The sequence below is a fragment of the Ischnura elegans genome, chromosome 11, assembly GCF_921293095.1.
Source record: "Ischnura elegans chromosome 11, ioIscEleg1.1, whole genome shotgun sequence".
NCBI classification, from domain to species: Eukaryota; Metazoa; Arthropoda; class Insecta; order Odonata; family Coenagrionidae; genus Ischnura; species Ischnura elegans.
The window spans coordinates 8,071,675-8,143,763 of NC_060256.1; the positions used below are offsets into that span (position 1 = coordinate 8,071,675).

General features: G+C 38.5%; 1 protein-coding gene and 1 long non-coding RNA gene across 3 annotated transcripts; one reads left to right on the plus strand and one right to left on the minus strand.

Annotated features, from left to right (window-relative positions):
• Positions 1-4,672: 4,672 nt before the first annotated feature.
• LOC124167530 (dol-P-Man:Man(7)GlcNAc(2)-PP-Dol alpha-1,6-mannosyltransferase) lies at positions 4,673-27,303 on the minus strand. The gene is made up of 9 exons (XM_046545477.1): positions 27,193-27,303; positions 26,921-27,046; positions 26,670-26,802; positions 17,804-17,977; positions 17,406-17,559; positions 16,931-17,075; positions 15,858-16,084; positions 8,182-8,439; positions 4,673-6,968 (listed from the first exon to the last, which is right to left on the minus strand). Exons 1-9 carry the CDS (start codon positions 27,202-27,204, stop codon positions 6,014-6,016), a joined length of 2,184 nt encoding a protein of 727 aa, XP_046401433.1. The 5' UTR covers positions 27,205-27,303; the 3' UTR covers positions 4,673-6,013.
• A 55-nt stretch (positions 27,304-27,358) lies between these two features.
• LOC124167531 lies at positions 27,359-43,157 on the plus strand. Of its 2 annotated transcripts, XR_006866708.1 has the most exons (3): positions 27,359-27,564; positions 35,760-35,880; positions 42,838-43,157. It is a non-coding gene; the product is annotated as an uncharacterized LOC124167531 (long non-coding RNA). The 2 variants fall into 2 exon arrangements; XR_006866707.1 differs by lacking the exon at positions 42,838-43,157 and having other exon boundaries at positions 35,760-37,002.
• The last annotated feature ends 28,932 nt before the right edge of the window (positions 43,158-72,089 follow it).

Consider the following 72,089-nt stretch of genomic DNA (forward strand, 5'->3'; position numbering starts at 1 on the left):
TCATTCTCCTACAATTGTATAAAATTATATCCATGGACTGGCATAAAAACACCAAAACTGGTAAATCAAAAATGAAGTGGCATATTACACCCATGTCTCGTATAGCGCAAGGGATGCGTTCCTTAGGGTCTTTGCGCTATACGAATTTGCGTTATATGAGAGCGTTTTAACATTGGGAAGATAGGGATGCGTTCCTGGTAGCATAGGTCTTAGGTATAGAATTTCCTCTAAAACATCTATATTCCCATAAAAAGCCTTAGAAAACATTATTTATATAAATGTCTATAGTTTAAAACATCTTTAAAGATAGTATGCTCGCATTCAAAGACTTTTATTCACGTTAACAAAATTCTTACGTGCTTTTGAAATTCCCTCCTGTCGTGCGGGTGGGCTAACATCTGCTATCTCAGGGGTTCGTAATGCGTTGCCGGCAGTTGACGATTTTTCAAACTAGTCTAAAAACAACTATCGTGTCACCCAGGCCCTTTTGTCGCTCATCGAAATGACAGGAAAATGCTACTTTGAATGCCATTTCATAGCTAGCGGAGTTTATGAATGATAAATCATTTTAATTTGAAGTCCTTCGAGTCATTAGCAGCTACGTGAAACAGTCTTTAAATGCCTTGAAACCTGACCCAGGTTTTCCTTCCCTGAAAATGAATGAACGAGATTGCATTCTTTTCCAAAACAATATCGTCTCGTCAACACTAAAAACTAGTTGAGGGGAAAGGATCCATGACTTTCAATCACAGCTTGGAGTTCATCAGAAAATGTTGTGGTGGCTGCGCTATCAACGCTTGCAGATTCACCTGATATCGCCGCACTGAAAATACCTGCTTGCCGTTTAAAATTCTGGAACCAACCGGAGCTTTCACTAAATGTCTCGGAGCGATTACCACTCTCGTCTTTTTGTACTGATTCACTATGAACTTTCCGTATGTGTAGACTGCTTGGTTGAAGTTGGTGCGGCTGAGGTCACTGATGTTTTAACTTCGTCTTTATTCAGAATAAGGCATCGTGCGTTTAAACTTCCGCGCAATATCGCTTTGACGCTCCCCATTTTCAAAGCAATTGACCTCTTTCAATTCCTCTTCTAGGTTTATGGTTTTCTTGATAAATTCTTGATTTTTCTACACGCATTCCTATTTTTTGCCATATTATCTTGGTTTTTACTCTGTATGGCTCTATCTAAATCACCTTCTACCGCTGAACTGTATTTCTGAGACGCAGAAGGCCTACGACTGCGGGGAGGGAACGAAGCTATTGTGTTTGAGACGCTATAGCGGACCCTTTTATGTGTTGATGCTATTCATGCGCAACTCGGCCACCGCTCCATTTCTCCCCCGTGAATACCGATGACCTTGAAGGCTTTAGCTTAGACGCTTAGACCCTCTATCTGGAAGTCAATCGCCCGATAACCTATGACGGCAAAAATACGTCTCAAACCGTATTGCTGGAAAAAAAACTCATTTCAACAGCCCCACGCTTAATTAACGATCTAAATTATTTATTATCATTCTGTTAAGGAGACGAGATAAATTACTTCGGTAGGTCGGCTATCTGGACCCAATGACGAGTAATACTTTTGGCCATTGCACAGCAATGGATTTCGATTAATATATAAACAAAAAAGAAGATATAAGGCAAGCAATAATATTAATATGCGTAAAATGATAGAAATTTCGTGTGTACTTAGCGCAAGGTCACGTTTTATCACGACCCAGACAGCACAGAATCCTCCGTATCTCATTCGTATGTAGATAGTATCCATTGACTACCGCTCCGTCGCTTTTCGTCAATGGATACTATCCGCATACAAATTAGATACGGAGGATTCTGTGCCGTCTGGGGAGAGCGTTTAAGATTTGTGATTAGACTACACTGCGTAGCAATGTTTCCCCGAGGAACGAATTTGCGCTCTATCGAAATTGCGCTAATCGAAAATGCGCTATAGGAGACATGGGTGTATTTTATATACCCTTCACTAATTTTAGTGACAAATTAGCGAAGGAAAAAAATATATTCCCAAAATTTAATGTCCACAGACTATGATTCGTTATGTCCGTGGTAAGTCCTACATAGATTTTCGAAGAAGCGTTATTGTGTTAACAACCTAAAATAAATAATTTTTAAAAAAAATCTATGATTAAACGAGTTACAACAATGTAAGCATTCCAAAATAGTCTTTTTGGGTTGCTTTTATTTCATTATATTTATTATAAAATAAAGCATTTGTCCTACCGAAAAAAGCAATGTCCGTGGACACACAGGAAAAAGGAAATTATTTATATGGTAGCAGCCCCGAATAACCAGTGTGTAGAGAAAGATATTGTCGGCTATATTGGGTTGTTAGAGTTCATACTTGCTTTAGTGAATGTTTTAACGCTGGAAGAAAAATTTTGGTTCAGTTTTTTGGAAGAGCCAAGATCATAAGTGATATCCGTGGACAGGTAAAAATTAGTGAAAGTAAAATCTTTTTTGCAAATGCAATTGTGATATCTTTCGCAGCTATAAAATTCAAGTTCAATGTAGTAAGGACAGTACCCTAACTCATTTTAAGTCCCAACTACAACTTAATTTAGAGGAAATCGTCATGTCCGTGGACATCATGTTCGTGAAATCTGCAGTCCATGGACGTGACAGATGGTAAGAGACATATGATGACACCTACACTTTGACTAGTTAAAGAATGCCCAATGACAAATAAAAAAAAAAAAATTCTCCTGAGTAAACACAATATTCCTCTTCTGATGTCCGTGGACATATATATTATGTCTGTAGAGAGAACAAAAGTAAATATTACTAATGATCTCTGCCACTTACCTCATTAGATTGTACGATTGACAAACTGTAATTACACAATTTTGGTTCTCGATAAACAAAAATTAATTTTTAAAATTTTGCCTGCAGAACGTGTTTTTTGCAGAATGACCCATATAAATTCCTAATATTTTCTAATTCTTAAAACAATTTCATAATAAACTCTTTTAAAAGTAACAATTTTATACCATTCACCCATGTAACAATCACTATGTGCATTTCATGCTACATATTTCCATTTTTGTTTTCTATTCCTGTTGATGACAATTCTTTAATAAGTACTTTCAACACCATATTTTTATTTATTCATGGTATGCGTTATCTTTTAAGTTCCTTACACATGGTGTCTCTTTTAGAGAACGTCAAACATTCTTAATTTTTTTTAAACAAAAATATGAAAGTTACCCCTTGTAACAAAAAACGAACTGTTAATGTCTCATATTTTTTAGATTTTATTTTAAATATTTTTGCTTGCTTGTGTTACTTTTCCATGGTTTAGTTATGTATTTTAACCCTTACACTGCTGTGCGAAAGATCCACACAGAAAAAATCATTCGCCTTGACCGGGATGATTTTTTCTCTGTGGATCTTTCGCACGATTGTGCACTGCGGGTGACTCCCGTAATAGTTATCACCGCAGTTAGTCCTGGTATATTTTAAACCTTTCACTGCTGTTCTCACATGTGGCAAAAAGGTTAAAATGCGTTTCGTGGGACCAAGGAGCAGGTACTTCCAGGATGGGCATGGTACACCCTCCTGCAACTCTCCGAATGGGGGGGCCTCCCTCTCCAAAAGTGACTGCTCTGACTGCATTTCTGCATTTTGAAAATCTATCAATCAATCAATCCGATCATCAAAAATTGATTGTTTGCATTGCACTCCTGCCAATCAAGTACGTCTTTGAACCGTGTTTCTGCGATGAAAAATAACGATATTGTTAACTTTGCTAAAAATGTGGCTGCAGACCTCTGGGAAAAGGCTATTTTAGCGAAGTTAACAACATCATTACTTTTCATTGCGGAAACACTGTTCAAAGACATACTTGATTGGTTTGAGTGCGATGCAAACAATCAATTTTTGATGATTGGATTGATTGGTTGATTTTCAAATTGCAGAGCTGTCACTTTTGGGGAGGGAGACCCCCCACTCGGAGGGTCGAATGGAGGGACCAGCGAGGGTCGAGGAAAGGGTCCCGGAGATTAGCGACCCTTCAAAGTGCTTCAGCAAAAGTGCTGAGTGCATGGAGGGAGGAAGAAAAAGTACGTTCACAGCAGTGAAAGGGTTAAACCTTTTTTTTTGAAGGTTAGAATAAAAAAAACGTGTTGAGTATAAACACCTCAAACGAGTAATCAACATGGAAAAATCAAAACTTGAGGTAATAAATTTCACCAGAAGCCGGTGATTCAATGTTTAAAATGATACCTCATTCATCAGTGTCGGTGCACAAGTAACAGAGCATATACGGAATGACAGGAAAAGACCTTTCTGTAATAATATACGTGATTGTATGTTTGCTTATTAATGACTATGATTCTGAGCTATGTATGGCATCAGAGGCCAAAGTTGGTGGGGGCTTAAGAACCTTAAAGTCATCCGCATTGAATTTATTGATCATCAGAATGGGTAGCTTTTAATCTGTGCATTGGTTTCAGTTTTTTCTTTCATAAAACTTTACTGATCTTAGAGAAAAAGTTGATTTATTTTGCAGAATAAAGATTTACCATTTCTTGGGGACCCTATGGCTATCAGTATCTGCAGTGGGTAGCATTTAATGCGTTGATTTCAAATCGTGATGCACCGGCCGGCTACAGCTGTATGGATGGCTCTATGAAGCACTCTGCACCATTAGAAATTTGTACCAACAATTTAATAAATCACTCTGATACAAGAAAATAATTTTCATTACAAGTACAAAAATTAAATGTTTGCTTCCATTAAGATATCCACGTGCATCATGGAGCCTCTCAAATTGGGAAAATCCCACAAAAGAACACCAACATCAGAGAGGTCATGTAAAAATATTACAAGGTAACATTCTGCAATGCAAGATATGGAAGCACAGGATCAACAAGGACAGGAAAATTTCACACCCTGTGAATGTCTAGCCCATAACTGTCCACACACAAAATGGTAAAGCTGTGTTTCATCTCAATCCATCCTTGACTAGAATAAGTGATTAAGGACTGCACAAAACACAAAAAGTAGTTATCTATTGCTGCATCACCACATTCCACTCAGAATTCACAGAATAATAAATGATAAACATAATTAGTAATCCTCACTGCCTTAAGATCCCAACATGAAAAACCACTATCTCACAATACACATGCCAAATGGGTGGAACACAGGATTCTGAGGTGAAATGTCAAAGAAAGGAGACATTCTTTCCATACAAGAATATAGAAGGGTGCACAGATAAATGCCGCCCCAATGAGCTATGGGTATTTAGATCATTCAACACAACCTCTTTTCTTTTCACTTTAGAAATTCTCTAGGTAAACCATTGGCCAACAAAGCTATGCCAAACACTGATGCCACAAGGAGGGTATAAACACCGCAGACTGCCTGCATGTGCAATCTAGTGAATGCAGAAATGACATGAAACCTACAAGTTAACTTCCCTAGAAACATGAAATAAACTGGAAATTCACAGACAGACACTTTAAAAACATCGATTGAAAACTTTTGAAACAACTGGAAAGAAACCAAAACAAGCGAAAACGGAATGAAAGCACGTTTAGGCACTTTGATGAAAAATAAATAACAGTACTTAGTTTGTATTTAAAGTATAAAAAGAAAAGGAATGGGATGAAAAATTGTAAAAATTACTAAGTGCCAGCACATTGGACAATCAATAGCAGTCATTTATACCAATCTGCAACAATGGTGATTTGCAGTAATTTTCATATGAAAATAAATCATTCCAGTCAGAGGTTATTCTTGCGAAAGAATGATATAATCCATTTAACATTCCAGAGGGAGGACTGTGAAGCCACTGACGCTATCATTATGCAGCACATTTTCAAAAATACACCAATGAGTAAAATTTATTCGTCATGTCTCACCATCTAGTCCATCATCTTCTCAGGAGCAGAGTCAGTTTTTGAGCACTTGTATAACAGATTAAGAATTCAGTCCCACGTTAGTTGAAACTAAGAATAAAATTCACACAACACATCACCATTTAAAAATCTCACTTCATCCTTGACTTTCCTGCCTTGGGGGACCTTTTTGAAAACGGCTCCTCCGTTGGCTTAGGGGGTTCATTCAGTGGCTGAGGCTTGTCTTCTATGAGACACATAGGGGCAACTTTATCCTCATCGTCCACCTCATCATCCTCCCAATCCCAGAAGAAATCTTCAAAAGGCACCAGTGCACCACTGGTTGTGAGCTTCTTCTCTTTCTTCAGCCGCCTGACCTTCTTCTTTGGTTTCATTAAACCTAAGTCATCCTTCTTCACACGCACCTTCATTTTAGGTTTCTTAAGCACAGGTTTTTCTTCTTCGGAAATATCGTTTTTATCTCCAACAACTTGTTCCTTCTTTTCCTCTTGCTCCACATCACTACCTTCAGCTAACTCCTCTCTTTCATTCTCTTGTGAAGATTTAGCAGCATCTCTCTGGACCCTTTTTCCAGATCCACTCTCCATTACGATCTTTTCAAGTTCTTTCTCTTGGTCTAACTCAGGTTTGACATCTCTCGATTTCTCCTCCAAGACCTTGACACGAGAGAGCTTTCTCTTCCTGGGATATCTAGGCTCTTCCACAACCACATCAGGTTCTTTAACAGCTCCATTTTTCCCTTCAGGACTTTCCAAGGGTACAGCTTCATTCTCATCTGCCGGCTCCTCAGCAACAGTACCTGATTCTTCATAGCCTGTTTCGTCAGGGTCGTCATCATCACCCTCTTCGAAAGAGATATACTTCCTCTTCAGGATAAATATCTGTGGCCTTGTTCGGATTTTTATAGGTGGAAAACTGTTGTAATTGAAGCTAACCTGAGAAAATCCATCCACAGAATCTAAAATGGTGTGAGTCTTTGAGTATGGTTTCAACTTCAGAGAATACTTGCTCTTCGCTTCAATAAGAAGATGAGTAAATGACATCATCTCTGGGCCTCCAGGCATAAGATTTTCAGTCTTATTGTACCTGAAAAGAATACATACATCTTTAACTTTATTTACATAAATAACACTAAGTAAGAGTCAGATGGCAGTCATGGCTCCTTGTAAGTTCAAGTCATTTTATTTACATTTTTTCACTGTTCACTTGATTTCATGGGGGCAGATTTTTTCCATGTCTCCGTGCATCAAAATGAAGATAAACATTATAGCTAAGTGTATCATAGTCAAGTGCATCATTTAAATACATATTTAATGACCTTATAGCTTTTACATCCGATATACAGAGGGCTTCAATAATCATCACATGAAACGGGAAATCAAAATGGATAACGCTGACTAGCTGAACTAAAGTTTTCATTTCCACCACCCTGTATTGATTTCTAAGATGAATTTTTCATCCTCAATCAGTATCTGATTGTTATTTCCTCTATCAAATCAATTTTTTCTCATAATTCGCTTTTCACATAGGTATTTTCACAAAATAATACTCTCTAAAGCCTTACTCATGCAAATATAGTTTTTCTTCGTAGATGCCCCAATTAGGTAACGTGAGCTAAACATAGTGTTCAGAGTTTTAATTTAACTCTTCTCTACTGTTACACAGTGGCTGTTGGGATAGTCCATATTTTTCCTCCATGCGTAATTTGGAATAGAAATGGGAGATCAATAGAAGCCATAATACTAGGATTTGGATCACATTCAGGACGGAGAATAATTGTGCCACGAAATTTTAGCCCTGAATAGTAGATGCCAGTAGGAAACAAAATCACCTATTATGTTCAGGTCGAAAACATACCAATTTTAAACAACAGTAACTTTGAACCAAGCTCTCTGATTGCCGCAAGTTTGCCCTGTCGCCAGATGTTTCGGACAACTCACGACTTTGAATGCTTTGCCTGCATTGGCCTTTGCAATTCTACAGAGCATCCGGAAACAGGGCAAACTCGAGGCCAATCAGAGTATGTATGGACTTAGCCCACCAGGGGCTGATGGAAGAGTATCTGAATTAATCATACTAAACCAACTCATTTTAAATTGCATAAATGAAAATGACAGTTAACAACCACAAAAACTAAGGGCATATAAACTAATGTTCATAATCTATACGATTATTTACAAAAATAAGGCAATAGTGGAGATTTAGGACCTTGTACCAATCACTCAGTAGAGCTGGCATCTCAGCCAGCACAGAGAGCAACTACTCCGATGGTTACAAAAATGATGGATGAAAAACTTACCTCCAACCTGGCTTCCACTCCAAAAACCGGGACACACCTGTTTGAGCACTGTACACATCGACATGAACATAGGGCATGGGTGAGCCAGGTGGGATATCACTTTCGATACGATGGAGGTGGGCAAGAGCGGTGCCCCCTGGGTAATTGCATCCAGCCATTCCAAGGAGCATGGTAGAGAAGGCCACGTTAGCTAGCAAGTGGCAACTTGCTCCCATTGCAAGAAGTGAGTGCCAACCAGATTTCTCCCGATTTTCCCACCTGCAATTAAACCACCGCAATAATACATATTATCTCAAAGGTACTGAGTGCCAAAATTCAAATACGATCAGAAAAACACAACCAATTTTTATATAAACAATCACAAGATACACATGCAAGAAGAAATCTACAAAAACTCATCAAAGAAAAAGTATTTAACACTTTGCGTGCCATGGACGTAATATTACTCTTTCCGTTTAATTGGCTTTGTATGCGTGAAGCCGTAATATTTCGCCCGTGGTACTTTTCCAGTTTACTGCTTAGTGGTTCTGCTATTTCAAAAATCAACTGCTCGATGGAAAGAGAGTTCACTTTATGTCTTGAGGACGAAAAGTCCTCCGTAGCTACCGGGCATCCTCATCTTAGGCCACTTAGTGTGAAAATTCTTTGGGCCAATAGACCATTCGTTGAGGGTGCATTGACCCTTTTTGTCATCCAGGATTTTTAATGCTTTGCTTGGAACAATGCTTTTTTATAATTTCCATGCTTTAAATAGTTCAAATTGAGCATATTAAAAAAATTATTATGCATGTTATGGCGGTACATCATATGTTGCAACTTTTTTATTTTTCAAAAACAGTAGGTTTTCATTGTTAAATTATGCATTTAAAAATTAGCAGTATATGTTCTTCAATTCATTCATAAAGAAGAGCAAAGTCCATTTTTATTGAAATGAACATCGATATAAATATATTTTTGATGCTTATGTTTTAAAAAAATTTACGAATATAGTAAAAATGGCTGGATTTTTCAGTAGGGCTTTAAATTTAGCAGCCGGCACTCAAAAGTGTTAAGAGTCCTCTCTGCAGGAAATATTTTAGAATTTTCAAATGCTAGAGGATAAATGAAATATATCTTACATTCAGTCGTTAATATTCCTGTGTGTACGCATGTTTTATGTTTAGACATGTAAGTAGGTATTCTAACAATCCATATGAATTATGGCATTGAAAATTGGTAATGAAAACTTTAGATTCTCAGGTTATCCATTACATTTTCTCATCACTTAACACCATGAACAATATTTCGTGGATAAACATTGATATGCAATTTGAAGATTTGATGCAGCTTAAAGGAAATGCAAGTCTACTCACAACTATTGCCTCCCCCAATTAGATCAAAAATTACACGAGAGCTAATCATCATCAATAGCTGTCATCAAGCTTAAGATTGGTTTGATGCATTGGTTTGCATCCACCTCCAATTTAATACACTGAGACTTCTCCCTCCATTTCTCTACCAAATTATCACAAAGCCATGGCTTATTTTAAGGCAAAGATTTTGAGTAAGAAATTAAATGCCCTTTCCTACTATTGCAACACTTAATGCTTCAAAAATTGTTTGTTACATTTTCTCATCACAGACTAGTCCAAAACCTTTATTTCATAGCCTAAACACAGCTAAAATACTATTCCAAAAATAAAATTTAGAGGCAACTCATAAGTGGAACTATAAGGAAATATTTAAACATTTACATTCACTCCAGCGTGGCGTTCAGGCTCCTTGATTAGAAACATGTGATATAGTTACATATGGTGGGTTTATGATACATGTCTTTGGATGCTATAACTGCTCCAAACTTTAGTAATATGACTTGTGGCTTCAATAGCAAACTATCAACTCTGCCAATATTTGTCTTCTATAAAATAATAAACTTTTGATAACCTTACGCAAGAGCGGTAGTGAAGGATTATATTAGACAACAAGCAAGTAAGACTTAATTTTTAGGTTTAATTATGCCATAATGATTCTGTAAGATATATTTTTTTCATGCAAAGATGAGATACATATTATTTGAATAAATATCAAGTTAAACATCACTTGGAGTGATCCTATTTTTATAGCATACCATCATAATAATAGTTATCAGTGAAAAATTGTGGACAGCACACTAGACACTGAATACTTAGCAGGATACACTCCCATTTTGAATGCTGCCTATTAATATGCCTTCACTACAGTTTTTACCCAAGATTTTCTCAGAACGTTGGAAGCACAGCAGAACCGAGCATGATGACATTTGTCCATGACATCATCTGTGAACTCCTAGTGCTCCGTAGAGAACAATGAACAGCTTAGGACCTAAATTTGAGCGTTGCAGAACATTGATAGCTTTCATTAGACTGCACCCATTTTTGCTTATTTTTGGGTTCTCCGGCCGCGTCCGTCGTTTATGGTTGACAACAGTTTCGAAAGCCATCCTGCTTTCGTCTTCAGGTCGAAGGTGAGAAGTTTTCATATTTGCCAATTCACAAAACACAAAATATTAACAGGGACAATGGCTACCCAATCAGCAACATGTGGAAGAGAGTACTGACCAATAAGCGCACAGGGGGAGATCGGCCAGTGCTATATAAGACGGCAAAAAATCAAAACTTCTCACCTTCGACCTGAAGACGAAAGCAGGATGGCTTTCGAAACTGTTGACAACCACAAACGACAGACGCGGCTGGAGAACCTGAAAATTAGCTGTCGTCGTGAACAACCCCGCGGAAACCTACGCACGAATTGCACCCATTTTTGTGAAACCGCATGAATTTTATCCCACTGTCCCACTATTGCAATTTCAAAAAATTTAGTGCCCCCCAATGATGAAGTACCCTATGATTCACATACTTAAAAGTTAATGCCTTCATTAATGAAATTTTCACTGAGTATAAAGAAGGGGTTATCAAAACATTTCTATGCTCAAGAAAAAGTACCCGCCATCTAGTGTCAATAATCTCTGAAAATAATTTTACTATATTATTTTTATACTTTCATTCATGAATAATAGACTTTTTAGCAAAAGCATAAATAAAAGAGTATTCTACGATATCATAAAAATTTTATGTACCATTTTACCTCATCACATATACATACATACTACTAGACAAAAACCCAATGCATGATGCCATGACGAAGATAAATTAATGTCCCTCCTGCAAGTGTTGACGACAAAATGGGACTTCAAGGGAAAAAATTACAAATCATAAAACCGCTGCACAGCTTGTACAGCTTGGCAAGGTTTTCGAGCAAATTTTCTACAACAGATTGACCTCTTACCTGGAATCAAATAACTATCTTTCTCCCCATCAATATGGTTTTCGAAAGAAAAGATCAACTTCCCAAGCTATTTCTCAGGCAGTCAATATAATTCTGAATGCTCTAGACAACAAAGCTGAAGTACTTGGCTTGTTCTATGACTTATCTAAGGCCTTTGATAGTGTCAACCATAAAATTCTTATGAACAAGATATCCTATTTTGGTATTAGAGGTATTCCATTTCTTTGGTTGGAATCATACCTCGCCAACAGATCACAGACTGTTGCTGTAGTGTCCAATGGTGTGAAATTTATTTCCCCACCAAAAGTTATTTCCCAAGGTGTCCCCCAAGGATCTGTTCTTGGCCCTATCTTGTTTTTAGTATATGTGAATGATCTTACTAACTTTGTCTCTCGATCCTCTGATATCACCCCAGTGTTATATGCTGATGATGCTAATTTTGTTGTTACCTCATCTCAAGTGAATAGCTTATGTACCTCTGCTAACTCTGTATCCCAGCAGTTGTATAAATGGTGTGTTAAAAATTGTTTGAAGCCTAATGTTTGTAAATCTCAACTTATCTACTTCACAAATATTGGAAAAAATAATAGGCAGATCACTGTGGACCTTAACGGTGCATGTATACCACAAGTTGAGAGTACAAAGTTTTTGGGTGTGACTATTGATTCTAATCTTTCCTGGGCAATGCATATCAGCGAATTGGCACGTAAGCTCAGTTCTGTGTGTTATCTAATCAGGTATATACGCTCCACTGTGTCACTAGATGTTCTGCTACTCTTGTATTATGGTGAATTCCACTCTCATGTTCTGTACAGCATTCTGCATTGGGGTTCATCTCCACATGCCGTTACCATATTCAAAATTCAAAAAAGAGTGGTACGCTTATTGTCCAACAAACCCTATCGGACACCCTGTCGGCCATTGTTTAAAGATCTACGAATATTACCTGTGCCCTGTCTTTATATATTCACCATACTTCTCAAAGTAAAGACTAACTTCCAAGACTTTGTCCCAAACGCCAGCATTCACACTCATTATACGAGGCAGCACAAAGATTTGCATGTCCCCTATGTCCGGACTAAAAGTGCTGCCTGTGGTGAACAATTTATGAGTCTACTTTTGTACAATAAGCTCCCTATGGAGCTAAAAGATCCCATGAGTCAAGGGGTATTTAAAAACAAGCTGAAAGACTTTTTACTTTCAGGCTGCTTTTACTCTATATCAGAGTACCTGTCACAGTAATATTATATATGCTCACCTCACTTTGCTGTTTGTGCCTTATATCTTTTATTTGTACCCAACCTGTGTTTTTGACGTGCCTTATACAATTTATGTATTGCATATAATTGTCTTTCCGGCAAATAAAGATTATTATTATTATTAATATTGAATTGATACTGGTTAAAAGCAGTTTTCTAGTCATTTCTCATCAAATTAGGGGGAGAATTGACAGGTTTTAAGGTAGTTTATTTTGGACCACACCTTACTGCCTCAATCATCTTGGTAATATTCGTTCATACTAGCAGGGGAACTAAAAGCAGCTGCTTATAACATTATTCAATCAATTTTATAATAATCTGAATATTCTTTACTAAACAATTCATTATTCGTTATTAATTTAATGTTTAACTATCTGCAACTTCTGCAGGAAAGTGTATTTCCACTTATAATTAAAAAAAATAAATATGCACATCCAAATGAAAAAAACCAACAGTAAAGATTCCACTTTTCAGCTTTGTAGAAATTGTAAAGTTGGTATTTTCATCGTGAGACTCATGTGTCTCCGCCATGCCAGACCAGATGTTATTAATATTATTTCCTCTGCTCACAATTTCAGAGGATTTTGAAATATGCAATAGTACTAATAATTACTGGGTAATAATAGGGTGGTTTCCTATTATTTTTTTATTGCCTAAATCGAAAGATTATTACCCTGGAGTACGTATTTCACGCTTTTAGATTTTTAAATGACGATATCTATTTTTTGCGATTAAATGAAAAGTGAAAAATTTCAAGCGTGTGAAAATGCGACGGCTAAGTATGAATGCTGGGAAAACTCCGTGTGATGTCGTTCTGGTTCCAGCTGCCGCAAGTGAGGAAACCTTGGGGCGAGGCTTTGAGCGATGATATGACGCAGGATGCTAGCAGCTGTGGCAGAGTACCCTGCTAGCTGGTAGCGCTTGGCTTAAATAAGGATTATTAATACCTTATCAAATGAAGAAAACTTTCCGACCTTAGCCAGTTTTAATAGGTGATTATTAAGAGATCTTTCCCTGAGCTCTGTGCCTCATGCATGCATTGGTAATCTCAGACAATGTAAAACTCCTATCTAATCGTATAGAAACTAGGTCCGTGTGACATCACGTGGAGTGGCATCGCATGGGCGCCAATCTGGCCTTTTTCAAATGCAGTTAAAATTGACCATCAACATTCGTCTAGACTGGGATTTCTAAAACCAAATAATTTGTATATTATGAAAACACTAATGTTGGGTAATGAATCGCAATCAATGCCTCTTGTTTTCTTTGATGAAGGAAACTACCCTATTACTGATTTACTGAGTGCGAAAGATGAAACCAGTCTGTTGATGGTTGAAATATGTATTTTCTATTCTACAAAATTGACTGTCAGTGCACAGCACACACACTTGAGAGATACACCACAACACAAAGACTTTCTTAAATTCATGTTCATTCATAAATCATCTACTGAAACATGATGGCAATATTGTTGCTCCCACTCAAAATGCTGTCATCAAAATGGAAACATGGTGTTCATCTAACAAAGTGGCTATAAATAAATCCAAGTCTTCCTTTATATTTTTCCATCCTACTCAAAAAAAAATTGATTACAGCCCTTATATTAAATTTTCGGATTGTACTGTTAAGCGTGTTACTGATACCAAATTTCTAGGCATCTCCATCAATGAAAATCTAAACTGGGATACCCATATAAATTGCATTTCATCCTCGGTGGCTTCAGGCTGCTACTTAATTAGACGGGTGATTCAGCTCACAAATACAGAAACAGCTAAATCAATTTACTATGCACATATTTATAGTAGATTAAAATATGGTATTTTAGCCTGGGGTCACTCCCCTAAGTCAGTCCGTCTTTTTAAACTACAAAAATGGTCGGTAAGAATATTATGCAAAGCTAAAAAACAAGCTAGCTGCCGTAATCTTTTCAAAAGGTTACAGATCCTTCCCCTTCCTTGTATATATATTTATTATGCTGTGATGTTAATTAGAGAATTTAAACAAAAGTTGTGCCTTACCTTGAATAACGATATTCATGATTATCATACAAGAAGTAGAAATGAGCTCGCAGTGAGGCAACAAAATCTTTCTCTCTTCAGTAGAGGGCCTATCAATATGAGTATTAAAATTTATAAATCAAAGAAAATCAATCAAAGACGAAATCAGACCTGGCCTTTTCAAAGCAAAATTAAAAAAATATCTTTTAGATCATTGCTACTATTCAATTGATGAATTCTTTGAGGATGCCTCGCAACTAATGTAACATATGTATATATATATATATTGTGAGTTACTTTGTATTTTTGATTTGATTTTTATGTTTTCCTGACGGGTCCTATATATGTATATTCATATCTTTTCTGTGACCAATAAATTATTATTATTATTGTTAAAAAAGAAAAGGATCAATTGGCACAGTCAGCAAAATTCTGTGACAGAATTTGGGGAAAAGAAACTAAAAAACTTGCTCATAGATACAAGCTATATACATAATATGATTTGATGCTTTCCTGGCGAATAAGGTGGATAAACTATTCTTGGGATTCTACTAATCGGTTAATTGATCCATATTAGCCAACATTTCAAGCTCTGACTTGGGGCTCATCGTCAGGGCTGCTGAATGTTGTTTTATTTGAATAAATAAAGGTTGAGCAGCAAGTCGGAGCTTGAAACGTTGGCTGTTACGGATAATTTAACCTACTGAAAATCCTGAGAAGAGTTTACCCACAAGATCTATATAGTTTATGATGACATATTTCAAGGAAAAGTAAATTTCAAATCCGATGATATTGTTTTACTTGGCCTCTAATTATTAAATTAGGAGTCCAGTAAGTATTGAAACTATGAAACTAAAAGGAGCTCACTGATTGTGTACTGTTAGGAGGCAACATAAGGCTAGACGACTTGCCATCAATTTACAGCATAATTAATAATAATAATAATAATAATAATCCAAGATGTTAAAACAGTGAAAAAGTTATGCAAGCTATTGGACTGTTTTGAATGTGCCACAGCACTAACTATGTATAATAACACCTGCTTAACCCATAGATATGAAGGTAATTAAAGATATATAATTAACAAAAGAGCTAGTACAACTCATCACAAACTTACAATCTGTTGCAGGCACATGCTGCAGCAATGTTTAGCAATGGGAAGACATATATTATAAACCGCAGCTCCTTGTGAGGTAGAAATGAGTACAAGAGAACAAAGAGAAGTGGAGGAAATAATATTCTTCCAACTCTTCTGTCATAATAAGCTCCGATTGGAACAAGGAACATTGAAAATGCCATTCCACGGGGAATAGCAGAATAAAAATACCATAAAAAAGGATGAGTCTGATCAAAAATGTTAAGGATTATACCAGCATATTTCATTTATAAACACTCAAACTTAAAAATGATTGTAAATATCACAAATTCATATTTGAAACTGATGAAATCACCAATTTCAATGAGTAATTATGCTACAGCAAGTATCCTATTCCAGGATAAGGACTTCCAAGAAGGCAGTTATCCAATATTAAAATCACGTACATATATTCATCAGAAACTTTTGATGCAGTAATTTAATCATACCTATAGCTACTATATTAACCAAGTAATAGTGATAATGATAATGTGTAAAAGTAATAGTGATAATGAAGACACACCATAAAAATCCAACTTTCAAGTTTCATAACAGCCTATTTTATGCATACATAATACCTCAACTCAGCATATGCATAGATAGCAGGTTGTAAAGGCCACTTTAACTTACATATAAATTCACTGTACACAACACTTGGCATAAGATTCTACTAACCATTGTAAGTCAATGTGTAGAAAATGACAGTAGAGTTTATATAAAATATTTGTGTGGAATATGGCAAAATTACGAGGCAAATTAGCAAGGGCCGGTTGATCGTTTTGGAATGAGAGTGAAACTTTACGAGGTAAAAGTGTAATAGTAATTTGTAACATGCACTTCCCTTCCAAGCTCTGTTAACTCAAACAAAAAATCATGGACTAAGACATCTTGAGATGAAAATTAACATGGATTGGAAAAGTAAATACCGTAAAAGACATAGAAGCAGATAGGAAACAACTCAACTCCATTTCAACACAGTGTGTATAATATAACCACTTTCTCAAGTACCAAGAACAACAATGAAATTAATAAATCTAATATTTGATCAAGGATACTCCCCACTCGTGACTTCGGTTTAGCACCACATTAAACCAAAGTACTTCACCTTCAGGCCACAATGGTCTTTTCCAAAATATGGAATCCACAAAAAATGATAGTGATAAGAATAGTAGACCAGCGGGTACAGCATGCTTGATAGCACTATAACAAAGAAAACGTTAATTAGAGAGAGCAAAGAGGAGAATACAACAGTGTTTCATCTTCAGTTGCATCTATAAATATATTTGTAACAGCATGACAGGTAATTATCTAATAGCCTCATATTAACTTTAATCTAATCATAATAGTCACAAACAGATGTATGTATACATGTGTATTCAATACAATTTTTAGCAGAAAAATTAAGTGTACAGGCAACAATACTTTCATGAGTAGGTATACATCCTAGAAGTATTGTAAGTGAGGGAGGCATTTAAATCCAATAATAAATTAAAATTCACACAAAAATTTTTCCATTCCAAAATACATTACCTGGTGAGGCTAATTTTCCTCATGGCAAGTTCACTTAGAAGAATTATTCCAAGGAACAGTGCTAGTTCAGCACGAAATACAATGATAGCTGCAGCAGAAAAATAAATAAATCTCCCATGGTTCCCCATTAGCCAACTTTCAAGAGCAAGTAGAACTTTAAAATAGAATGGAAAGAATATATATTTATATAATGAGGTAAGTTATTACATAAAATATAAAATAAATAGGTACTCGGAACTTCATTGTAAAATGATGAATTGAGAAATTAGGCTTTCATTTGATATTTATAAAAAGAAATTTGATCAGCATTCCAATTTATTCTTTGAATGAGTAATTTCAAATAAAAACATGCAATTTCAAAAGTATATTATAGGCAAGAACAGTAGAACAATAATTACCGAGAGGGAGAGCCAAAATATTTGGCAAAGGACGGCTCAAATAGTACATGAAGTGGTACTGAGTCAGGGTAATGGCAAGAAACCAAGTTGCCATTTTAATACCAAATAATGAATGGACTGCTCTTCTTAACTCTCTGTAGGCAGTCAATACGCACAGCCCCAAAACTGCTCTAACTGCAACAAATGCAAAACAATTCAACATACATCACGTCTCATGCCAAATGGACCATGTATCAAATGCTAAAATAAGAGAAAGTTTTTCTGAATATAGGAGAACAGACCAATAATATGGTGTACTCAGGTTAGAATTATACTTCACCAGGAAAGTAAAAATCTCAAGCAAAAATTTGGATTCCTTTTTCAAGCTTTCATAAAGCAATGAACCATGCAATTCATACCAAAGGCACTCAAATTTTATTTTCTCATGAAAGAGTTAAAGACTGTAACCTCTGCTTATGGACACCAGCTTATGGGGACCTCTGACTTTTGATGGTTTTGACTTTCACAATAAGAGGAAAATTAGTCTTAAGCATCATGGGCGTACCCAGCAGGGGGGGGGGGGGAGGAGGGGCCAGCAACCCCCTGGGAGCAAAAATTAACTTAATTCATAACAAAATGTTTGTAGAAATTTTCTTTTGAAGAAAAATGATATTAGTGTAACACATGGAACTAAAATAAAAATCAATTTTATTTCAATTCAAAAACTATTTTTTTCAAGGAAATAATTTTACTGCATATAATAAAGCATATCTGTCATAATTTCCTTAAAATTTTGGTTTCATTAACATTTTATCTGCTAAAACGTTACAACTTAAAAGGCCACACCTTGCCCTCCCCCCCCCTCACCTTAGTTTTGATCCTGAATATGCCCATGTTAAGCATAAGAATACAGCCTCTCATTAACAGACTTACCGATTCCAACATACATACTGACACAGACTCCTTTTTGCTCATATTTTCCTTTCACACAGCTATATGGCAACTACTGTGGCAACAATCATCTGACCTATCTCTCAGAATCAGTACACTTTTTTCTCTAAAAGTAGAATACATGAATAACTAGAGGAAATAGGATGGCAAAAATCATCTAACCCACCAAGATGAATGACGTACAGTGTGAAAATTGTGTCCTAGAATTCCTTCTCGGAAATGATAAGACTGCAGCAGACAGTTTTGAAACCCATTAAAAAGTGAAGGACGTCTTCTGCTACCTGGCCAAGGTAACGGTGTCGCTAGGAGTGGACCCATAAAAATCCAGAATGACCACACTGCTCTCTTCTTCTTGAGCACTTCATTATGTACTCATAAATACATTGGTAGGTACCCAAATAAAATTCATTTTTCATTGTTAAAATTTTAATTAAACCCTACCACTAATTAATATTTTATTTATACTAAGGTTGGGAAACATTGGAGAACATCTCCATCATACTTTCATTCAAATAATTTCTATTTTTTTTGTAAAAATAATTCAGTCATAATTTGTACTTCAAAATTATCCTTGCATTCATAAATTATTATAATTAAAAAGGCCTTTGACAAGTACTGCTAGTGGACATAAACTTTGAAATGAACAAGCACTGCTTATTATTATTTTATCAATTTGAAACTAAACCATCAACAAGACAGTTGCTTTTTCATGCACTGCTTATCAACCATTTAGATTTGATTCGAATGGTGGAAAATGGCTATATGGAAAAATTCGTCAGTAAATCTAGGGTTAGTAAATAAATTCCATTTTGAAAACATAACAGATTAAAATTATGGGTACTTCAAGCCAAGGATCCCCCTCAGGAAGGAGCATAATGTTGTGTTACAGCCCGGAAATATTTCCCACTGTGAGGGTTGAGAGAACGCAAGCTACCCTGCAAGGGATGGAACTTCATATCTGACCAATGATAAAACAGTTAAAAACTTTCTTTCTGCAGTCACAACAAAGAATGCACAAAGAAGTTCTGCCAGCCGGAAAGGGTTAACATGTTTGCGGCAGCATGAACTACCAGTGGAAAGCCACTAAACCTCCTCCTCACTCAATGGCAAATTCACCATTTTTTTCATTTTTCAGCTACCGCCATTTTGTGAAATGAGAAATTTGAAACATTAAAGTTTGTGTGTCTATAGCATAGGAGGATAGGAGGATTCCCCTCCCAGACACTTAAAAAATAGACAAGATTTTTAATACAGTTATCATTATGTTCATTTTGTTTTGCTTATTAATGAGCCTCAGCCACTATATTTTGTTCATTGCAGTTCATTTTTGCTTCACTAGATTACAGAAACACTTCACAATAATACAGAGAACTTCTTCAAACAAATTCTTTATCAGCCCTAACTCAATGTGTTAGGAAGGAAGAAGCACTATCTTCAGGCTGCTTAAAAAATTGCATTGAAGTATAATTCCATGGGTTGCAAACTTTTCTGGGCAGTTAATAAAATGACTTATCTCATGCATCCTACACGTTTTAGAGACTGCAAAATGTAGTGCAACCCCTTTGAAGTTCCATGAAAACCACAATTGCGTAAATCAATACTCTTTATCACCAAGTTATTCCAATTTCTGCCTTAAGGCCCACATCGTAAAGCAATGCATACAGTGCCCTTGACTCCATATATGTAGTGCATGTGTGTTCATATCTGTCTTCCTCACAGTGTAGCTAAATGGATTAGATAATGAAAAAGAAATAACAGTAATCAAAGTAATGAGGTATTAATAATTTTATGGGGATATATTTCACTCTCATTATGACTGAAAAAACTTCAGGTTGTACCAATGATTAAAAGAACTTCTAAACACTAATAGAATCCAAGGTCCCTCAAATGCAGAGGGGATTGACCATGATGTCAACAATCTCACCTGGGAATAAACAAATTGTTATGAAAATGCACTAAATAATAAGATAGGAGCAATGGATTACAATATCAGAAAAGAGTATGACATCTGGATAAGGTCTTAATTATCCAATACAGAATGTTAGGACAATGCTAAAACTGGGAAAGATGAAAGAAATAGAACAGAATTTAAAGAAATATGCAAGTGATGTGGTAGGGCTAAAATAAGTAAGGTGACTGGACAGGGATGGATACACAAGCCTGATTTCAGCCAGATATGTGATGGACCAAAGAGAAGAACAGGCCTGGATGGAGACAGAACAATGATGAATATATGAAAATGCAGCATTTTTTTGGAAATCGATTCTATAAAGGAAAGCCTTTGCAAGGCAAGAGTTCTAGAAAAATTTATAAATACACATTACCCATATATCATTCCATAGACTGATGGGTCATTCCATGTCAGTTCATCCAGGCATGACACCCACCGACTCGGATTTTGATGAAACTTGCCAATTTTCATCCTTCCATGCTGGAATGAAACAGTGTAAAATATTTCTTGGCTATCTCTAATAGTTTTATTTTCACGACCATTTGAAGTTTGGGTGAAACTGCAGTTTTTCAATGAATGCTGTCTCCAGAGGCACTTGCGCCTCCAGAGGGAAATAATTTGTCTCAGCCATAGTTTTCATCCGATTCTTATGAAAATTTGCAGGTTTATTATAGAAGTCATGAGGATTCCAAAATCTTATTGAAAAATATCCTAAGGAATATTGGAAATTCTCTAAACTCGTATGTTTCATAAGATTTTAGAATATTTTGCGTCAAAAACATGGTTCTATAAAACATCAAATTTTGACCTGAGGCAATATCTGAATCAAGCTAAATTATTTTTTCTAATATTCCTTAAGGTATGACCCACCACCTGTAAAAATAAAATTCATGGCTTTTTGCTTGCTTTGTTGTTAAAAAAAATTTTATGCAAAAAAAATCCCTTTTCACGACTCTGGTCGTCAGTGTTGGGTCCTCCTTCAAGTGTGATGAAATGCTTGTGTTAACTGTTTTCTATATCTAAGAAAATATTTACAACATATATCTAGTGCATAATACATCCAAAAATTAAAACATTTTTTTATGTGCAGGTTGTTTTTCTCCCGATAAGAAAAATATATTTTTGAAATAGAATATTTTAAGGAATTCATAGCTCTTACCCATCATTGCTGTGGATAACTTAATTGTTGCTTAATAAAACACATCAAAATACAGGATGCATGTCAATGCATGTCACCTTTCTCCATTTTGTATTGACAAAAAACTTCACAAATGTTTTTTACCTCATTAATGTTGTTCTACTTTGAACAAAAAGGTTTTCAAAGTACTGGATAAAGATTTCCTTCCAGAGCATGATTCAGAAGTTCTTGATAAAGCGAGTGATATGGATGTGCTAGTTGGGTTACTAAAAGAAAAACTGGTGACAGCAGGCAGTCAGCGAGAGATAATTCAGCTACTAACACTAGCTCCGACTTCGTGGAGTAGGAAAAAAGTAGCCACCGAAACTAATGTTAGTGAATATACAATTCAGCATGCTAGGGAATTCTAAGAATGAAAGGCATCATAGCCATACCAGATCCAAGGAGGGGGAAAAACATAGAACAAACTGCAGTGGACTTAGTTCAGTCATTCTACCAAAATTACGAGTATTCACGCCTTATGCCAGGAATGAATGATAAGGTGAGTGTGTCCAAAAATGTCCACAAGCAAAAGTGGTTACTTTTATTTAACCTAAATGAGCTGTATGCAGCTTTTCAATTTGAATTCCCACATGTAAAAATAGGGTTTTCAAAATTCTGTATGTTGCAACTTAAATGGTGCGTGTTGGCAGGCTTCACTGTAGCCCATTCTGTGTGTATCTGTGCTATCCATCAGAATGCATCACTTCTTCTCCATGGATGCTCTATAGAGGAGACCTACAACGACCTATTTGACTACTTGGTATGTTCCAAAGATAACAGGGATTGCATGTTACGGCACTGTTCAGAATGTATGTCTGAAAAACGACTGAAGGAGCATCTGAAAAGTAAATTTGAGGAATGGGACCCTGAAGATGAAGTGACATACAATGGGTGACAACAGATCGGACCCAATAAATTAGGTTAACAGTGACTCTGGATGAATACATCAATAGTCTGGTGAACAATCTGGAAAAACTTCTCCCACATTCCTTCATAAACAAATCCCAGGCGAGATACCTAAAAGAACTAAAAAATAACCTACAGCCAGATGAAGCCATTGTTTTGCTGGATTTCAGTGAAAAATACCATTATGTAATACAAGATGAGGTACAGGGTCATCACTGGAATCAGGATGGTTGTTCCCTACATCCAGCGGTAATTTATACTCGTGGACAGCTGAAGTAAGATCTCTGTGTGTCAAGTTTGTGTGTATTTTGTGACGATCTAGAACATGATGTAGCTTTCGTATTTGAAACGCAAAAAATAGTCACTCAGTTTTTAAAGGAAAAGTTCCTTGAAGTAAAGGAAGTGCAATATTTCAGTGATGGTTGTGCTGGCCAATATAAGAACTGTAAAAACTTTATAAACCTGTGCCATCATCACCAGGACTTTGACTTGCATGCTTCTTGGTCTTTTTTTCAACTAGTCATGGGAAATCTCCATGTGATGGGATAGGTGGAACAGTTAAGTGCATTCTTACAAGAGAAAGCCTTCAGCGGGATCTGGGTAATACAATGACTTCCATTGAAAAGGTGTTTCAGTTCTGCAAGTACAAAGTGGACAAAATTTCATTTTACGTTTTAAAAAAAGAACAATTATCAATGATTCAGCAACAATTAGAAACTCACTAGTACCTTGTAAAAACAATCCCAGGTACTCGTAGCTACCATTCTTCTATACATTATTGCGACAAAAAAAATTAGCTTTGATACCACGTACAGTTCTGTCCACAATTTCTTGATAAAGCCAAGTTGGGAAGAAATTTTGACAAAAACTTGTACTAATTCTTTTGTGGCCTGCTTGTATGACAATCACTGGTTTTTTGGGCAACTTATGTCAAAGGATGTTGATCCATTAGATATAAAAGTGAAATTCTTTATCATTTTAGTGGCCAAAAGAGAAAGAAGATATTTGCAATGTTCCTGTAAATAATGTCATTTGTTATGTGGAAACTTCTACCACAAGAGGCTCAGGACAAATATATTACTTCTCGGAGAAAGACATTGAACGTGTGAACCGACGGCTCTTGGATTTAAAAGGAAAACTTGGAATTACCACCACTGGGAAAAAAATGTAACTCTAGTGTAACTGAAATATTAGCTTTCTCAGAGATAGGCCTCAGTGAAGACCTTGGATACTATCCTATTTAACTACAAACTGATGCACAGACAAAAGTGACTATATATTGTGATTGTTCATTCATAAGTTGTGCAACATTATTGAAGTAAAACACATTCGAGAAGTTTTTTGTCAATACAAAATGGAGAAAGTTGACTTGTATTGACATGCATCCTGTATTTTGATGTGTTTTATTAAGCAACAATTAAGTTATCCACAGCAATGATGGGTAAGAGCTATGAATTCCTTAAAATATTCTATTTCAAAAATATATTTTTCTTATCGGGAGAAAAACAACCTGCACATAAAAAAATGTTTTAATTTTTGGATGTATTATGCACTAGATATATGTTGTAAATATTTTCTTAGATATAGAAAACAGTTAACACAAGCATTTCATCACACTTGAAGGAGGACCCAACACTGACGACCAGAGTCGTGAAAAGGGATTTTTTTTGCATAAAATTTTTTTTAACAACAAAGCAAGCAAAAAGCCATGAATTTTATTTTTACAGGTGGTGGGTCATACCTTAAGGAATATTAGAAAAAATAATTTAGCTTGATTCAGATATTGCCTCAGGTCAAAATTTGATGTTTTATAGAACCATGTTTTTGACGCAAAATATTCTAAAATCTTATGAAACATACGAGTTTAGAGAATTTCCAATATTCCTTAGGATATTTTTCAATAAGATTTTGGAATCCTCATGACTTCTATAGTAAACCTGCAAATTTTCATAAGAATCGGATGAAAACTATGGCTGAGACAAATTATTTCCCTCTGGAGGCGCAAGTGCCTCTGGAGACAGCATTCATTGAAAAACTGCAGTTTCACCCAAACTTCAAATGGTCGTGAAAATAAAACTATTAGAGATAGCCAAGAAATATTTTACACTGTTTCATTCCAGCATGGAAGGATGAAAATTGGCAAGTTTCATCAAAATCCGAGTCGGTGGGTGTCATGCCTGGATGAACTGACATGGAATGACCCTGATGGAAAACAAAAAGGATATTGTAAAGAACAATTCTAAGATGAGTAAGAGAGAGATTATTGTCACAGATTCCACACACTGACATGACTGTAATTACTGGGGATTTTAATGCACAGGTAGGACATGGTATTAGGAGCTCCATAAACATGGGTTGCTAATTGCCTCATCAGGCTAGCAATGGGAACTTCTCTTGGAACAATTTTCTTCTCGAAGAATTAACTACGTAATTAAAAGCACCTCTTTCCATAACAAAAAAATCAATACCAATCGATACCAATGAGACAGCTCCAAGCTCAGGAATTGTAACAGAATAGACAACAATGATACACTGACATTTTTAGACCTTCATACATCTAGCTTTCTCAACATACAAACATGCTTTTGATATCTTTAGGAAAGCAAAGACCTGGAACCTAGTCCTCTCTTGCAACCCTTACTACCTTATGGCTCACTGAACTGCTACTTTTAACTTTTTCACTTGAAGGTAGTAAAACTTCCCTTCCCTAATAATTGATTTACTTAAGAACTCCGTGTTATCACCCTCAATTGGATCGAGATCCTTAGGGATCATGCAGGAATACACTGTTAAAGCCAGGCTCATAAGTCAGAGACTTTTACCCACCTCAACCTAGTGGTTGCTCAAGTCGCTCTAATGATAGCACAAGGTCACCTCCCATCAACTCCCTGTCCCAGAGGCATCATTGAGCTCTTTAATCACAGCGGGGCTTCCTTCCTTTTTCCTTCTCTTCCTCTCCCTTTTGAAGTGCTGGCCATGCAAATCTCTGACTTATGAGTCACGAGTGTATCCACGTGGGATCAACAAACACTCCCCCGCAACCCACCCTCCCCAAAAACAATGGCCTTAATCCTAGCCTAGGAACCTTAAGATGGCACAAATCGCTCCAAACTACATAGTTGTACACAAAATAGTAAAGTGGACAGCTATCAGCCAATCTTCTATTATTACAAGCAGCATGATCCACTATACATTGCTTGGAGTCAACGACAGAGTCAATTTTCAAAAGGAAAAATGTAACTGATTGTCAATTCCAAATAAGTTATTATAGCAAGGGAAATCAGCTATTTCCTCAGATTGATTAAAAAAACCAAGTGATTAACATTAGTAAGAGAACATTTTTGAGAAAAAGTATATTGACAAGTAGCATTACCTAAGTCCACCTGTACATACGTTTATTCTTTCAATGATATACTCTGCTGAATGGAAATTCAAAGTTGAAGAGATAAGCCAGCAATTTGGAGAACATTACAAAAAATCAAAGAATTTCATTCCAAAATTTTCTTTTACATTGATAGACACAGTGAAACAGAAGTGTTAGTTGTGCCCCCTAAAGCATACAAACTTGTTGCACATGATAACACGCTTGTATTGATGGGGTTGATTCAAGAAGGAATTTAAACTTGAAGCAAAGGCCTACTGGTCCATTTCTACACAAGTGAATTGAGTGGCAAAACATGCAACTCCAATCAACCAACGAATGTTAGACCGAGCATAACATTATTGTTATCTGTATTTAATAAAGCCAAATGTAAGAATAACATGTACCTCAATATAATGTACACTGAGTTGGTGTTCGGTTAAAATTTTAACACAACATGCCAACGGGTCAATGTGTGTACAAGTGTTCACAAGCAAAAAATCATTAAAAAATCTTATCCCCGCACACATTTACCTACCTATGTACTGTGACATGAATTTCCGAACTCCAAGAGCATGAAAAAACATTACAAAAGGCGAGGCCAAAAATGACAAAAATAAGGGTCCTAAGAAAGTTCGAGGTACAACTCCAGGAAATTCGTGATGGTCGTACTGAAAATAAAGTGCAGAGGATAGGAACTATAATTTCTAAAAAATAAATCCACATTTCTATGAGTGACAAGCGTTGAATAACCTTGTGACCCATGTAAATAGTTAATTATAAATTTACCTGTGACAAATTAAACCGGTGGTATAATATGTCATGCATTGCTTGTAAATTGAAGCTTTCTTCAACTTTGGTAAATGGTGAATAAAAAAGGTGCACTGCACCGACCAAAACTGTTAACCGGTCCATCTGAAAGATGAAGTACAACTATAGTTCCAAAACAATGCTTGCTGGAAACCTACATCATTAATGCGAAGGTTAAGTTGAACAGCATATTCTCGGTAAAATTAAAGAAAGTAAATCATGAAAAAAACTGGTATGTTAAAGAAATATACTTGTTTCTCCATCGTATGTGTTTATCACTATCTAAAATCTATTATTTCATAGCAGAAAGCAAATTTGGCTTCATAATTCCGGTAATAGATGGCAACCCAGGCAACCGAAGTGAATAACTAAATGCGTGTGCTGAAATTCGTTCTTCATGCGTTTTGGTAGCGCGGTCGCGCGGTGGCGCGAAAATGGCGAACAGTGACGGAAGGCATGGCATGTCAGGGAATGTGCAATCTTGGAGTCATGTGCTAATCTGTAATGCTGCATCAAGTGGACAACTTTTTGCTGTCAAATCATCAATAGCTCCCTATTCAGACGAGAAGGATTAGAAGGGGACTGTTGAAGACGATAGCGCGGAGGCAAACCATGTTCCTGAGGTAAACATTGCAATTGACCGTGAACGTGGGTATTTATTCCATTCGTACCTAGTAATCTGTTTCACCTGGTTTTCATGTATTTAACGTAGCAGTAGCCTTATAAATGTTGTAGAGCATTTTGGCGCTTACGCAAAAGATACACTGAAGTCATTTAAATCCAATTTTTGACTAAATGTCTCCCCACGTCTGTCAACGCACTTAAAGTTAACGGCCATTCCAAAGTAACGTATGTTACAGTCACTGACATGGGCGTGCCAGCGAGGGGCAGGAGGGGGCAGCTGCCCCCCTCCTAGGAGCAAAAAACGCAAATGTCTTAATTGAAAATAATATTTTTTCAATGAATTTGAAAACTATGTAAAAGCTGATATAGTTTCCTTTAAATGTTGATTTCATTAATCTTTTCCATACCATAAACTTACCGCTTACTTGATCAACCATGGCTTGAACCCCCCCCCCCCCCTAGTTTTGATCCTGGGTACGCCCTTGGTCACAGAGACGAAGATCACAATTTTAGCTAAACACAATTTACTGAGTTGAACTGTAACAATCTTAAAAAAAAATGTAAAAAAAGCTCTAACCTTTCATGTATTAATTCATTTTGTGAATCTTTCTTAGTGGTTTTTATATTTATGATTGAAAGAGGTTACTCAGACCCACTCACTCAGAAGTGCACATTTTAAATATTCAACATGTAATCGATAAACTCCGTGTATCCAGGTGACGTAAGTTCTAATAACTTGAGAATGCTCACAATACACATGGAGTTTCACCTGTTAAAATTGAACAAAAAAAATAGAATATGTTTATCATAGTTTTTATTATTAAATTCTGACATGCGTCTGGTAACATAGATTACATGCAGAGTATCTTAGGTTCGTTTTTTGTTCATCCGGTTAAAAAAAAACATTATTTTTGTGTTATTTAGTACATAAATGACTCTCAAGGAAAATGTTAATGGACTGTCTTGTTAAAGCTTTAACATTTTTTGTGATATATCGTAGTATGTACTAAAAATGTCATCATTGGAAAGTATTGTGATGGTGATTAATTTGAAGGCGAACAAAATTATTGTTGCTTTAATGAAATGATAAACTAGTGTTAAAATATCTAGTATTTACTACTTCGAATAGTTTGGTCATAGTTATTGAAGATGTCAATGAATAAGTAGTGAAGGAATAAATGCCAACAACTATAAATCAATAGGCATTTAAGAGTCTTCCGATTACTATTTCTGAGCACTAAAATTCTATGGGCTGACTTTCTCCGTACATGAAATGTCAATCCCGTAGGGTAGGAATATTGTCTGGAATGATGAATTCAATAAATTAATGTGGAGAGCTTTTGTCTTTGTACAAACATCACTCTTCTTTCTTTAAACAATTTCTTTATAGCAATAGAATGAACCCAACTCTTTAAATAACTCACCACCAACAGCAACCCAAACTATAGCAAAATAGCAACCATAATCGAAGTCTATGTTACAAATGTTAGGTTTCTTAATATCAACACGCTCCATCAAGAGTAAGATTTGACAAACCCAATGTTTAATTTTTAACAGTAATATATCTAAATCATTTAATAATTGGATTATCCAACAAGCCTCAGCTGTTGTATTATACAGAGAGACAAACTTAGCTTCAGTTGAACTAAAACGACAGTTGCCTGCTTCTTATGTGACCAAACCGCAGTATTATTATTGATTTTAAACAAGTGTCCCGATGTTGATTTCATATCACTATCTCTTGCCCAATCTGCTTCTGCAAATCCTATCAATGGAGTATTTATGCAACCTTAATCAGAAGGAAGAGATAAGTTAACTTTTCCCTTTATGAATCTCAAAACCCTTTTGAGTTCCTGCCACAGTTGTACACTTGGCTTATTTTGAAAGCAACTCAAGTAATAAACAGATGTTGCCAAATCTTTTCTAGTTCCCATTGTTGTATACGTCAATGAACAATGTAAGATTTAACACTTTCCCGGCGAACAACATGTAAAAATTCTTCTCGGGATACCGCACGGGTAAGATTATATGGGAGCGCCGACGTTTCAGGTACCAACTCGCTAGCTGTGAGAATGGGTATATGGCAGGGGGTGAATGCTCACCAAACATGCACTACATGTCATGCATGAAAAAGGATTATGTAGTAACAATACACTAGTCTAAACCTCGCTACTAAAAAAATAAAAAAAGCAAAGGAAGCATGCAAAAATATGCTGTTCTTCAAGTTCTGAGGCCAGTATTCTTAGTCGACCGTACATATCTGTCCCTACATGCATTTCTCAGTCAACCCTACATTAGTGGTGGGGGGTAAATCCATTGTCAAGTTCTCAGAAATGACGTAGATGATGGCACAGTGCCAGTTTTCCACTCTGGTTGCGTAATGAGACCTAACTATGAAACCAAGGAAAGACGTCCCATAATTTTCGGGCGTGTTGTTAGGGCAACAGCTCAAGGTAAATAAACCTTCGGTGTCGTCCGCCAGGTGCCAAACGTGAGAAATATTAATATATATCTGCAGAAACAAGGTGATGCATACCACTATATTGTACATATTATAGTTCAGCCAACTTTGTTATTTATTTCATTTGATGGGTCTAATGTGGTAATATTATTACCTTTCTGCTGTGTTTCTGTATGTTTTGAAATCATTCGTGTGAGCTCGTCTCCCTTAACATCCATTGTAATGTAGATTATTTAATCGAAATGATCAGTGGACGAAATTTGGCCGCCATGTTTTTGTAGGGTGTAGGGCCCGTTTAGTTCCAAAAACGGCCATATGTAGGGCTTGATGTGGCGTATGTAAGGCGAGATCGCTTTATGTAAGGGCTGATGACGTATCCAGGATTGGTTGGTCCTACAGGGTCGACTAAGAATACGGGCCCAATACATACATTTATTCAGGGCTTCCTATGATATATGTACATGGATTCACTCGTTTTGGACATATTTACAGCTATTCATATCGCACTGATAAAAGGACATTACAATCTGTCAGCTCGGCAATCAATTTATCTAATTTTGTGAATATGGTCCAATTTACCTTAGCAAGTTGGGGTTCGTAAAATATTTTTTATGTCATCACTGTAAATTTTATCTTGGCATTTATTTAGGACGTGAAGTCTAAATTTCAATGTGCAATCTGACAATGATTCCCACTGTAATTAATTTAATAGACTAAATATTCTGAAATAATTATTATACTGTCCCTTTAAAAATCTTGCCAATCTTAGCTGCACACATATAAGGTCATTATTTTGACCGATTTTTTAGGGATCCCATGCACTGGAAGCATGTTTCAAACAAAGCCTTTCAAGGAAAAGGTAGCTGATTTCTTGTACATAATCATCACATTTACCCAGTACTCTATTGATGAATCCCAGTTTACGATTAGCTTGACGTATTATTTCACATATATTTACCTCGGGGAAGACCATGTGTTAGTCTTATTCCAAGATGTTTAATGGATTCCGCCTTGTTGATAATTTATGATACTTATTTCTTAAGTGCTAGGGGGAGAACAATTCTTTTTCCAATAGTTTGTTACTACACATTTTTAAAAAATTAAAAATAAATTCCAACTGCCATGTATCATATACAATTTTTCAATTGCTTGCACGTCATCATTAAAATGTTCTTTATCATTTGGGGATAGAATTTCTCTGTGGACTAATGCATCATCAGCAAATAGGTGAAGCTTACTTTTTACCACATTATTGAAATCATATGTGTACATATGGAACTGGAGTGGACCTTGCACACTACCTTGACACCTGAATTGACTCCAATGAATGGTGAGGTAGCACTGTCCAAAACATTTCTTTGGACCCAATTATATAGGAAATGATTGATCCATCATATAATATTACTGTCCAACCCATAAGGTTTTAATTTCAAAGTTAGCTCGCTATGAGAAACCTCATCAAAAGCTTTCTTTAAATCAAAGAATATGGCATCCACTGGAATGTTATTTTTGTCAGAAACTAAAATATAATGGGAAAAAAGATCAAGTCAGGCTATCAACTCTTCTGGATGCCATGCTGAACATTATGATATTAAGTTGATTCACCTTTCTTGTGATGTTCTCGTATAGCGTCGATGATCTATGTTTCTAGCAGAGAAATCAGTGATATTTGTGATTTGTCAGTGAATCATGAGCTGCGTCACAGAAATTTGGCTCACTAATCACCTCAACTAAAAAAGTCAACTCACGGGTCATTAATCATTTAAAAAAATTATTGGAGTCACAAATCAAAGTCTTGATTTGTGAATTAAGATTTGTGATCATGAAGATGAATCATGCCCATCCCTGACTAAATGCTGACCTTCACTGTCTTTCATATGACACTAGCTGACCCGGCAAACTTTGTACTGCCTAATAATCGATGAAAAGTTTATTTTACGCCATTTATTAAATAAGAGCTGCTGTTCTGATTTTAATAATTTTTGACTTGTTATAATAAAACAAGAAAAATATTAAATAAAACCACAAAAAAGGTATTACTATAGCTTGTTAGAAAGACATTTTCTTTATTCGATCAACATAGTGTACACCGGGGAATTATGTGCAGATTTTTTTTCAGTGAATTTTCTAATTTTTATGCTTTGACTTAGGAAATTTAAGACAATTGTGGTCTTATGTTGCTAGGTCCAAGTCTCTTGTGTAAACGTGTCCCTTCCTTGGGGCTAATTTATGCAATGCTACACTGATGCTTGACTGACGCTCAAAAAATTGTGAGAATAGCCCCCAGGGAGCAGCATTACTATGTCATGACTTGTGGCGCGCCAGTTATTGCTCGGTTCGGAAAAGTGCATTGCACAAACTACCAGGTTTACCCTACACATTCAGCTTTATTGTTTTGATTCAAGTACCTGCTGATATGCAACAGTTTATGTTTTATGATCCAGTGCACGAAAAAATTATGTGGGTGGTTTACCAACACGTGAACATGCCAGTATATTTGACCATGAGAAAAAGATGGGTTTCCTATAGTCAGACTATAAACACTCACCTTGTGATTTGTTAACTGTCATTGCAAGTGCAGCATGGATTGGAAATTGAATTCAGTTGACCTCTAAGAGCATCTCAGTCCAGATCATGGGAATCCTCAGAATGAGAACTTCCTCATCTTTGAATTTTCCATCGGTTATAGTCGCATGAATCACAGTTAATATCAGTTTCATTAAATCATCAAATGCATTCCATTGTATAGTTTTGGTTGGTTCAGATTTCGAAGCATCGTGACCACCAAGGCGACCCTCAGCTGTAAATTCTGCAGTCGTAAGCCAGGCACATCCAAGAGGTTTAAAAATTCAGATGGATAGTTGGTGACCTGGTTTTAATTTGTTACTCAGTCAATAGATTTGAGGGAATACAGAATACCAAAGATTTGACTCTGAATTACGAAGTAAATCTTCCACATCTTCATTGTTAGCTGCCAAAATTGCTCACTCGCTCAACCATTTATGATTTTTGTGGTTTTGAATCATATTCGGGTACACGTTGTTTGTGTGTCATCTTTCGATGAAACGAAATTACAAAAGTTTGGATGAAATGAAATCAATCTGCTCGATTTGTTGACTGGAACACAGCCAAGACCGATGGTCAACAATGGAGATTTGTGTACATACACGGTAGTGACCAGTAGTGATGTGTTTGTTGTCGACTCAACTTAATCCTGGTTTAGCTTGAATTTAATTATATTACAGTAAAACCTCTTTATATCGTAACGGTGGGTACCAAAATTTGGGCATTATGATGTATGGAGGTTCACTTTAGAGAGGTTTTAGTGATAGGCACCATTTTTTCATATCATTTAGAAATGGAAGGCACTACTGTCTATAAAACCATTATATGTATGTGTTTAAACAAACATGCATGGATTAGTGAACATATATTTATTACCTATATACATAATAATTACAGAAAGCGTGTGCTATCACATGATTTTTACTACGATTTGAGAGAAAATTATGAGATCTCTCTTAATTCAACAGTCATTTAAAATGATTAGGATAGTTAGATACCTTTGATCTTATTTACTGTTAGGTATGCTCTCATATGGAACAAAATGGCCACAACTAATGATTAATGTGAAAATTACAGCATATTAAAGGTATATAAGAAAAAAATAATAAGGGTGAAACATTTATCACTGAAAATGCCATTCCATGTACATACGTAATCGCGGCTGCATTAATGGTCTCTAGTTGTCTTGGTTTGATTTGAAGAGGTAGTTAGGCCGTCTCGGGGGCATCTCCTTGGTATGATAAGTGGAGGTTTTACGATATAAAGAGGTTCACTACAAAGAGGTTTGCCTATAAATTTACATGTAAATCTGACGGGACCGTAGGGATGGTATGATGTATGGAGGTTTATGATGTAAAGAGGTTCACTACATAGAGGTTTTACTGTAATATGGTTTAACTATTAAAGTGTTTTTAATATTGATACGAAGTGCAGTCATTAAATTTGCTATAAACAAAACAAATCATGTACTTTTGACCGAATTTACAGCTTGTGCAGTGTTACAAACTCCTAAAAAAATAACCTTATGATCAACTCGAAATTATTTGTGGACTTTTAGTATAACTATTACTCATTTTGTTATTGAGGGCTGAGATGAATAAAAAAAAACAAATATCATTAAAATCTGTACACTCATTCTTGAAAATATCTCTGAATAATTTTTATAAATGTCTACTGACCCTACATCCTTCGTCATGAAAAGGTTGCCTACATGTTTATCCTAGTATGCAAGGTTCATAGAACCCTCTATTATCATCAATATCACTTCCTCTTAAGCCTTCCACCATTTCTTTCTTTATTAACATGTAATTTTAAACTATTTGTGCCCAAATGGCCAAATCTTCTGTGCACAATTCATCTAGTCCCTTATTTTACATAATTGGATTGTCCTGCCTCATACACGCTGTCCGTTTCAATGGTAAACAAATTATGTCTGCAATCTCCCGTTGCATATTCTCCAAGCTACCAAATTTATGTATGTATTCACACTCTCTTCTGAAGATTCAACCATAAGATCACTTTGTTTCATCTTTGAGACAGATAACAATTTTTTTCAAATCAGGCACATAATAAACTATCTTAATAGTAAGATAAGTATATTGTCTTCCCATAAAGCGTACTGCTTTAATGTTTCCAATACCAACTGCCTCCATGCGCGTTGTATTTTTGGATCCTGAAATCTCTTAGCTTTTTCAGTTCATTACACTCTTTAAAATGTTCTTTAGAATTTACTAAATGATCAGAGGATCCTGAATCTATGCACCAGTCTATTTTGTTTGTGTTATATTGACTTCCTGCTCTATTTTCTACATTGTCTTTGTTCAGATATTGACTTGTTAACACTATTTGAGGATGGGTTCAGTCCATCTGGACTTATATTCTTTCGATCAATTTTTAAGTGTGGTCAGGGAAAGCACTTGCGGCAGAGTAAGAGCTCTGAAGAAAAGATACTGGGTCTATCCTTTGAAAGTGGTCCAATATCCTATGAACGGATGAGTAATTTCATATCCCTTCCAGCAGATAGCACGGTCTCTGTCATCAAGCTGAAGAATTCCTTTGAAAACTGTCCAAAATGAAGATATGTTCTCCCACTTACTTGTTGATTTTATCTTAATCATGGATTGACAGTACAGTCCAGTAGAGCTGATTACAAAGGTGCTGGCTGCATTTTATGTAATTACAAACATATGGCCTGCGAGTAGCAAGCACAATTGGTGAAGTGGGCACGAGTAATGTCAACTCATAGCATGCAGCTTCTTGATGCAAATTTTGGTAATTCATCCTTTATGTTTGACGGGCTGAGGGTCATAACCAGCTTTGATCCTCCCTATCTCTTGAAAAGCTTCAATGGTGAGGTTTAAATTTGGCTTTGTATGAAAACAGGTATGGTGTTGACGCTTGGTAAATGGTTGGTCCACTTTGAACGCAAGTTTCTCAAGAACTTCTACATGTTTTGATATTAGGTTTCAAACAGTGAATGGACTAATATATGCATGCCCAAGGAAGCTCTAAAAACTAAAGAAAACTCTGCTAGTTGTATTATTTCTAGATTTACAGGAAATGTTAAGGCAGTGTATGCTCCACATAGATGCACAGTTGATGATTAATGGAATAAAAATTATTGAAATTAATAGCTAATATTTGTTTTTGATTTTATCTTTTATGTAGAGGTCTGCTTCCGGTCATAGAAGAGGAGGGAATGGAATCTGCAAGCATGGCTGATGGCATTGAGCCCAGCAGGAAGGTCTGACTCACAACAAGCAGGAAATGTTTTTTATCCCCTAATTCTGTAATGCAATTTACGTTAATTAATATTACAATTCTCTTAAAATGTCATAAAAAAATTGCATATCACTTTCAATTTACCTTCCCATTTTTTAGCTGTTTTCTTATAAGTATTTTCCAACCTTCATTGGGAAGAGTATCTTCGCTTTGAAACGTCTTATTTTTACATGTCTCTTTTCAGTGACTTAAAGTTATATATTTTATTCATTGAAAGCCATTCTAATAATTACAGAATATGAAACCTCAAGTAAATGGCAGGTCCCCTTTTGTACTTTTTGCATTTACTTCTTAAATTTTATTCCCATGAAAACCATAAATCAGTACTCTACTGCATTATGCAATTACAGTAGAATCGTGATTTGACATTTATAAAGGGAGACAAAATTTAAAACACTAATTGCGGAAAAATGCTAAATGAGACCAGCAATTTTCTTCAGCTTTTAGGGTCTGTAATGATTGGAATGGTTGTATTTTAATAAATAATACATTTTTAAGTCACTAAAAGGTGCCACACAGTGCGGTTGCCGGGAATTTTGTTTGGGGGGTCGAAAACCAAAGGGGAGAGGGGGAAAATAAAATAAGGATGGAAAATAGAGCATTTTAAAATAATTTTAACATTTTTCATAATGGAAAAAACTTCAGTTTTCATAGAAATCTTCTGTAAATTCATGATTTTTCAACATTTTGTTTTCTTTAATGATGAAGTAAGTATATGGTAAGTATGCACATAATTGTTTTTTATTTTTGGGGTGGGGGGTTATGGATCTCGCCTCCTTGCTACACCACTGGTGCCACATGCGGTAAAATATATTCATTGATTAATGTTCTCTTCCCGTTAAGAAGGTTGGATAACACTTTTCTGGAAATAGCAAAAAGAATGGGAAGCAAAATAAAGCAATGGGTGAATTAAATATTAACAAAATTATATTATTTATAAATTTACTTAAAAGCATTCCCATGCAGAATGTTACTATGGACTTAATTCAATTTTTACTCATTTTTCATTGGTCTTAATGAATTAAATAAATCTTATTCCATAAAAGTGACATGTAGCTGACTATAGCAAGTCTAAAATAGGTAAATGCAGGTATTTACCTAGACATAATTTTTTACGTCTCATATTTCAGGGAAGAGAAAAATGTAAACTGGTGTAAAATAACATTTTATGCTCAGGTAACATACTCAAGTAACTAAGGTATTCAGGTGAAGCCAGTATTCACAATTATTGACTTTTATGAAAGAATTAATGGGCCAAAATGACTCATAGCCATCTGTCTAGGTACTACATTGATAAATTACACATTAGAAATTATGAAATTCTGAAACCTGAATGAGTCAAAATAGCCAATCCCATTCTTCAAGTCTTAACAAAAAAAATTAATGAATGCAAGTATAATCTGAGGTTTCAGGCGAGATGGAGTGGAAACGTGACATAATGATTAATGGCAAAGCAGGAGCAATTTCCACAAATTTTAAATTCAATGTACTACCAGTTTCGCTTTACAGCATCATCAGGTACAAAATTATCAAGTGTGCCACTTCTTAAATAGGAAGGCAGGATGGGGGGGGGGGGGGGGTAAGACGGGAAGGCGGGGGAGGGGAAGAAAGGAGGGGAGGGTGTACAGTCTCGGAGCTTGGGAAAACCTAGGATGGAGTGAGAGTTTCCCAAGCTCCATGACTGTACACTAGGGCGGATCGCAAAAATCGATTTTTTTCAAATCCATCTGGCCCAATGAAAAAAAGTTGTGGGACCGATTAAAAATAACGCCTGAAAAATTTGAGACCTCTACGTGAACCCCTGACCCTCGCTCAAATGCGATTTAGGGGGGGAAGGTCAAAATTCGAAAAATTTAAAATTTTATGGTCATTTCCTATAGATTTTGCCGAGTTACTGTCCTTCTAGGACAAAAATTTCGTGCATTTTGACGTATCTGCCATCGTTTAGCCACAAAATGCCTAATTTGAGTCCGCGCCCGCGAAGAAAATATTACAACGCCCGCGCAGCGTCGCGGATACAAGAGCTGCTAGCCGATCCTGTCCCCTCCCCGCTCGCTTCTCCCCCTCCCATGCCTCGAATGCAGCAAAATTCATCTCGCGTGTGCTGCTAGGAGGGCGTTTATCTTTGATAATATAAATCGGAAGATGGTAGAAGGTAATAAACGGTGCGTAGTGAGACGACTTGTCCCTTATTTGGAGCCTCGTCGGCGTTAAACAAATCGATGTTACCAACTTATAGAGAAGTGATGAAATATTTTTAGATCTGCGAACGCAGGAAAGGAGCCTGCGGTCTACGAAGCGGCCTCTCGAGTGGCTATAAAGGTGTGCGAACTATGGTGACGCGCTTCTCTTCCATTGTGAATGTGACTAAATGGATTTAGCGGTACCACAGGAAGTACTATAACTTACGGAAAATTAGAATAGACAAAAAGTAGGGTTTTATTGAAGTATAAGGCTCAAACAATTTTAAAGGAACATATTTAATTATGCGATATTTTTGCGTGTAAGTGCAAGGAGGAGCATAAGTTTCCCCCAATGAAGAAGTAGTTTGAAAGACAAGCTGACGAAAAGAAAGATGATAGCTGCTGGATTGAATCCTAAAGAAACTCGACAACTGAGGAAAAAAGGGAATTATCGGTGATCGATGAGTCAACATCGTCAATTCTTGTACAGGAAAATAGTATCAAAAATTTTCTTCATCAATTCATTCGAAGAAAATGAAATTAGCCGATTTGTATCTCTACTTTCCTCATAAAATAAACATTAAGGACTATAAACTCAAATTGGAACTTCTTCGGGGAAAATGCATCTGCCAACTGTGATAGAGGTATATGCAAGAACCAAACAACAGCAATGATCGTTCCCGCAACTTTAGCCGACGCAAAAGTCATAACTTCGTAAGATACATCAAAGCTAGTGTACCAGAATCACTTACGTACACAGAAAAAGATGCTACATACTGACAAATCGCTGTCGAGTTTACAAAATTATCCGAATATTAAGAAAATGTTCATCAGATTTAATACAAGCCTATGCTCATCTTCACCAGTGGAAAGACTTATTTTCACTTGCTGGGTTTATCCATTTCCCTGTGAGGGGAGCTCTGTCAGACAAACTTTTTGAAAAACTTGTATTCCTCAAGGGGAATAATTCATTCATAGAGAGCAACATTTGATAATTTTTATTTTGAAAAATCTCAAATGTATATGTGTATGTTAGAATTTTTATGTTTATTTATGTGTTATAACTTTTTAAAGATGTCTTAGTTTCCTTACAAGTGTATTTTGTATATTGTATTTGGTATTTTGCATTTCAAATACATTTTGTGCAGTACTTTGTATTTCAAATACTCCTCGGCCTGTATTTTGCCCAGCCCTGCCTACTGTGGATAAGAAAAGAGAGATTTCATCAAAGGGCTCCATTTTATTGGAACGAAAGACTATACTCTTGTCTGATGAAAAAAGGCAAGAGGACTTATCAATTCAAGTTTAGAGGGGAATGTGTGGTGTTAATTGAAGAAACAGGGTCCCACTTTTGGAGGTTTGCTTCGCCCGTCAGAGGATTAGCAGAAGTTATAAAATTATTATTATGCGATTATCGATTCCTTTCGGAGTGAAAAGTAGATACACAAAATTAAAAAAGGAGGCATCATCCCTTTGCTATAAGCATAATTCCAACATCCCTTAATGAGTGAACTAAACTCGGGATTCCCACCGGGTTAATTTTTCCATAATGGCCAACATTTCAATCTCCGACTCGGGGCTCATCATAAGAGATAAATTTTGTTGAATCCCGAAAAGAGTTAACCCACATCATTCGTCGGGAAAGCATTAAATCCGTGTTTCATCCCTTACTGTGGTATATTTGCTAATTGCACTATGCTGACTTGGATTTGCGACATAAACAGTGGGAGGGTAATCTAGGGACCCAATTTGCGTTGCTGCAAGGATGCGTTTGGCAACAAATCCGAGATTTTTTTAATTGCTGGGTTTTAATATCGACGTAAAGGACTACACGCTGATGATATATTGGAGAGAGACTCCGGTTCCTTCGGCTATATCTGACATTAGCGCTGTGGAAATGAAAAATCTATTAGTGAACGTTCAAAATTGAAGTTAAATATTCTTTTTATTATACATGCGGACGAGATATTCGTGAAAGAATTCACCAAAACTTTGTTGACAGCAGCGAAAGACGAGGAATGACACTAATATAAGAAATATAGACTGGAAAGAAGATAATTGAGTAATTCTTTCGTGATTGTTCCTCACCGGACGATGCTGAAACATCAAATATTAGTAAGACCAACGAAAAAAGACGCACTTGGTGTGAATTTTGGTGCATTTTGGGCGTGGAAGAGGCGAGCGGGGAGGGGACGCGAGCGGCCTTCACCCAAAATCCATTTAGACACAGCTGTCGGACAATACCGGAATAGAACTGTGTATCCTAAGTTCCCACACCTTAAAGCCGCTCGAGAGGCATCTTCATAGACCGCAGGCTCCTTTCCTGCGTTCGCAGATCTAAAAATATTTCATCACTTCTCTATAAGTTGGTAACATCGATTTGTTTAACGCCGACGAGGCTCCAAATAAGGGACAAGTCGTCTCACTACGCACCGTTTTTTACCTTCTACCATCTTCCGATTTATATTATCAAAGATAAACGCCCTCCTAGCAGCACACGCGAGATGAATTTTGCTGCATTCGAGGCATGGGAGGGGGAGAAGCGAGCGGGGAGGGGACGGGATCGGCTAGCAGCTCTTGTATCCGCGACGCTGCGCGGGCGTTGTAATATTTTCTTCGCGGGCGCGGACTCAAATTAGGCATTTTGTGGCTAAACGATGGCAGATACGTCAAAATGCACGAAATTTTTGTCCTAGAAGGACAGTAACTCGGCAAAATCTATAGGAAATGACCATAAAATTTTATATTTTTCGAATTTTGACCTTCCCCCCCTAAATCGCATTTGAGCGAGGGTCAGGGGTTCACGTACAGGTCTCAAATTTTTCAGGCCTTATTTTTGATCGGTACCACAACTTTTTTTCATTGGGCCAGATGGATTTGAAAAAAATCGATTTTTGCGATCCGCCCTACTGTACACCCTTCCCTCCTTTCTTCCCCTCCCCTATATTCCCGTCTTACCACCCCCCCCCCCCATCCTGCCTTCCTATTTAACAAGTGGCGCACTTGATTTTTTTGTACCTGATGATGCTGTAAAGCGAAACCGGTAGTACATTGAATTTAAAATTTGTGGAAATTGCTCCTGCTTTGTCATTTTTCATAATGAATGCAAGAGTAAGGACACTTGTCAGCAAATATTCTCTTGCTCTCTAACACACCATTTGAGATATGCTCATCAGTTAATGACTAATAAAATAATTGTGTAAACAATTATGCTAGCCATTACTAGAAGGATAAGCCATTGCATTTAATTTGCCAAGCTTTGGATTCAGCTTCATCATAAGAAATTGCTTACAGTTGTAGCTATATAACGGAAAGGTTACTTTCACCGATTCATATGGGAGAGACAGTGGCTTTAAGTTAGAAAGTAGATTTTATTTAGCCTTGTAGATTTACAAGAGGTAACTTGCCCCAGATTTGATTTTCATTTTTATTTTACGATTTTCGCCCGTAGTTTAGATTGTCATGACTCTCTGGGAGAGGTGCTGATAGTAATTGAATGCGAAGAATGATAAAGTAAGGCATAATGTCAACAAAGGACATAATTTATTCACTAGAGGATCATTAGACTGTTGTGTTGAAGAGGATAAAAAGAATTGTTGAAGAAATGTGGTGTTATACTTATGTGGTTTTATTTATCGTCCACCAAGTTAGTGTGGGGCCCTATTCAAGGAAACCATAGCGGAATAGCCAGCAATGTTTTTTTTCCCAGTGGAATATTCACTCTTGTTATAGAGCCACCATCAAATCGAATGCAGTGCTTTTTTAAAGAGAAGAAAAATTGCAATTCCTGGAAAATGTATCTTAAATATGTGCAAAGGATACTTTCAAGGAGGAAACAGACACGACTTCCTCATCTCTAATAATCAGATAACTATCTGGAATACGAAATGAACGAATGTTAAGTCTTGGACCAGTATTTCACAGCTCCTCAGACGATTATTTGCACCTTTGAAAGAAAAACTGTAGTTTTTAAGTTAAGTTTATGGTATAAAGTGGATGGGCATTTAAATAAGTAAAATCAATCAGCTGGAAGAACTAGGCTGACATTTTGTTGTTTCACTCCAAATAAAGGAAATGGATTCATTAAGTAATTACAACTAACTGCATAAAAATAGTGTGAATTCATTTTACATGTATTTTAACCTTTATAGTATTTAATTTCATATCACTGAGGCAATTTGAAAACAAAGAAACAATTACAAATTCATTATGGGAGCAAAATCATAATTTCTTTCTCATATTCTGAAACCTAACATGCTGCAGTGGAAAATATGCAGTAGAAATATAATTCACACCATAGAATCCCTAGTACATAGTCATTCTGGACCCAACTTAAATAGTAGAACAATTGATACTTAATTTAGTAAAAAAATATTACTGTATGGTTTCTGAACTGTCTTTGATACAATGTCGTCAACTAAACACTTAAGTAATCCTGGTTATTGAGGGATGCTGCAGTCAGAAAACTTAACACCCTTTTACATGAGTTAATCTACAATACATTTATTTACTTAACCGGTTCCGAAATTTTGTTAACAAGTTAAGGGTTTTTAGCTTCCATATTTGTTAAGATGGGCCTTCTTATATAAAGATATTTGTGAAATTATAGTTTTTTTTAAATACCTTCATGGAGGATATATTTGAGATTCTTGTGGAAATTCGATTTTTTTGAGCAAATGGTAGCAGTTGGCCTAAATTGATCAAAATATATTTCTACTTGTTAGTGTTACATGTTACTTTTTAATGAAGTACCCATATAACTTGTGTTCATATTTTTTCAGCTGGTACATTGATATTAATTATACTGAATCAGCTAATGGGATGGGAAAATGTCAACTAAACGATGAGAGGATGGTGTAGCATTTCCTGGTGATGAGTGGGCATCAAGAATGGCCTCTGTGGGTAATAAGCTTGGCTGTGTGTGCCAAGGAGCATTCAATAGCATTTCTCAGATTTCTTAGCTTTGCAAATCATTAAAGTATAACATCTGTGAGAAAAATATCAATGTAAAATTATTTTATAGGAATATATCATGTATTGGTATAACATAGTATGCCAATGATTTATAGGATTTGTTGAATAAAGGGAATGCCACCGCTTATTTGTTATTTTATTGTATTTTGCATATTGATTTACTCCACAGCTTTTCTCCATTATTCCTTGCCTGATCCCTTGACTTGTCCTTTAAACATATATAATGATACTATACTATGATAATGGCCTTGGGGAATCCATTTTATTCAGTGATTATTTAATTTTTTTTATTTTTATTCTCAAACCACCAAATACAGCTCATGTTGGCCTTTTTACTTTGGGGTATTCAACAAATTTAACAAGAAAACATACACAAACAACCATACCCTGGACAGGAAAAACCTACCCAGGTTCCAGAAGCCCAGCCATTTAACCCCAGGCTACCAGTGATTCCAGAAGAAAATCTACCCGTCTAGCTGCAACAGTAGTTCAAACTTCCTCTTTTATATAACTGGAAGCTCGAGCCTCTGGTTTCTAGTGTATGTCTATAAGGTGTAGAAAGGATCTAAGCTGATAAATGCCTCATTAATATTGCCCCTGCGGGTTGGGGGAGGAAGAATACTCCCGCAGTATCCCTGCTTGTCGTAAGAGGCGGCTAAAAGGGTGATAATACATATAAAAAAGCTGCATTTGTCCAGAGATCAAGTAATTACAAAGTTACACTGGTATAGGGCACATCAGGTTAAAGAAACACAATTACACATAGTGGATGCAGGACTCCTGTAAAAAATTGTTCAAAAATTCTTCAATAGAGTAAAAAAAAACTATTTCAGATATTAGTAGATTAGTCTTAAATGCAGCTACAATTTTTTGAGGCTTACGCTCAGATGGCAGTTTCTTGCAAGGTTGCGAATATTTTAAGGTTATCAGCATATAGGTAATGGGATGGATATAGGGCAAGACCAACATCATTAATGAAAACATAAAGAGAAGTGAGCCTGGATGAGAGCCTTGAGGGACACCAGATGAAGCCCTATATTCCACAGATTTATGATTTTTCAGCAATACAAACTGCCTACGTTTTGAAAGGTAACTGCGCATCCATTCTAACAATGTACCAAAAATACCCATTGCTTCCAATTTGGCTAACCATAGCTGATGATTTACCTTGTCAAAAGCTTAACAGAAGTCTGTATAGATGACATCAGTCTGCTTGCTCATTTCAAAACCAGATAAAATACTTTGCTGCAAGATAAAAAGGTTTGTGGAAGTAGATTTACCTTTAAAAAAACCCATGTTGACGAGGGTCAATTACATGCCTCAAGACTGGTTCTAACTTATCCACAACTAAGCTCTCAAATAATTTGGCAAGATAAGACTGAATTACAACTGGTCGGTAGTTCTTAATGTCACTTCTCTGGCCACTTTTAAATACAGGAACTACCTTTCAAATTTGAGCAGCTCTGGGAAGGTGCCACATTGTAAAGACTTATCAAATAAAATGAGTGGATGCACCAATGAATCACTACAATTCTTAATTGCTAAAGGAGAAATGTTATCAGGAACACACCCCTTAGAAATATCAATAGATTTTAATTTTTTGTGAATTTCATCAACAGATACTCGCAGTTTGGACAGAGAGATGTTATTATCAAGTTGTACCTAGGGGTATCATCTTCTTCGATATGGCTATAGACAGATGAAAAATGTTCTGCAAATAAATTAGACACATCACACACATTATTAGCAGTCACACCATCCAGGTGCAAGTAATTGGGAAACTCAGAATATTTTTTAACTGAGCTCACATAAGACCAAAAATATTTAGGATTTCTAGTCAGAGATTCACCAACATGTTCCATATAATTAAAGGAACAGTGATTGGAAAGATATTCACATGGCTTTCTTATTTCCACTAATGCTTCGTAATCTCTAATAGCACTAGTTATTTTAAATTTTTTATGAAGACACTTTTTATTCCTTACCAAGGATCTCAATTCAGAGGTAAACTATTTTGGATATGTAGAAGAATAAACACATTTCAGTGGGGTGAAATGGTAAACTATACCATATAAATTATCATAGAAAGTATGAAAAGCCTCGTCGACAGACAGGCTACTTAGTACACCAGCCCAATTGATGTAATCCAAAGATGAGTTAATTGCACTATAATCACTATATTTAAAATCATAATATGCACTGTAGACTTTTGCTGATGGGAGTAAGTCAGTGGGAATCGAAGTGGAAAGAGCAGGGTGATGAGAGTCAAAATCAGCAAGTGGTATATCAGCATAGGTAACAGTTTTACAGATGCTTTGAGAGAAGATTGGATCAAGTAGTCTACCAGTTGTGTTAGGGCCAGGACAAAGTTGATTATCAATTGCACAACATATCTCAAGCAAAAACAGCTTGGGAGAAAATTAGAGTCAAAATAAAATGAAAAATATTTGCTAATGTAAGAGTCACACACAAATAAAGAAACATTATTTGCTTGAAGAAAGCAAAATGGAAATTCATACGGATAAATAGTAGACATGGTAGCCTAGGTGGCGAAAAATTTTGCAGTTTTTTTCCTATCCCCGTTTTCCCTAGGCTTGTCTATGCTGGGAAGATAGGCAAACTGCTGCATCCTCAATTTTAGGATGAAGTGAATCATGTACGACATCACTTCATCACCATGTGATGAACAGGGGAATGTCATATGATGCTCTTCTAATAGTTGTGTAGTGACCTTTTCACATATGTCCAATTCCTTGCAGTGCTCCTCAAAACTCTTCTCTAGTGCACAAACAATGGAGAGCAAGTTTCTATTAGTGTGGACAAAACCGGATTCAGCCCTCTGGTTAGCTAACTCAGCAGCAGGACTGTTAGGAAGTAAATTTGAATTAGTAATGGCAGCTTTGCACACATCGCATTTTGTCCACTTGATTATGTGTTTGCCCAGCAACCCTATAATATAATATAGGAAACAGTCTGCCACTGGTGCACAATGGTAGTCATGGTCACTTCCTATGACATCATCATACTCCCAGTCATCAAGCTCAGCCAAAGAGTAATTTTTCCTTGATTTTGTCAAGGGCTGAACTTTTTGTAGAAGAGTCCATAAATCTCTCTTATGGTTGATAGCTTTATCAGCTGCTGAGGTGGTGTCCTCTCTTGCACACTGCAACTCCCATATTTTGGTGGGTGTATTAGCGAGAAGCAGGAGAGGATCTTATACAGTTGGAGAAAATTGAGCACAGCAGGGTGGTCATTCAATCCAGACACATGGCGAATGATGCCAAAGAAGCGCTGAAAGTAAAAAAATATACATGTAAGAAGAGAGTGGATAAATATCAAAGCAATAGTTAGTATCATCACATTAATGTAAACATTCATAGTTGGACATACCTCAAGGGGGTCTTTATTAATGTTCCCAGTCAAAAAATAATCAAATTCACAGGCATATAACATGTATGAACATAAATCTATTGTGGACTGCAACGTTAACCTCAATCCTTCATGTTTGGTAGGTGAGAAACTCATTTTTTTAAATTCTACCCTCCAGCAGCAAGCGGAGTTGTAGAGCCTGTTCCTGACATTTTTGATGAGGTGCGGTGTGTCAGCAAATACATAAACATTTCTACCCTCCCCAGCTGGATGTTCAAAATAATTTTTGAAGCCATTCCTTGCTCCACTGGCACCAAGTTCAGACCACATCTTGCGGTTTGTGGCAGCGCAATCTGAAACAATGCCATGCACCACAAGTCCAACCCTCTCCAGCAGGATAATAGCTAAAAAGAGATAAATTCACCATTTTTGACCATGTGTAAATGATGCTTCTGCTTGTTAGTATAGCAAAGAGCTAAGAGTTACAAAAAATAATACTTTGTTATCCAGGGTATATTTTCTACTAATCTTTAATAGCTATTTTTGCTAGAACTGCACCCTCGGTGGGTCCTCTTCCAGCAAACGTAGCTATTGCCTGCTGAAAACTACCAGACAGTGGTTGAAACATCAAAACTAGCGCATGGTTTGCTTTGCTATCAAAATCCATGGCCTTTGGTCCATCCTCCCCAAAATCTATGAGGCCTTTATAGGTTAGGCTCTTTGAGCATACTGAAACACTCCCTCAAGTGGATCTCATCAATAGAGAGTATCCCATGCCTCTCCATTGGTACTATTTCCTTGACCCTAAGCTGCAAAAGCTGAAAAAAGTTCTGGTCAAAATCACAGCTTGAGTTTACCATTGAGAGATAGGTACTTCCTCACCGTTTTTGTACTAGGCAGAGGAAGTATTTAGTGCTCACGCAAGAAAGTGTAGCCACTTGGACACTTTATGTGCAGGAGAAAGCACATCAGCACCCAATCCTCAGAATATCGGCGTCCGTTTTTACTTCTGCACTTTGCTGCAGCCAATATCTCCTTCATCACATCTCGCTGAGTCTGGGGGATTTCTGTGTGCTGAAGTTTTTCCTCCAGCTCTCTCATGCTCAAGGCCTGCATTTCGTCCTCCTTGGCCTGCAACTCATCTTTGTACAGGGCACACTTACTTTCAAGAAGTGACCTACTCCTACTTACTGCCTTCAACCTCTTCCTCAGCTGATCAACTTTTTTGAAAGACCCACAAGGGTGCCTCACCTGCCTACGGCGTCTTTGCTGTACTAAGCGCACAACGCAAGAACAATGCTTGCAGTTGTTCCCACATGCAATAACAATAGAACACTTTTTGTGCCTCAATCGCCCAAGAGCATCAGTATATATCGACACACTTTCGATTGGGCAGCTTACAGATAACACACTGTCTCCACAAACCAGTGAGTTGTTAACCATAGTAATGGCCTTAAGTAGGTCACTTTTACTATCTATAACTAAGTCGTCATCATTCATCTTCACCTCTTTCCCTAAAATCGAGCACTTCACAATGCCATCCTCCTTAACAACAATTTGCCGGTACACATAAGGGTTTACAATACCACCATCTACTCGACAACTCAGGTCGTAGAACAAAACAAACGACTCGGAGTAAAATAATTTCCAACTATCGGGAATATTTGCCTCGTAAGCCCCACTCTTCACTTTTATAAAAAAATCACCTCCCGTCGCCGTGATTGTCTCATCCGAATGAGCTTGCCCACCATCGTGTTCCGTCTGTTCCACGTTTTCCTTTCCATCGTCAACATCAGCACCCTGAAAAAGTTTTTTTTTGCACAGGCGAGGGGTTGGAAGTCCCCTGTTCGGAGCTTTCCTCTTCGCCGACGGATTTCCGCTTAAATATTTAGGGCAGCCAGGAAACTGGGAAGGTACTGCGCCTTCACAAAGCCTCGGTTTCTGTATTTTAGCCTAAAATTAAAAAAGAGAAAATGCAATGAATTCTACATTAACACTGGTATCCTGTCTATTAATTTCTTTCGCAAAACTAAAAGATCTCTTACAGATTTAACTCGATCTCAAAAACCAACTATTCACTCTTACTCCCACGTGATTACTTTCAATATCCTCTCAATTCTAACAATTACATAAAATATTACATCCGAAATGTAATAAATCAAAACCCATCTTTGCATTCTTGCGTAGGATAACAAAAATATGACTTACCTCGGCCAGTATCTTTCCATTTCCATCTTTATGGACTATTTTCCGGACAACTTCTTCCTCCCAAAATGCCTCTCACATACCCGGTGGCTGTCCTTCAGGGTAAAATCCTGTCGAGGAATAGCTTTTTGCCATAAATTCCGTATCTCTGGCTTCGTCGGGACTTTGAATAACGAGTATTCCGTCTTGGAACTGCCATAGCCGGTGGAAGAATTCGGCGCAACACACGACCACGGCATCTTTCCGAAAGAGATAAACAATCGGAATAAAAAAAAAAAACGATTTCTACGTTCACTAATACAAACGAACTATATTTCTGTGGTAAATAGCCTCCGTAGCTCGCTCAATCTTCAAATTGAAGTTTTTAAAACATGTGCTCTCGATCGCAATTCACGGTGAATCATATCCTTAGGGCTCTTCAGGTTGGGCTCTTCAGGTTGGGCTCTTCAGGTTGGGCTCTTCAGGTTGGGCTCTTCAGGTTGGGCTCTTCAGGTTGGGCTCTTCAGGTTGCGCTCTTCTACTGGTGGCGCTACCGCCAAACCAAAGCGGAGAACGCATGAACTGGCTTCAAAAAAGGAACATGGATTCCAATGGGCTGGGATAGGGAGTTCTAGGGGGCTGGTTAGGGCACACATTGAGCTGTTGACATTGCAAAAGCTAAAAGAACTCAATTATAGGCTTAACCACAGGGCGGTAAGGACACCTTACATTTCTCAGAATCACAACCACTCGTTAAAATCTCCCAATCCTTGAACTCAGGTAAATTAAAGTCACAAAAAAATATTACATCGGAGAAGTGATCCGAAGAATAAACTTCCTCAACAGCTGTACAGTGATTGGTGTAAACTTCAGAAGGGGAATTTGGTGGTATATACTGTAGGAACGGATCAGGATTGGAAATAAATAAGACTGATATTAATTTCACACGTCTATTCGCGATCACGGATGAACTGTTATGTTCAGACATGGTCACATGGTACTTAATAACTGTTTATTAACCAATGTTACTTTACACTCGTACATTTTACATTGCGCACCGTACTACTCACTTATTTGCAGTGCTACCAACATAGAGATAGTACATGAACAACGACAACCGGAAATACAAGTAAAACAAAAAACATCCAAAGAGGAAGATAGTTCACCTTCATAACACTTGGTGTCTCTGCGTAGATATTACAATTATAAGATTACAAATAACATATACACGGCTCCAACTAACTCAATGTTTGTTTCACCAAACGATCTTTTCACTGCATTGGTGCCTGTCCTCTTTGGTCCTATATAAAATCTATTGGTGTTTCTGAATTTATGAAAAACCTTCAGCACTTGCAACCTCGCCACTATTAGCAATAAAACTGGTAATCAAGCACGAAAGCCAGACCAAAGCATGTTCCAAGCACTCCACGATGTGCAACATCCCATCCATAAAAGCCATCAGCAGATTTGTCACTTTCGGCAAAAGCTAGTCCGTGTAGAGAATACCCTGGCCCAACCAATTTTAGGACACGCTTTTCAAACAACTCGAGGTTTTCAGCTGTTCTTATATTTAAGGCAAGTGCACACAAAGGCCGGGAGTTCTTACCACTGCTTGCACTCAAAAGGATGGCATGAAACCTGTTAAAGGTCAGTTCTTATTCTTTTGGTTCCTTGCCTATATTTATATTTGCAGCAAAATATGGGAACAGCACATAAAGTCCACCATTGTTCTTGGCGTAGTTCACTTTCTGCCTGAGCTCCTTACCCGTATTTAAGAGATATTTCATTGGATCACCTTTTGGCCTATTTATATTTGGGTCGAAGAACTTTTTGTGATGCTCGTAAAGAGCCACAATTTTGATGGCATTGTTCGGATTCTCTGCGTCAAAGGAAATTTTTAAAGGATTTGCCTTAGTTCCTTGACTTGATGCTCCACTTTTACCACCTGATGAGCCCTGGCCAGCGCTTCCAATGCCATCACTGTCCCACTCATCAGTTCCATCAGGGCCGTTTTTGCCGGACATTTTTGACTCCTTGTCCTGCTTGACGCACTTCCTTCAAATGATGAAGAAGGTGAAACAGATGCGTCTTGATGGAGTGTATTTAGGTGTTTGCAAACCTTGGATGTCCTTTCTGGTTTTTTTCCTCTACCTCTACTTTTAGTCAGTTTTCGAGGTTCACCAGAGTCCAACCCTACACCCTCTGACCTAAAAGGATCTTTAAAGGCTTCAGCAAAAGCTTGCCTAATCTTTGTCTTTGACCCTAGCTGCCTGGCTCTTCCTCTAGAGTTTGAGGTAATACTTTCACTAGGTTCGCCTGTGGCTTGTCTTTTGTTCATACAAAATATTGTTTTTGTAAAATAAAGGGGGCTGTTCACTACTAGGAAATGAACAAGCAAAATTTATAGGTGTATTTTTCCATAGACATTGAGAATGAAGCTGTTGGCTTCGAAAACTAGAACAAAAATTTGCTTGTTTCTTTTTATGTGTATCTTGTGTGCTAGTGACTCATCGCCATATTATTATTATTATGTGTCACACGCATCATTTTTAGACAGGACATATAAATAAGTAAAACTTCTTCTTGCCCTAGGGTGGGCTCACAAATACTTAGCTTTATAGGAAAAATATAAAGATGGAACTCACTGTGAATGGTTTGTTCAAAATTTCAATGGTACGCAGCCCATCTTTCTCAAGAGGAAATAGGAACAGGAATCAATCCTGTTCAGAATTCAAAATGATTCCCGTTCCTCTTCTCTTTTGAGGAAGATGGGCTGCGTCGCATAGAAAGTTCAAACAAACTATTCCCTATGTTGCATCTTTCTATTTTTCGTTTATATTTTCCATTCAACTAACGGTAACTTTTTTTGTGTGCCCATCCTAAGGCTAGAAAAAGTTTTATTGTTGTATGATATAAAATAAAACAATAGCAAGTCCCAAGCACTGAATGAAAGCACGGAAAATAGACACAGGAAAAACTGTTACTGCAGCTTTCGAAGCCAATAGCATCTTCCTAAATGCCTTGTACCCAATCATTTTTCTTCAGGCATTGAGAAAGAAGCTATTGGCTTCAAAAGCTCCAGTAACCGTTTTCCTGTGTCTTTCTTTGTGTTTTTATTCAATGCTAATGACTTGCTGTTGTTTTAGTATTATGTGCTATAGGCATCATTTTTTAATGACAATATTGTGTAATAATATGCACAAGTATATTTTGGTAATGCAATGTTAAACTTGAGGGATAGGAGCCCCAGTTTCAGGTATTTCAGTCATTTGTTCTTCACTTAGTGTTTGCCTCGGATTTTAATTCTGGAAGGGTCCTACCAGACTGGTAGTTGTCGCTACTTGCTTACTGGAAAATTGTGTGCCATGGACTAAAGATTGTAACATCCCATTCTCATTTTAAAACATGAATTGGCCCACAGGGGACAACCAATCCCTAATTGAGTTTGCCTAGTGGATCAGCTGGTGTATATTGTATGGCATGTCTCTGACACCGTACAACTTTTCAACACCTCTTCGAAGCATACGTTATCATTAAAATAAGACAGCAATATTTCCACTGAGTTTTATTATTACACAACACGTTTCGTCGCTACAAACAACATTATCAAGTGTAACACCTCTAAAAAGAGTTCCTCCTTATATATATCTTGGTGCTTGAAGGGAGGAGGTAAGGTGGAGGATGGGGTTTGGGTGACGAGAGGTGAGGATATTGAAGGCTGTGGGGGAGAAGGGTCGTTTTTAGGGCCTCGGAAGAGGATCAGGGAGGGGGGAGGGAGGAAAGAAAGGTTCCAGGATGGGTGAGGGTACCACGCACGCCTTCACTGTCTTCTTTCCCGTTGTGGTCGTCCGGATGGAGTCCTCGTCCAGATGATCTTCTCCTGGGTAGTTGACCCCATGGCCTTATATTGCTCTTCTATGGTGTGAATACGGGGGTACCGGGTTTTTGGGTGAGTATGTGTAGAAAGGGTTTGTACAAAATTTTAAAAACCTTTGGATACCAACGATTTTTTTTCGGGGTCAACTGGGACGGTAGGGAATCTAAGATGCGTCGAGAAAGAGGGGGAGCCGGCTGAAAATGGCTTTTAACACTTCATTGAAGAATTTCTATTCTATGAGTGTCTATGTTCCTGAAATATTATGGCCAGTAATGGCGAGGGAGAATGAAAACGATTTTCATTCATCAAGGGAGTGTTCATGTTTTAGTTTTTGAATTTCTAAAATTTCAAGGGTGTCTTATTTTTTCCCTTTTGTTTCAGTGAGGAGTATTTCTAAATCGAAGTTACAATTATGACCTGTTTCCTAAAGATGTTTGGCCACCATTGATCGATCGTCCCCTTTCCTCAATAAACGTGCAATAGTTTATGGGCAAGCTCAATTTATTGAACTCTAAATTTACCTAGGAACAACAAACAAATAAAAGCAAGGGAAGCTAATGCTTCAGGTAACACTCTTGCAAAGCCTTTTCCAGAGAAATTAGCGATTGAAATAAGAGCCACGGCCAAATCTCTAATGTCTTCCAAAATTTGAAATCCTTTAAACTGTATGGTAAGCGGCAGATTGTGTTTGGAGGTCGAATAGACATTATAATACCGTCAACTCTCTTAACCAATGTACCATGGCTACCTGAAGGAGGAACTGTCTGTCCATAGCTGCTTAAACTGTGTGATCACCTACATGTACACAGAATGAATTACATCAGGAATGAATGATGATGACACATTGAAGGAATCAATGCAATGCATTATGGCCCTGTTACACCGCCAATGCGCTCACCTTCATCTACTGCCTTCTACAATATATTTCTGTCGTGGGTGTAACTGCCTAAATTAGGATGCCTCCCCATGAATTTTCTGGCGACCCAACCAGCTAAATAACAGAGGACATCAGTGGATACCTCGGGTACTTCTGATTCCAGACAATGAGATTGTGGGTTGTCATCAATGGGTTCAGAATCACATGTAATACTTGTCAAGCAGACACTTCCCTCACCATCGACCCTCTCACCAGTATTGACATTGGTCTTAGTCAGTGCCTGGGCCAGAATATACTCCTCATCACAACTCTCCTTGGTATTTGTGCCACACTGCACTGCACCAGCATTTTTTCCCAGGAAAATCATCCTCAGGCGGTGCAAAGCTAACGATGGTGAGGGGTGATCATTCATTCCTCCCCCGGTCCATTCAAGAGCAATTTAATGAATATAATGGACCTTTTGAATTTTAAATAACCTTTTGAAAAACTTATAGGGTGTTCATATCTGGGCATCTCATTTTACTAATGACCTCATACACCTTATCAAGAAAATGATTTTGCTCAGACCGTAGGCAGCTTTAAATGGTAAATTGCTAAATAGAGTATAAGAATTCATCAAATCAAACCACCTATTAACTAACTCAATAAATTCTGAGGTATCATGCGCTACTTGTTCGCCTGCCTGATACCTCTTGAGGGCAGCAGCTGTGGTGTGAGAAAGTAACTCAGCAGCAAATCTAACGTTTTGCCTTTGAACCCCTGTGCAAATGACATAAGGAGATGACAGTTTATGACGAACACTCAACTCAGCTGTTGTGCTGTCAATTAATGCAACCAAAGGCTATTTCCTAATTTTGGAATCACCAATGTCAAATCCTGTGTCAAGCAGCCAATTTCTTGTCAGCTTTAGCAGGTGGGGTGCGTTAGGAATATAATAAATATTCCCTCAAGTATTGGAATGGAGGAAGCAGTTTCTAAGTAAAACATTATTCTGGAAGCATAAAACCAACTCCTTCCATAAACCCGGATTTTCAGAGCCACAATCACTTACACAAGCCACAACTTTGTACCCAACACGGTACAGGTGGCTTCAGGTTTTCAATAAAAGATCCTTTGTCACTTGTTTGTCACTAAATTGGTCGCTTCCAAGAAGCACACAATCCTCAAGCCATCATACCATGCATCTGGTTGTGTCGGCCCACTACTTCATCATGCAGAGGATCATAGTCGTACTTGCTAAGGACCTGCAGTAAGTTTTCTCGGGTTTCACACCGGGTCAGGTCCTCCATTTCTCCTTCCAACGTTTCGATGAACAACTCGCCCATCGTCTTCAGGGATTCAGGAATCCAATACCAGTTCCTCAAAATCTCGGGGTATATATACATAATTCTGAGGTTGAGGGCGGTTCATATACATAATTCTGTAAAACCCAAGAAAACTTCACTGCAATTGTTCGCCGGGAAAAAACATAAAATTATATTGCTAAGGCCCTTCATTTCATCAAATTGAAGAATAGCAAGTCTATCTTTGGGTCCCAAATCCCTCTTACACATGACATGACAGTAATCAGTTAACCCGGCTATATACTCAATAGTGAAACGAATTAGTCCTAATTAGAGGGCAGAGTCTATTTCATTACAGTTTGCAAGTAAGTATAAACGCGAAAGAGCTTGCCGTTACCCGACCGGTTAGCGGGTCCTCCGCCTGTCTCTCGGTTTGGCGGTAGCGCGCAACTATTCGAACGCTACATCACCTCCTTACCAGTGACCGGGATCTGGAGTGACAGAAAAAAAGAAAACGGAAAAGGCGGTGACGGTTAAGTGCTTATGGGGAGTTAGGTCGCGAAGTCGCGCAGGTTCACCGGGAAATGGACTCTTCGTCCGGATATGGTTATGCGGCCATCGGGCTGTCCCGTCCCTTATCCCGTCAGGCTGAGGTACAGACGAGTGCGATTTCACGCTGCCATTTCACGCTTCCCGAAGTGTATCCTGTTTCCTTCTCGGAACATCCCCATGGATCACTCCTCCGGTGGTGAATATTCTTTTACGATCTCGACCGAAGTCTTCCTTAACTCCCTCGGAGTACCAGCGTCTGTTTGCTGTTTCGATGGAATCACCCCAGCATTACCCCGTTTAAACTGACGGTTCGAAAGATAACTCTGCTTGTGCGTGTGCATTGTTTTCCCCTCTCCACGGGAACATCAGAGCGAAGCTACACCCGATGTGTAGTGTTTATACGGCGGAGCATTATCCTATAAAGACAGCTCTAGAAGCCCTAGGTGATGACGGTGGCTCCTTCGTCATATGCACTGACTCCCTTAGCTCGCCCGATCGTACATTAAATACATTCCCTGCTGCTGTCCCTTACGAGAAAGGGTTTTAATATCCGTCTTCTGTGGGTACCGGGACATGAGGGGATAGCCGGGAATGAGATAGCAGACGCTATGGCCAAGGAAGCTCTAGGTGGCGAAGAGTTTGCCTCAACGCTGGTTCCCTATGAGGACTTAAAAAATGCGGTAACGGAGGGAGTCGTGGAGGACTCTGAACAATAGCAAGCTCCGTGGCATGAAGGACGTAATAGCAGCGTGGCCCTCCTCTTCCCGTAGCAATCGGAGAGAGGAGGTAGTACTCATACGGTTGAGGATAGGGCACAGCTCTTAGACCAATGCGTATCTCTTAAATGAAGAGAAAGAACCTCCCCAATGTGATGATTATAGATGCCCGTTAAGCATTAGACATATTATGATAGAATGTGTTAAGTACCGCGACGCGTGAAGATGGATTAAGCTGGGGGAGACCTAGAAGTCCTTTTAGGAGACCACCCAACCAACTTAAATTATAAATTTCAGCCCCGCACGAGGGAAGATGGTGATCTCCTTTGGGGAGCCGCGCCCCTACGGACCCGAGCCCACCGAGGAGTCAAGCTCGTTAAAAAACCCCGTCGCTCGCTCGGATAGTGTCCAGACAGCATGTGACTGCTGTTCTGAGTAGCCGTAACATCTGGCGTCCAGAATTACCCTCGTGTATGCCGTGCGTGGAGACCCGTGCATGGGGGAGAAAGGGATCCTGGTGGGTGGGTTCAACACCCCACTTCGGCCCTGGATTCCCCGCAAAACGGGCGGCCGAGAAGAATCCAGCTCGGTCAATCGGCTCCTGGCGGCTAGGGAGCTTGGCGGCTCCTTCCGATCGTACGCCAGGACGGGTTAGTGCTGGAGATATGGGGTTCTCCGTAGGGCGGCCGAAGGCGTGTGGGTTCGGAGGGCCCCCGCGCTGGAGGCTCTAACCCAAAAGAGACCTATCGAAGGTTCCTATATCCCTTGGGTATCCCTGACGTCCATTCCGGCTTGCGGGTTGCGTCCCAAATGTGTGGCTCCGTGGTGGGTGGGGAGCCCAGGGGATGAATTTAATGTACTTGGCTGGCTGAAGAAACTACCTCCAACCAAAAGATCCCGTCCAGACGACGGGGGAGCTAAAGTTCACGGCGCAAGTCAGCGCTACCTAGTAATGAGGTGCCAGAAGGAAGCGGAAAACCTGGAAAAGGTGTTCCCCTTCTCTATTCGTAAAGTTTAATCGGGTTTGGTTCCCGGGGAGCTGAAATCGGCTTAAAAGCTTCGCGATGGTACACTGCGCATTGAAACTGATAATAAAGCCCAGAGAGAAAAACTACTGAACGTTAATAAGATTCATGATATTCCCGTCAGGGCCGAGGTGCACATCCTAAACACCTGTCAGGGAGTTGTAAGCCACTTTGATCTGCTGTACGTTGAGATCGACGAGATCAAACGAGATGGCCTCCCAAGGAGTCTCTGATGCTCGTCGGCTCACTACAAGGCGCGACGGAGAGAGAGAATACACTCGACATCTGTCGTACTCACGTTCGCGCGCGACTAACTCCCTGACAGAGTGTTCATCGGTTACGAATCGGTCCCAGTGCGGCCATTCATACCGGCACCCTTGAGATGCTTCCAGTGCCAGCATTTCGGTCACATGGCCACTAGGTGCCAAGGCAAGGCCACCTGCCCACGATGCAGCCTGGACAAGCATGAGGGTGAGTGCAATGGTGACCAGCGTTGCGTGAACTGCGAGGGTGCTAATCCCGTGTACTCCCGCAAATGCCCAAAGTTGATAGAAGAGCGAAAAATAATGGAGATGAAAAAGTACAGAGCTCAAGTAGCTCCTACTTTTTCCAGGTCTTTCGCCCAAATCGCTTCCGCTCCTATCGCCAAGGTCTCCATCTCGACTCAGACGGAAGAAAATGTGAACAAAAAGGCTGGAGAACAAAAATCGGCCGCGCCGGCTCAGGCCACAGATCCGGAAAACAAGGATCAAGTCGTGGGAACAAAATATCCAATTAAAAACTTAGCAAAAACAACGCCGGGGCTACACAAACCAAGCGCGGGAACTCTCAGTCCCCCGGCCTATCTGATAAGGCTCCCGCTGCTGGCCCAGGACACCCTCTCTGTTCCTTAATCCATGAGCGACTGGCGCCCGCGGGCGCCATCCATCACCATCCAGCCTTAACCCTCCGTCGGGCGCACCTCAAAACAACACAAGGTCAGGCGCACTCGGCCAATGAGGCCACTCACGTATTTTCCCCATCCTCCCCTCCTCTAATCAATTTCATTTTAAAACACTAGCAGGATCACCTAGGTTAGGGTCTTAGGAGAAAAAATATACCAAATGTTTCGAAAAAGAACGAGTATAATTAGTAAAATGAAGGGTAAACTGAAAAAAACCATTCAAAATCGCTAATTTGACACTACTTGAAATTGGAAAATGAATAAACAAAGTATACAAGTGGTGAAAAAACTGGAAACAAAAATAATATACATCTTATCTAGATGTGGAAGCTTTACTCTTCACCGAACTCATGGTTTGGCACTTAAGTCTTTCAAAGAAGCAATTGAATAGCAGATCTGACGAAGCTGTTTTACGTGGCGTAGACATATTGGCTCATGAAAATGTCGACATTCGTAATTTTTCATTCGCCTAAATCCTGTCTCAGCCATGCGCGTCCCACACTTGCGTCTTCTGGGAGGTGGGGAAGGAGACTTTTCATAATCACTCGGGGGTAAAAACCTTCTCAAGCGGCCCTGCAGCTGAGTCGGCATCCCACTTGTGTTCAGACTTCGCCTGGCTAGTTGTCCAATAACAAGTTGATGAGACAAACTTTTTAGAAAGATTCTTCTATTTAATGGTTCTAAGCCATTCGCAATTGAAATCACTTCTGAATTAATTCCGGCAATATTGAGAAAGGCAAAAAAAATTACCATTTGCCAGCGTCTTATGTTTCGGCTCACACTGAATGTAGAGCACATTTAATCAGCAGTATCAACTCCACCTTTACTCATATTGTAAAAAGTAATTACCTCCCCCCCTTTACCTTAAGGTCAATTGCTTACCAAGGTCATTTGCACCGCTCATAGCTCCTTTACCTTAAGGAAGCTTATTGAGTTCTATTAAGCGCTTTCAATAAAAATAAAAAAATGGAATACCCCTTTTTATTGAAATCATCATCATGAAACCATCAATGGCATCAGTTTCGCGGAGTGAGGACACGAGAATGACGTTTTTTCCTTTTTTTGGTACGTATGAAACCAAAGTTTCGTTATTGTTAAATCCAAACAAACTGCTGTACTGAGCCCTTGCTCTGGTATTGACGAAACTGGCTGTGAACTGTATTTATTTTTCCTTGTTGTCCCAACGTATGTCAGTTTCCTTTTCTTCAAATCGTTAATAGGATCTATGTCCGTAAACCAATTATCAGCGGTTATGTTACGCCCTTTCTCAGAAAGAGGCTCAGCAAGTCGTTTCACTACCTCACTTGGCTTGTTGCTGACCGAAAATGGCCCTTCTGGCTGATTTCCTGCGTAAATTTCAATATTATATGTGTATATCATTTTAGCATCCACAAGGGCAAATAACTTAATTCCATACTTGGAGGGCTTTGAGGGTATATATTGTCTGAATGCGCACCTCCCACGGAATCCTGGTAAGATCTCGTCAACTGGAACATTTTTTCGTGGGATGTAGTTCTTTCGACAGTTATGAACAAAACGATCAAACAACTCACGGTTGGACAAAGTCGATCATATACTTTCCGTTGTCCTCGGCTCGCCCGATCGTATGAGGAACTTGAACCGTTTTGTGCTCGTACCAGTCCAACATTTTCAACCCCATCTCCTTATGTTCCCCACAGCTCCTCCAGAATATGCCTCATGCTCATTTCCTCATGCTCGAGGAGATGCCGAAACTGCTGCTCTTGGGACGCCAAGAGGCGGCGTATCAGCTCCTCCTTCAGCCGCGTATACTTGCCCTCCGGCGGGGGTGAAATAATAATATCGCTCACCTCCGCAGCGTACCTCTGGTCCAACAGGGGCATAATATAATAGAACTTAGTGGCATCCTGAGTGATGCCGTTCAAGTGAAACTGCCCCTCGACCTGTGCGAACCACACTGCGGGGTCTTCGGGCCAATACGGGGGAACGCGCACAGAAATACGTTCAACACGACTTTCAGAGTCTGCCATCGCGATTACAACACTATAGTAATATATAACACAGTCAATATAATAGCACTCACGTGGTCCTAACTATCACGTTGGCGTGGTCACCACTGTAGGGTCTTAAAGGGTTATCTTGAGGTAAATAACTACGCCCTAAGTAAATGAGAGTGATGTATCCATTCATTGAGGCACGGATACAAGTGTGTCGTACTCAGAAATAGGCGAGTCGCGATGGCCGCGGATTCGATCGCAGGTTCGCGCTACGGCTGGCAGGTCTTAACTCGCGCGGGCTCTGGGACGCTACTCCTGGATAAGGTCGCCGAATCCCAAGGGCCCCGTTACCCTGCTGGCTCCAAGGGTCCTCCGCCTATCTCCCTCCAGGCAGTCCTGCCTTTCGGCGGTAGCGCGCAATGATTCGAACGCTGCCCTTGCCATTTTGTCCAGTATATATCTAGTCCATGCTTCGTGGAGTTGTAGAAAGTGACAGACTCTGGCAATCATTTTTATAGATTTTAAGTATACTCCGTCAGATACCCAATGAAGTGATACTTCTATACACCGAATCTTGGAATTGTACTCTTCACCTCACGCCACTGCCTTTCGATGGTATTGGTATGGGCACCAGTTTCTGGGTCTACAAAATTGTAGGTGTGGTTAACCTGAAGGTGATTGAATCCTTCAGAGGAGAGGCAATCATAGGCCTTCCAGCAGTCACTAATAATTGTTGTGCCCGGCAGAACCCACTCCTTCACGATGCGTAGTAATGTTTCCGTATCTCGGGTTGCCACTGGCACCAAGAAGGAGTGGCGAGTGTTACGGTCGATACCACCGAAAACCCACTGTCCGCCCACTATGCGGCCACGATTGTGTTTTCTTTTTCCAAATTTGGCTTCATCTATTTCTACGACGACGTTATGTTCACCTAATTTGGTACTGTTCCTTAACGAGTGGTCAATAAATACCTCTCGGCAAAATGAGTACCAGTCTACAACGGTATGCGGCGTGATCCCCAATTCCCGCTGGAGAAGCTCTTGTCGTGGTGGTTTAAGGTGGAGTAGAACAGTAATCAATTTCTAATATGCATCCAGCGGTAGATTCGCGTTTTCAAAAAATGAGCCTTTAAGGGCAGATTGTTTAAATGCGCACCTTTTTGGTGCCTTCTTTGAATGGGACACTTTTCTATTGCACCAAAATTTGAGGTTTTCTAAATTTAGTTAGAACTCTTGTCCGCACCGATCACAAGATATCAATGGCTAAAGGACACCGTGGTCGATGCTGAACTTGATGATTTCTTCTCTCTTCCAAGACGTGCTCTCAAAAAATGGAACTTTGCATCCAGTGCAGCGCTCGGTTAAATTGGTACCCGAAGTAGAGGCCATAATTGATACTGAACCCACCTTGGCATATTCGTATTTCGCGGTGTAAGCGAGGAATCGCTGCGCGCGGTGCGTTACGAGAAAATAGTCTCGGCTTGTCATACGTGATAATGAGGTTGTTTTACATTCAACTTCAAGAATATTTGCATGAATATGTTTGGCATAATATTAAAAACATTTCGGTTACCAAGAAGATCACTTTTCAAAGAATTTTATTCCTCAGATTTTTTCGCTTTTTAGGTAATTTACCGGCTTTTCCGCCACAAATAATTATCATTTTCGTAGTCAGGACACTGTTATGAGTGTGTTGGACGAAGAAAATAGCAAAAAGACGCGTGCCCGGAAAATACATAAATACCATAATATCTAACAATATCCAAAACTTTATTCCAAATTTGTCTGGTTTATTTGCCGTATACTGTGTGAATCTACACGTTGCTCTAGTTGGAAAAAGCTACTCGTCCACCGTGAGGTATTCACTTGGACAATAGCAAACTATGAAGTTCTCTACAAATCCAAGGTTCTGACATCAATGAAAATGTATCAGTAGCAAGACGCTGAGATCGTGTACTGCGTCTATCAAAAGGTTAGTACTTCATAAGCGAGCGAAATCTGTTTCGTGACATTGTCTTAGAGAAAAACGCAGGCTCCCATTCACTAGACCATAGCATATGGTAATCTATCGAACTACAACCGTATGCTCCTCGTGCGTACATAAGGGCGAAAAAAGCTTCTATTTCCTCCACAGATCAGCCGAGGAATCAGAATTCAAGCTCTGACCAGGGGTTTCTTAAGCATTTGGAACACAATTATTAACGTTACTTCCATTATCTGATTGTTCACTGACCATAGTTAAAATATCGCTATTTTCACGTCTTATCATAGGAGGGTGATCTAAACCAAGCATATCACCTACCACATTGCTGCATGAATTGCTTGAACTATTTTGTGAATTTCCGAAGAAAATAACATCACGAGCTTTGACAACTTTACCAATAATGTTGTTATACACTCAAGATGGCCTTTTGAGTTTTCACGATATCGTGGCATTACATTTAGGTACCTGACTTATGGAATCAAACTTTTTCTTTCAAGTATCTTGAACGTGGACTAGAGCTTTACTGTCAAATACACCTAAATGACTAAGATCAGATTTTTGACCTGGTTCCTTTTTTTGAGATGCGTTTCTGACGCTGGCGTTGGGGGAACGATTTTTGATATATGCAGCTGTGTTACCTGCCTCAGAAGGAATGTTCCTCAATTGTCACCACCAGATCTCGTTCAAATTTTTCTGCCTGATAGAAAATGGATTCCCATTAAATGTAGTTTTTGTTTCAGTCGCCAAAGCTCAATAGTTTTCTAGGTATTAATGACGGAAGGTACCAGGAATACGCCAAAATTTACGCAACTCGCAGCAACAATGGGCACATGCACTCCGTTGCTAGGACGAAGAGCACTAATGGTTTATTATTGTCCTGTGGGTTGGATAAGGGCCCCCGCGCACTAGCAAGTATTTCTAAGTAACTATTTAGCTGCTAAAAACCCACGTGGTCTATTCCCGCCGGCGCCAGTTTACTGCCGTGTTTCATTGGAACCTCCTCAAAGCAACTAAGTAGTTGCTTTGAGGAAATTCCAATAGTTGCTTTGTGGAAGTTCCAATGAAAAACATGGTTATAAATGGAACACAACATCTCGCCAAACACCGTTGAAAAACATGGTATTGACTGTCGCCTCGGACACGGGCGACTTTAAAGTTGCGGTAACTAAAAAGTCGCCTGTGCGCGAGGCCACAGTCAATGCCGTGTGTTTTATTGGAACCATGTTGTAACTTCCTCAAAGCAACTAAAATAGTTGCTTTGTGAAAGTTGCCAGTGCTTGGAGGCCCTAAATGTAGGCGTTTCCTGGTACCTTCCGTCGCTAATATCTGGAAAAGTAGTAAGCGTTGGCAGCTGAAACAAAAGCTACTACACCTCATGGTTATCCGTTTCCTAACACGTAGCAAAATTTGAACGATTAATCGCGGTGACACTTGGGGGACTTCCCATGTCAGCCAATAACTTCTAGGAAAGTTGGCATCCAATAACATAGATCTAGCCTTTTCAATTACTGATCAATTAGTTCGTTCTGCCATCCCATTATGGTCAGCAGATCTAGGAATGGTAGTTTGATGCAGTATACAATGACTAACAATGAACTGGGACACTCTAGCATTAAGAAAATCACTACAATTATGAGATCTTAATTTTTTTTTTGTTTTCCCACTCTGATTTTGCGCAAGTGCCGCAAACTCTTTGAATTTGATAGAGACTTCATCATTTCTTCGGAGAAAATAAAAAAATCTTCCTTGATAAATCATCAACAAAAATCAAAAGGTACTTAAAAACTCAGAGGGAGACATTCTCAATTGGTCCATGCTGAGCAGCCACGTCACTTTCAGGCACACCGAAAATGATCAGATTCTTGGCGCAACTGTTTCGCTCGTTTACTTCTTGCACCAGTTTCCATAAACTCTGGATTTGCAACATCGGATGTTTGTGAAACATTCCTATTCGAAAATTCAATTTCGCTTCTAAGTTCCACTATACGGGATTTTAGTTCACCAATAACTGTAATACTCTATTGTTTCAGGCTTAACTTTGTGAAAATCTATTTTAAACAATTAAAAGGATATGGTACTTTTCCACACAATTTATTTTAGACGACCGGTTTCGTCGCAGAGGCGAAATCTTCAGGTACAGAAATCGTTATTTTGTTGTTTATTTCTGTTTCTCAGATGTCGAGGCACCCTTTAAAGAAGATTACTACTAGTAGTGGGGCAGGCGGTAGACCAACCTGGTTAGCAGTATTCTAGTATGGGCAGAATACATCCGAAATAACTGTTCTTAAAGCGGTAGGGTCGTGAAGGTCTGTCAGTCGGCATAGCAAACCAACAATGGCAATTGCTCCCTTCACGATCATCGAAATATGATCCTGAAATTTTATCATCAAAGATGTCACCTAGGTTGCAGTGGGAGGTTACAAGAGGCATAGGCTTATTAAAAAGGCTGTAAGAGTGTTTCAGGGGATTGTTTTTTAAAGTGAGTGTTATCATCACCGATTTAGAGAGATTGACCCGCATCAGCCAAGTGGAGAACCATTCGAAGGTAAAATTTTGTGCAGATTGAAGGGAATGTGATTCGGTGGGCCGATCCACCTTTTACAAAATCTTGCAATCGTCCACGTACATCAGAACATTGCAGCCAAAAGGGCTAATGCCATCAGTAATATTGTCTATGAAGAGTTGTGAGAGCAAGAGCGGAAATCAATGATACAGCAAGGAATTCGTTTTCTCTCATAAGTTTATTTTTCTATGTTACAGTCAGTTTAGAAAGCCGTTTCTGCCTCCCATTTTCTTAAGCTGACTCCCTGTTATCAAAAGCAGAGTGAACTACCTCATCCGTATTCGGATGTATTTGGATTACATATGAAACTACAACATCACCATGCTCTATGCATGGAAATTTAATTTTCCCCCTCCAGCAACGCTCCACTACATCTGTATTACGGTATTCGGTTTTGAAAAGCTCCTCCAGCTTGAATAAAAATTTGTGGAGGTTGATATTTGGATGAGTCAGTTCTCCACGACTCTTCTTGTTCACTAAATAAGCCACTCTGTGGCAAATAACAGTATCTGGGTTTACTAATGCTGACCTACAAGTAGGGCGCTCTATGTGCTTCAGCATTTGCCTGGATGAGTACCCAACAGGACACACACTCTTCTCTCCATAACAGATATCAGACGTGTTTGGCGTCAAAAATTTTACTCTTTTGATGGTTCCATTCTCAACTCTTTCCTCCCAAGCATTGAGCCATTTCAAGGAATCTTCTAATACCTTTATGAAAGAAAATGGATGTCAAAGTTGCATAAATCAACTCCATCTGCATGTAACAATGACATAAACACTTATTTAATATCCTAAATTCCTGTAAATCTGCACAATGTGGTTTAAGACCCTCTCATGGCGCTTGGCGGTTTAAAGCATCAAAGGTTACATTCATCCTCGTACAAAATTCAGCATTTGCCTCACAGCCTTCTAGCTCAGGGTAATACTGTTTATAAATATCAATCCTTTAGCCACAGAGTCACTTAACAGCTGAAACATTTATGTAATTCAATAACAGATTTTATTTGATAGAAAGATACCACAAACATAAATTCAGCAATCAATATCTACCTGAACTGCCAATCGCACTCTCATTTTTGAGGAGCTATTTAAAGTCAGGTGGCTTCCTGACAGCCTAGGGCACACTCTTAGGCTTTTCTGCCTATCCAAGTTATAAATGACATTTAAATAGTCCCACTTAATGGGAGACTCACTAGTATACACCTGTAATAATGAAATGTTCTTATTAAAGAAATGTCCAAATCAACGGGACTTTGTAAGTAAAGCACTCAACACAGATGAGCAGACTCAACTATTTGCAGAAGGGATGCTATCAAATTGGCAGGTATTTCTGTACCTTGTAGCTGCTGTTCAATGGAGTTTTCAAGGGTGTTAGCAATGTCATCTTGAGCTTTGTTCAGTTGTTCTTTTAATGTTGACATTGATGTGACTGTCCTCTTGATTCTTCCTCAAAGAACTATTGTAGCGCCTTTTTAGAATTTAGACTTTCCCACCAAAATCAGAATTATCGGGAAAATGAAGCCGCTTTATTGATCGACATTTATTTATTCTTTGCCTTTATCTGCCCAAAGATTTCTTTTCTACTGTGCACATTTGGCACCCTCTTCCAATAACGGGAGGCATTTAGCACTTCTCTATCCACTTTTTCCATATCCAATGCAAGATGATGCGTGATCAACCTTTCTTACTGTCTTGTAGTTCCTCAGTGCTCTTTAGAGTATTACAAGTCATGCCAAGTCGTCTAATTATTATTATTATCATTATACATTGCTGCAAGTTGGGTATTGCCTGGTGGCAGCATTAGATGTATTACATGAATACAATTGTGTACACACCAAGTTTCTATCTATCTAATACCAAGTTTCGAAACAATAGATATCCATGGTAAAAATAATACACTAATTCTAATCTCATACAACTAAGAATTTAACATTGTCCCAATAAAACAATTAAAAATAATCCATTAAATACATTAATTCCAATATAATACCACTAAAAAATGAACATTGACTCAACTTCACACTCTCCCTTTTTAAACCACTATGTATTTCATCAATAAGTGATGCACACTTCTTCCTAAAAATTTTGGCATTTGCAGGGAAGATCTTAAAAATCACTTGAGGTAGGTCATTCCACTTCTTTATTGCTCCATGTCGGGAGGATTTTCTCAAAATGTCTGTTGTCTGTTTTCTGTTTTTTTTAACGTAATTTTAAATTTATAGTCTTTCCTTCCTATGTAGCGGGGTGAGTCCAGCTTCAGACCTAATTCTTTCCAACCCTGCTCATTTGTAAATGCTTTGTATACCCCTCATAGCCTATTTATGGTTCGTCTCACTTTAAGAGGTTTCCATCTTAAGCTCCCTAGCATAGCTGATACACTTCCCCCCTTTCATGTTTCCCTAGAGTGTACCTGGCTGCCTTTCTGTGAACCCTTTCAAGCTTAGAAGATTCATTGTTACAGTAGGGATCCCACACCGAAGTTGCATATTCACGTACAGGTCGAACCATGGTCATGTAGGCCATTTCTTTCGTTTCTTTTTTGCTCTCTTTTATATTCCGCATGGCCCAATGCTGGGTTTTAACCCATTCCTGACTGAGTTATTTGTCTAGTATCATGCAGAACTGAGTTAAAATGGGCCAATGTGCAGTGTTTTAGTAAAAAACTCAAAAAATGTAATTTATGAAATAAATGCCTAACACTAGTGTTTAAATTGATCTACATAAAATTTCCTTTTATGTGACACTAATTTTCAATCAAAAATATTTTATCGCAATTTTTAGTACATATATGGCTTTTATATATATTTATATAAAAAAATATTTTATGAAAGCATACCTAAAAAAAGTTTTTTAAATTTTTTTTCCAATCAGTTTCTTGGTCAAATTCATAAATAGTATTCAATTCCTTACATAAAAAACTTTATTTGGTTTGTTTATATATAAAATCCTTCATTTTATAGCTGTTTTTGTAAAACTCTGCAAAACAACAAAATAGGCCTGAGTAGGCCTAATAGAAACTTTTCACAGAAATTGCATGTGTACTAAGTTATGGTGTTTTGAGTATTGAAATAAATGGTAAATTATATTCTAAGCATGATTATATTAATTTTTAACTATAAAATGGGTAAAAATTTTTGTCAGGGAAATTTCAGGAAATTTTAGGGAATTTCAGGGAAAACAAGTTTTGTTCCAAATATATCATTGTGGGTACTCAAGATGTTGGGGTTTTCATTCTAAATATGATTATATTATAATTATTCTTACCACCGGACAATTACCAAGCATATTATAACAAAAAACATGATTCGTCTTATTTCATACTCGAATACTCAAGAAAACCTTATAGCCTAATATAATAAATATAAGATTGATCACTTACTTTTTTTGGTTTATTTGTGAGCTCCAGACCTTTCTGCCACAATATTATATACAGTTTTACACTATTTACAACTTTTTCCTGGGTTTTACAAGTTTGTTTGGGTGTGAAACACCTCGGAACATGTTTCTAAGTGCAAAGGCACAAGGCACTTCCTGCACTCGTACACGGTTTCACTTCTCCTGCCTTGAGCACTACACACTCTACACTTCCTTGAAGGCCTTTGCTTAGATGTGGGCAAAATCTTCCTTATAAAATGACCCCAATGCCTGGCCTGTAACCGCAGTGGTGATGCAGCTGCAACCGATGGCCTTCCCCCTACTGGTCTGTTAGTTACATTGACACTTTCCAAAATCTGTTCAGCCAAATTTATCCTAAATTTTGACATTGTTGACTTTTTCTTTGTCACAATCTCATGGATTACTCTGGCATTATTCAATGTAACATCAAAGAGATAAAAAAACAATTTCTTATACCCTTTCATACACTTGCGCATCACTGGGAAGCATGAGAGTCGTTAGTCCTCTTTGTCTACTCCGTTCACGTTGTTTTTGTAGTTTATTACAACATTTGGTTTTAGTTGTGGTTGTGGAATAGGACGTCTTCTCTCTCTTTGTGGAATGACTTCCTCATATTCCGGTCTGGTATGGATTGTTGATAGCATGGCTACATCCTTTCTGTCCTTCCACTTCAGGGCTAAGATTTTCTTAGCGTGAAAAAAGGTAAGTTCACCTAATTCAAGCTGTTTCTTTTTGATTTCTTTTGGGAAATTGGTTCTGTCAGACCTCACAACCCCTACAACGTACGTATGTCTGTTCAATAGCTTTAAAAAGAGTTTAGGTGAACTATACCAGTTGTCTAAATATAAAACCCGGCCTTCATCCAATAGATCTGCACACATTTCTAATACTATTTTTTTCACTGAGTAAAAAAGTTTTCTCCGGGGTTGCAGCATTTTCTGTCTGATTTTCACCAACCTCAAGATTTTCTGCATTGTCAGGATCATCTGCATTCTCCTCATTTTCTTCTTGGGGCTGTACATCTGTCTCTTTGCCAGTATAAATTTTAAAGTTATAACAGTAGCCAGTTTTAGAGTCATTCAATTTGTATATTTTATACCAAACCTGGCTCGTTTTCATGGGTTGAACTGTATATAGCTCAGTCTGCCTCGAAATTTTATTAGACTTTCGTCAACACAAATTTCTTTCTGAGGAGTAAATACTTTCTTATAGGATGCAATCAACTTGTCAATAATAGGCCTAATTTTTCTTAGTTGTCATTAGGGTCTACAGAAGATGAGAAATGTAAAAAACGAGAAATTGTTTTGAATCGGGTCTCGTGCCATCGTTTCGCCAAAAATAGGCTGATGCAAAACCCTTCTCGTCGACCAGTTGTCATGGATATTAGCTTTCACATTTGTGCCATGAGTACCACTAAAGCAAAATAGGCTTTAAGTTCATCAATGGTCAAATTACCCATTTCACATTAGGCATGCCCTCATCTAGGTATTTGTGAGCATTCCTGTTTGTTTCGTCAATACCCCCCGCACGGGGGGAAGAGAGTAATCTCTTCCTTTGGGGAGCCGCGCCCCCACGGACCCCAGCCCACCGGGGAGACAACCTCGTCAAAAAACCCTTCGCACGCTAGGATAGCGTCCAGACAGCATGTGACTCTGCTGTTCTGAGTAGCCGTAACATCTGGCGTCCAGAATCACCCACGTGTTTGCCGTGCGTGGAGACCCGTACATGGGGGAGAAAGGGATCCTGGTGGGTGAGTTCTCCGGCACCCAGCCGGGCGTCGGAAACCCGGTATGGGCCGGAGTTCAATACCCCACTTCGGCCCTGGATTCCCCGAAAACGGGCGGCCGAGAAGAGCCCAGCTCGGTCAATCGGCTCCTGGCGGCTGGGGAGCTTGGCGGCTCCTTCCGAGCGTACGCCAGGACGGGCTAGTGCTGGAGATATGGGGGTCTCCGTAGGGCGGCCGAAGGCGTGTGGGTTCGGAGGGCCCCCGCGCCGGAGGTTCTAACCCAAAAGAGACCCCCTATCGAAGGTTCCTATATCCCTTGGGTAGCCCTGACGTCCATTCCGGCTTGCGGGTGGCGTCCCAAATGTGTGGCTCCGTGGTGGGTGGGGAGCCCAGGGGACGAATTATGTTCTTACTTTCATGGAGACGATTACTCTTCCTCCACCAAAAAGATCCCGCCCGGACACGGGCGGAGGAGAAAAGTCTTTTGAAAGCTCGAAGCGTTTTTTGTCTATGAAATGCGCCAAAGAAGGTGACACTCTGAAAAAGGTGTCTCCCTTTTTCATTAAAAAAGCTATGCAATCGATAATTACTGGAGAGCCAAATTCGGTGAAAAAACTAAGAGATGGTACCCTACTAATAGAGACTGCGAACAACATCCAAGCTGAAAAATTGCTTAAAACTGAAAAATTACACGACATCCCAGTTAAAGTCGAGATCCACCGCACTCTAAATACCTCTAAGGGAGTAATAAGTCACTACGACCTTCTTTACGTGGAACCAGAAGAGATCAAGAGAGAGATGGCCCCCCAGGGCGTCATCGACTGCCGCAGACTGACTACGAAGCGAAAGGTGAAGTGATAAATACCACGTCAGTAATTCTCACGTTCGCTCTAGACAAACTGCCCGTTAAAGTCTTCTTAGGATACGAATCTGTAACTGTGCGACCATTCTTCCCTCAACCGATGCGCTGCTTCCAATGCCAAAAATTCGGCCACATCGCACCGCGATGTGAGGGCAAGGCCACCTGCCCGCGCTGCGGCAAGGACAAGCACGATGGGGACAAATGTGCGGAAGCGGCCTGCTGCGTGAATTGCGAGGGTACCCACGCGGCTTACTCTCGCGATTGCCCGAAAATGAAAGAGGAACGGAAGATTATGGAAATAAAAACTATGGAAAAAATATCTTACCTGGAGGCAAGGAAAAAGTTCAAAGCCCTTAGTGCCCCCTCTTTCTCGCGTTCCTTTGCCGCAATCGCCTCTGCTCCAGTTAAGAAGTGCACCATTTCTACACAGACGGAACCTGAAAAGCAGATAGATTTATAAAAAAAAACAAATGCGAGTAACAATAGCAATACTAAAAAAAACACCCCTAACTCCTCCGTAGTGTCTCCCAAAAATACAACAAAGAAAACCACCAGAAAACCTGACCAGCGAGAGAAAACTCCCTCTCCTGGTCCCTCCGGCAAAGGTATGGAACCGATGCAGGAGGACATAGACGAAGATCTCTGTATTTCGGACACAGAGATCGAAAAAGTCAGGAATAAGGGAAGGAAAAGTCGCTTAAAGCGATGATTCCACAGACTTCCGGGCTAATGCTGCTCCAAGTTTCAATATTGACATCCTTTTTTTTCGGTTTTTATTTATCTTTTACCCTTTTTAAACCCTTTTTATGAATTTTATATTACAATGGAATTGTAATGGATTTTATCGGCATAAGGAGGAGCTGGCTGTTTTAATAAATGATTTTAACCCTTTCTGTATATGTTTGCAGGAAACGCGTTTTAAAGATACAGACAAGGGATATTTAAAACATTTTAACACTTTTAGACTGGACGATACTAGTGGCCAACGAGCCCATGGTGGAGTTTCGGTTTTTGTCCGGGAGGCTCTTTACACCTCCCGAATAAATCTTAACACTCCGTTCCAAGCGGTAGCGGTGACGGTGCACGCTCCCGAGGCGATAACGGTGTGCAACGTTTACCTGCCGGAGGGTGCACCCGTCACCCGTTTTAATCTAGAATCCCTTGTTCACCAGCTACCTCAGCCTTTTATTTTACTCGGAGATTTTAATGCTCACGATCGTCTATGGGGAAGCACCCCGGAACAGTGCAACCGCAGGGGACGTATTTTATCAAGTTTTATTAGTGATTTTAACCTTTTTTTACTCAATAACGGCGAGAAAACCCGTTTTAACTCTTATAGCGGCGATTCTTCCTCCATTGACTTGAGTATTTTATCGACTAGTTTGGTCAAGAAACTCAAACTCTCTGTGCATAAGGATCTTAGTGGGAGCGATCACTTTCCCCTTTTAATCAAAAGGGAGCAAAATATAAACCCCGATTTTATTAGACCAGGCTGTTGGATTGTCCGGAAAGCTGATTGGCATCTTTTTAACTCAAATTTTAACTACGTGTGGGATAAAAACAACGACTGTGTAACAAACGTAAATCTTTTGACATCCAGCATCATTCAAGCCGCCGAAATTAGCATACCACGATCTCGAAGCATCCTTCCAAGAAATGCGGTGCCATGGTGGAATGAAACCTGCGCAGAAGCCATTAAAAAACGTAAGAAAGCTCTCCGAATT

Bases quoted from the DNA above. Each gene is read 5' to 3' on its own strand.
- LOC124167530 (XM_046545477.1), bottom strand. The intron at 26,803-26,920 runs GTAAATTTATAA...CTTTATTTTCAG, and splicing joins ACCGGTTTAATTTGTCACAG to TACGACCATCACGAATTTCC. The intron at 8,440-15,857 runs GTAAGTTTGTGA...GTTTAATTGCAG, and splicing joins GCATGTGCCTGCAACAGATT to GTGGGAAAATCGGGAGAAAT.